The following is a 72,089-nucleotide window of genomic DNA, read 5'->3' on the forward strand; positions in this document are numbered from 1 at the left end:
TGTTAGAACATCCTTTTACAGCTGAGTCTTGGTGAAACCACTGCAAACCACAGATGACATCCTCCTTCACGCGGGTTTGTTTTCATCCCTGTGGCAACAATGAAACTAAAGCACAAAGACTGGTTTTGACCACAGACAAACTGGGATCTTCCAAAGTGATAACGTCATGCCTTCACAATTTGGGTTCATGCCTGTCACAACACAATTTCATCATATTTTGAAAGTAGTGAGATGTAAGCAAGCAAAATTGGAAGGATTCCAAAGTCGGCGCTATTCTTTATATTTGTGGACTAAATGAGATATTATGCAAATTTTGGGGGTATGTAGTGAAAAAAATGCTGCATGATCAGAGGAAAAAAATCTGATAGATTTATTTGTGTTTATTCTGATTATACAAAATTGGTATTCTAAGCATGAAGTCAAAGGAATTGTCTGTAGACCTCCAAGACAGGATTGACTCAAGGCACAAATTTGGGGAAGGGTACAGAAACATTTCTGCAGTAAGCCATCATTATGTCATTATGGGGTGCTGTGAGTAGAATTTTGAGGAGCAAAATTAATTTACTCCATTTTGGAAAAAGGCTGTAACATAACAAAATGTGGAAAAAGTGAAGTGCTGTGAATACTTTCCAGATGCACTGCGCGCGTGCGCGCACACACACACAGTACAGTTCTAAACAATTGTCAAGCATAATACTGAAATGTGTTGCATCAGTTCATTAACAACTCATTCAATCAATCAACCAACTTTTTTTTTATATAGCGCCAGATCACAACAGACAGTTGCCCCAAGGCGCTCTATATTGTAAGGCAAGGCCATACAATAATTATGAAAAACCCCAACGGTCAAAACGACCCCCTGTGAGCAAGCACTTGGCTACAGTGGGAAGGAAAAACTCCCCTTTAACAGGAAGAAACCTCCAGCAGAACCAGGCTCAGGGAGGGGCAGTCTTCTGCTGAGACTGGTTGGGGCTGAGGGAGAGAACCAGGAAAAAGACATGCTGTGGAGCGGGGCAGAGATCGATCACTAATGATTAAATGCAGAGTGATGCATACAAAGCAAAAAGAGAAAGAAACAGTGCATCATGGGAACCCCCCCACAGTCTACGTCTAAAGCAGCATAACCAAGGGATGGTCCAGGGTCACCTGATCCAGCCCCAACTATAAGCCTTAGCAAAAAGGAAAGTTTTAAGCCTAATCTTAAAAGTAGAGAGGGTATCTGTCTCCCTGATCTGAATTGCGAGCTGGTTCCACAGGAGAGGAGCCTGAAAGCTGAAGGCTCTGCCTCCCATTCTACTCTTGCAAACCCTAGGAACTACGAGTAAGCCTGCAGTCTGAGCGCGAAGCGCTCTAATGGGGTAATATGGTACTACGAGGTCCCTAAGATAAGATGGGACCTGATTATTCAAAACCTTATAAGTAAGAAGAAGAATTTTAAATTCTATTCTAGAATTAACAGGAAGCCAATGAAGAGAGGCCAACACGGGTGAGATATGCTCTCTCCTGCTAGTCCCCGTCAGTACTCTAGCTGCAGCATTTTGAATTAACTGAAGGCTTTTTAGGGAACTTTTAGGACAACCTGATAATAATGAATTACAATAGTCCAGCCTAGAGGAAATAAATGCATGAATTAGTTTTTCAGCATCACTCTGAGACAAGACCTTTCTGATTTTAGAGATATTGCGTAAATGCAAAAAGGCAGTCCTACATATTTATTTAATATGCGCCTTGAATGACATATCCTGATAAAAAATGACTCCAAGATTTCTCACAGTATTACTAGAGGTCAGGGTAATGCCATCCAGAGTAAGGATCTGGTTAGACACCATGTTTCTAAGATTTGTGGGGCCAAGTACAATAACTTCAGTTTTATCTGAGTTTAAAAGCAGGAAATTAGAGGTCATCCATGTCTTTATGTCTGTAAGACAATCCTGCAGTTTAGCTAATTGGTGTGTGTCCTCTGGCTTCATGGATAGATAAAGCTGGGTATCATCTGCGTAACAATGAAAACTTAAGCAATACCGTCTAATAATACTGCCTAAGGGAAGCATGTATAAAGTGAATAAAATTGGTCCTAGCACAGAACCTTGTGGAACTCCATAATTAACTTTAGTCTGTGAAGAAGATTCCCCATTTACATGAACAAACTGTAATCTATTAGACAAATATGATTCAAACCACCGCAGCGCAGTGCCTTTAATACCTATGACATGCTCTAATCTCTGTAATAAAACTGTATGGTCAACAGTATCAAAAGCAGCACTGAGGTCCAACAGAACAAGCACAGAGATGAGTCCACTGTCCGAAGCCATAAGAAGATCATTTGTAACCTTCACTAATGCTGTTTCTGTACTATGATGAATTCTAAAACCTGACTGAAACTCTTCAAATAGACCATTCCTCTGCAGATGATCAGTTAGCTGTTTTACAACTACCCTCTCAAGAATCTTTGAGAGAAACGGAAGGTTGGAGATTGGCCTATAATTAGCTAAGATAGCTGGGTCAAGTGATGGCTTTTTAAGTAATGGTTTAATTACTGCCACCTTAAAAGCCTGTGGTACATAGCCAACTAACAAAGATAGATTGATCATATTTAAGATTGAAGCATTAAATAATGGTAGGGCTTCCTTGAGCAGCCTGGCAGGAATGGGGTCTAATAAACATGTTGATGGTTTGGATGAAGTAACTAATGAAAATAACTCAGACAGAACAATCGGAGAGAAAGAGTCTAACCAAATACCGGCATCACTGAGAGCAGCCAAAGATAACGATACATCTTTGGGATGGTTATGAGTAATTTTTTCTCTAATAGTCAAAATTTTGTTAGCAAAGAAAGTCATGAAGTCATTACTAGTTAAAGATAATGGAATACTCAGCTCAATAGAGCTCTGACTCTGTCAGCCTGGCTACAGTGCTGAAAAGAAACCTGGGGTTGTTCTTATTTTCTTCAATTAGTGATGAGTAAAAAGATGTCCTAGCTTTACGGAGGGCTTTTTTATAGAGCAACAAACTCTTTTTCCAGGCTAAGTGAAGATCTTCTAAATTAGTGAGACGCCATTTCCTCTCCAACTTACGGGTTATCTGCTTTAAGCTACGAGTTTGTGAGTTATACCACGGAGTCAGACACTTCTGATTTAAAGCTCTCTTTTTCAGAGGAGCTACAGCATCCAAAGTTGTCTTCAATGAGGATGTAAAACTATTGACGAGATACTCTAACTCCCTTACAGAGTTTAGGTAGCTACTCTGCTCTGTGTTGGTATATGACATTAGAGAACATAAAGAAGGAATCATATCCTTAAACCTAGTTACAGCGCTTTCTGAGAGACTTCTAGTGTAATGAAACTTATTCCCCACTGCAGGGTAGTCCATCAGGGTAAATGTAAATGTTATTAAGAAGTGATCAGACAGAAGGGAGTTTTCAGGGAATACTGTTAAGTCTTCTATTTCCATACCATAAGTCAGAACAACATCTAAGATATGATTAAAGTGGTGGGTGGACTCATTTACTTGCTGTAAATTCACCAAACCACAGATGCAAAGACAAAATTAAGTGTCCATTGTAAAAATGTTGGACTATGAGATCCCTACATTTAATTCTGACAAGACACCAGTGATCAAGGTTGGGTAGGATTACTTTGAAAGAATACCTGTGGATTACATGTATGTATGTACATACATTTGGATTACTTGTAATCTGATTACATTTCAAAGTAATCCTACCCAACCCTGCCAGTGATACACACCTGCCATAACATGTAATGTTGACACGAACTACATATTTGTCTGAGGAATGTTTTAATCTCCTTGAAAACAACAAAACTCAAAGATGTGCAGGCATAAACACTGATGTGATTAAAAAAAAATCTTCCAGGAGAATGAATAACTGCACAAGTGCATACACTGAAGCCATAGCATGTTTAGTTATAACTGAATTCCACTGACTTAAAAATGAGAAAAAAAAAAAAAAAAAACAACACTACCACATATCAGTAATCTTAACACTTAATGGTATGTCCTAAAGAAACAATTGCATGAATTTAAGATTGCTTTCATTTGTTATTCTTTGCTGGACCAGCTCAATATCTGTCCAGTCTTCTGCCATAAAGTTATTTTAACTCGTGGTGATAGAAAACAGAAGTTTAGCTCTGCGAGGCTGTCTGCTCCACTGGTGTATCATCGTTCGTACGCTCAGTGATCTGAGGGGCAAACGGTCCCACCAGCCAGTTGAGTGGCACGTTATTGAGGAGATAGTCCATGACGCCATCCACAGAGTGTCGCACCTGAGATAAGGAACACATTAGTATCCAAACAAATATCTTGCATTAGAAATTAACCTGAGTGTAGAAAATATGCACAAACAAAAATAAAAACTCCAGCACCACTGTGCTTGCAGCCAGATTTGTACCTGGGTCAGATGATGACGGCTCTTCTCCAGAAGGAGGGGTGTAATGGTGCTGGTGTTCCCCAGAGACAAGTGCAGTTCTTCAGCTGATAGTCGTGCATTGGTGAGCTGGTCCTGGATTGCACCGGGCAAACCTTGTGCGCTTGACACCACGCTGGAGCAGGCTGATCGCAGATTGTCACTCAGACCACGCACCATGGTCAGAACCCGCCATTCCAGCTCCTGTAAACAGGAGAGAAGGACAAAAACAAAACAAAAAACCCTTAATTATGAATTGTGCTATATTAAGTAACTTTAGAGAATGATGTCACAGAAACGCTAGCTTCCATTTGAGGCCTGGTTTTCTTATCACAGCCAATTCTTCTGATTATAGTATAATTCTTAGCTGATATGCATTTATGGGTTCATTAAAACATACAGCACGTAAATTAAGTACTGATCACGTCACCATTTTTGGCAGTAAGTCCACTGCTAAAAGGTCCTACAGACATGAAAGTTTCACCAATGTCTGTAAAAATCCAGGTAATCCACACATGCAAAGAAACCAAAACAAATAAGTATAGAAATCAAGTTATGTGTAATAAAAGAGAATGACACTGAGAACAATTATTGAACATGCTTACTGAAATGTAATACTTCATACAAAAGCCTTTTGTTGTCAATGACAGCTTGAAGATGCCTCCTGTATGGAGAAACTAGTCACATGCACTGCTCATCTGTGATTTTGGCCCATTCTTCCACAGTCTTGAAATCTTGAAGGTTCCATTAACCTCTTCTATGAACTCTGGTCTTTAGTCCTTGCCATAGATTTTCTATTTGATTCAAGTCCGGTGATTGGCTGGGACGTTGTAGCAGCTTTATTTCCATTTCTTTGGCTGTGTGTTTGGGGTCACTGTCTTACCGAAATGTCCACCCTGGTTTCATCTTCATCATCCTGGTCTATGACAGCAGATTTTTATCAAGAATATCTCAGTACATTTTTCCATTCATCCTTCCTTAAATTATATGTTTGCCAGTGTTGTCTGCTGAAAAACAGCCCCACACCATGATGTTCCCACGTCCAAACTTCATTGTTGGTGTGGTGTTTTTGGGGTGCTCTGCAGTGCCCTTTATGGTGTGTATCATGGCATTCACAGAGTTCAATTTTAGTGTCATTTGACCAGACTATATTCTCCCAGTATTTCTCAGGTTTGTTTAAATGTTGTACAGCAAACTTTAAAACAAGCTTCAACATGCTTTTTCTTCAGCAGTGGAGTCTTGCGTGGTGAGCATGCATACAGGCTGTGGCGGTTGAATGTATTACTTCCATTTCTGGATTATGGCCCCACAGTGCTCACTGGAACATTCAATAGTTTAGAAATCCTTCTGTAAGCAGTGCCACCAGTATGTTTTGCAACAGTAAGGTTGCAAAGATCTTGAGATCTTTACTTTTACCCATCGTGAGATGTTTCTTGTGAGACACCTTGGTAATAAGACACCTTACAGGTCATCAGTTGGGACCATTGGCAGCTCCAGAGACTTTTTTCTGCAGGTGCTATGGGGAAGCTTGGCATTTTTATGAGGATGCTATGAGCTCGTGTGTCTCTCTGCTACACCTCTGCCACATTCACAGGCATGTGTACACATAGCCACATTCTGATCTGCGACAGTCATTAATGACATACAGAACCAAAATCACACACAAACCTAGGCTACTGTTCAATATAAATATCCACAGACCTACAAATGTAGCCTATATCCTCTGGGGAAAAATGCCAACAGCAGGCAGAGGAAAAAAATATTTCACCTACCATTGATGTCTTCATAACAGCACAGTGAGTCTGTTGTTGTGATTAAGAGCAAAAGCATCAATGATTTGGTTGCTGTTCAGAGGCAGTGTTCTCTGAGGGGTAATTGCCAGGAGTGACACTCATGCATATTTGGGCAGCAAAAGCTGAACCATTTCAGCAAATTTAAACTACGAGGTCTATTAGATAATAAACCGACCCTTTTATTTTTTTTTTTTAACTATATGGATTTGAATGATGTGCGATTACACCAATCATGCTTGAACCCTCGTGCGCATGCGTGAGTTTTTTCACACGTGTCGGTGACGTCATTTCCCTGTGGTCCCGCCCTCTCGGCTGAATTCCTTTGTTTCACACGCTGCTCGAGACGGCGCGCGTTGCTTTATCAAAATTTTTTCTGGACCTGTGAGGAATATCCGAGTGGACACTATTCGAGAAATTAAGCTGGTTTTCGGTGAAAAGTTTAACGGCCGATGAGAGATTATGGGGTGTTTCTGTCGGTGTAAGGACTTCCCACGGAGCGGGACGTCGTGCAGCGCTTCCAGGCGCTGTCGTCGGCCTGTTTCGAGCTGAAAACATCCTAATTTAAAGCTTAATTCACCCAGTACGTCGTGAGAGAACAGAGAAGATTCAGAAGAGGCCGGCATGAGGACTTTATGTGGACATTCCACTGTTTAAGGACACTTTTTAATGAAAGACGTGCGCGCAAATTTGCCGAGTCGTTTCCGTGATGACTCGGCGAATCTGTGTGCGCCGCGACAGGAAAAACACCTCCGTGTTGAAAACCATTTGTAAAATTCAGGCGGCTTTTGATGGCTTTCAACAAGTGAGTAACTGAGAAACTGTTTAACAGCTTGGGCATGTTCCAACTTTCCGTTAAGGTTTCCAACGGAGGTGTTTTTCCTGTCGCGACCCCCCGCGGTCGGGTCCGGCACGACATGCGACTCTGCCCGCACGTTCTTTCATTACAAAATGTCCGTTAACAATGGAATGTCCGAATAAACTCCTCATGCCGACTTCTTCTGAAAGTTCTCTGTTCTCTGATGACTTACTGGGTCAACAGAGCCTGAAATGTGGAAGTTTTCAACTTGAAACGGCGAGACGCTGCCGCCTTGAAGCGCAGATTGCCGTCAGGCGCCGTGGGCCGTCCTTAAAGCGACACTTACAGACCAAAATCTCTCATCAGCCGTTAAATGTTTTACCGAAAACCAGCTGAATTTATCGAACAGTGTCCACTCAGTTAGTTGTGCCTTACAGTTTTGAAAAAATTTTGATCAAACAAAGCAGCAGTCTCTGAGCCATTCCTAAACAATGAAAAAAAATCGACGAGAGGGTGGGCGACTCCTCACTCAAAGACTGCCCACAGGCGAATGACGTAACCGACAGGCGTGAAAAAACTCTCGCATGCCCACGAGGGTTCAAGTATGTCTGATGTAATCACACGTGATTCAAATCCATATGGTTTTTGAAAAAAATAAGGTCGGATACTTTTCTAATAGACCTCGTACACTCACTGCAGTACGACGTAATCATTGATGCTGAAAAAGTCTTCCATGTCTTTGTCTCCTCTAGGCTTGACTACTGTAACTCCCTGCTCTTTGGGATCTCTGGAAAAAAAAAAAAACTTTCAAAGGCTCTAATACATTTAAAACAGTGCAGGTTAACTCAAAACAGTGCATGATAACTCGAAAAGTTTTGAACGGATTTTGATGAACTTTTGTAGAGTGGTTGGAAATGACAACAGGAACAAGTGATTAAATTTTAGTGGTGATCCAGATCACGATCCGGATCCAGGAATTTTTTAAATGATTCTTCACCATTGCGGGATAGGGGGAATTTTGACATTCTAATTTCTAACTCCACAAAAGCAAGGCAGAAAAGCTTGAAAAAAAATTAGGGTGTAACATAGTCAAATGTTCTATCAAACAACAAAGTTTGGTGATGATCGGATCCGGATTTGGTGATCCAGAATATGCAAAAATATAGGGACAATAGAAAATGTGTCAGTGTGAGGTGACAAATGAAGCTAGAGATGCACAACTAACACCAAATTGTAGCTGAATCTGTACTGATTCAGTAAGGTGTCATCAGATTTGATGTAGCTTCAAATTGTGCCAAGGAGGAAATCTCTTTAGGGTCAGTGACCCTGTGGCCTTGGCGGAGGTTTGCACTCTCTGAGTGCTTCTAGTTTATAGAAGCATTACATAGAGGCCGGGCATATGTACTACAACATTTTCAAGCGGTTTCATTGGATCTGTGAGAACAGAGATATTTATTGAATGGAACACTTTTTGAAAATGACAAAGAAAAAGATTGCATAGCAGAAGTTCAGTTTCAGTCGACAAGGCCTTAAAACATGGGATGAAATTAAATTCAAATAATAAATGAAGAATTATTTTCTTGGGGGTGCTATGAAAATCCAGCACCCTCTAGCGCCGCCCATGGTTGGGAATGAACTAGCTGACATTAATTTGCACTAGCAAAGGGTAGGACTGCTTTCTAATTACTGATAGATTTCAGCTGGTGTCTTGGCTTTCCATGCCTTTTTGCACCTCCCTTTCTTCAGATGTTCAACACTTTTACTTTTACTGAGAAGAATGGTGACATGTTAAATAATTATTTTACCTGCTGTAAACCTTGATATGAAAACTGTTTTGGACATTTGAAGGTGTTGTCAGAAGAATACAGTGGTATGCCCATTACCAGTTTTAGGCTCAAATCCTCAAGACCAAGGCACAAATATAAGACTGGTGAATCACACACAAGCATACACAGGCTTGAGCCTGAGCATCGAGGCACCACAACACTGGCATTCACCTCTTTAGGTACAACTCCAATTCCAATGAAGTTGGGATGTTGTGTGAAATGTAAATAAAAACAGAATACAATGATTTGCAAATCCTCTTCAACCTACATTTAATTGAATACACCACAAAGACAAGATATTTAATGTTCAAACTGATAAACTTTATTATTTTTGTGCAAATATTTGCTCATTTTGAAATGGATGCCTGCAACACGTTTCAAAAAAGCTGTGACAGTGGTATGTTTACCACTGTGTTACATCACCTTTCTTTCTAACAACACTCAATAAGCGTTTGGGAACTGAGAACAGTAATTGTGAGTGTCATGATTGGGTATAAAAGGAGCATCCCCAAAAGGCTCAGCCGATCACAAGCAAAGATGGGACCAGGATCACCCCCTTGTGAACAACTGCGTGAAAAAAATAGTCCAACAGTTTAAGAACAATGTTTCTCAACATTCAATTGCAAGGAATTTAGGGATTCCATCATCTACAGTCCATAATATAATCAGAAGAGTCAGAGAATCTGGAGAACTTTCTACATGTAAGCGGCAAGACCGAAAACCAACACTGAATGCCCGTGACCTTCGATCCCTCAGGTGGCACTGCATTATCTTACCGCGTGGGCTCAGGAACACTTCAGAAAATCATTGTCAGTTAACACAGTTCGTTGCTACATCTGCAAGTGCAAGTTAAAATTCTACCATGCAAAGCGAAAGCCATATATCAACAATGTCCAGAAACACTGCCGCCTTCTCTGGGTCTGAGCTCATTTGAAATGGACAGACACAAAGTGGAAACGTGTGCTGTGGTCTGATGAGTCCACATTTCAAATTGTTTTTGGAAATCATGGACGTTGTGTCCTCTTGTCAAAAGAGGAAAAAAGACCATCCAGATTGTTACCAGCGCAAAGTTCAAAAGCCAGCATCTGTGATGGTATGGGGGTGTGTTAGTGCCCATGGCATGGGAAACTTACACATCTGTGATGGCACCATCAAAGATGAAAGGTACATCCAGGTTTTGGAGCAACACATGCTGCCATCCAAGCAATGTCTTTTTCAGGGACGTCCCTGCTTATTTCAGCAAGACGATGCCAAGCCACATTCTGCACGTGTTACAACAGCGTGGCTTTGTAGTAAAAGAGTGCGGGTACTAGACTGGCCTACCTGCAGTCCAGACCTGTCGCCCACTGAAAATGTGTGGTGCATTATGAAGTGCAAATTACAACAACAGAGACCCCGGACTGTTTAAGAACTGAAGAAGGAAAGGTGATGCAACACTGTGGTAAACATACCACTGTCCCAGCTTTTTCTGAAACGTGTTGCAGGCATCCATTTCAAAATGAACAAATATCTGCACAAAAACAAAAATGTTATCAGTCTGAACATTAAATATAGGTTGAAGAGGATTTGCAAATCATTGTATTCTGTTTTTATTTACATTTTACACAACATCCCAACTTCACTGGAATTGGGGTTGTAGTAGTGAAAATTAAGATGGATCGCATGTAATGCACTGTCTATTGCAGTACTGCAAATGCTGTGAAATTCAGGAGAAATACTGTTTAAAAATTCTACACCCCTGACCTCACTCTCATCTTTGCTACCATCTGGATCCGTCTCAGGCTGTTGAGTTACAACCTGCTCCTGCCTCCACTTTCTCCATCTCTGCAGCAGCTGCTCTGAAGCGCTTTCTACGTGGCTGCTTGTTGTACCCAAACTGGTTTTGGCCTTCTCCAGCAAATCCAGCGTACTTGTGATCTGAGCCATTGAAGCGTAGGTAGCATCCCTAGCGTGTCGTGCACGGACCAGAGATTGCTCCAGGGCTCGCTCCTGCACCTTGGCAGAAAGTTTCCCCAGACGGACAAAGTAACTGGGACTGGTCGGTGTGGTTGTGACCTCACCTGTTGCAGGTTCAGCCACAGCAGCTGAAAGTAAAATGGCATACACACATTTTCAGTCAATCGCCATTTAATGTCTACATATAGGACATTTTGTTTTCAATATCTCAATAATGGATATTAATCCACAGAGGTAAAATGAAATCTTGTCCTAATTTACCAAATTGTATCTAAAAGAAGGACATTTTAAAACCTGTAGGAGGATTTAGCATACTGCTCATTCCTTTCTCCTGCCCCAGCTCAGTCATCTTTCCCCAGTCCCTCAATGTGAAAAAGTGTGCGTTTGTGACCCATTTGTTTTAAAAATCTGTTCAGATTATTCTGGTGGGTCTGTGGGTCTGAATAAATATAGAATCCCTGTGCGTTTGTGACCCATTTGTTTTAAAAATCTGTTCAGATTATTCTGGTGGGTCTGTGGGTCTGAATAAATATAGAATCCCTCAACTGTGATTCGTGGTATTTTGCTGCAACCAAACGATTAGCATTGCAATCACATATTTGCCATGTTGGAGAAATGACGACCCGTCTTTGCCATTACTCAGAGCACAGTTGTCAAGAAAACATATCATCACACTAGCAGGTGTCAAATCTGTGGGTGCTGGAAAATCTAGATGGTTTGCATGCCAAAATAACAGAAGGAAGGCTTGCTGGAATGTCCTGCTACCATTGGCTATGAATTGCATCAACCACTCAGGTGCATAGGTCCGGTCACTGTGGAAACATTTTCCATCCAGATCACATCCACCTGCTGTTTCACCTTAACTTCCTGTTGTGATGACTTAATATTGCATAGAGGCAGGTTTACTTTGACAGTCATTTGTGAAGTTTGTCCTGTGGCCCTGCATTGAGGATTATTGGGTAAAGCACTGGAGTTACCTAGAATTTCATTCACCATTAGCATAATTTTGATTTGGAAGTCCTTCCATCTCTACCCCAGCATTAGACAAAGTTTTCTTTAGTTTCCCTGTTATTTAATGAGCCAATTATACATTCCATATTTAGAATATCTACTGACCCAGCTCTCTCTCAGTGAGTGGTAGGTTCTGGTCAACCCAGTTCTCAGATCGGCTGAGGGCCAGGCCCACCCCACTGCTGACCATCTGTCCCACTCTGGTGCCTAGGACAGTGTTGAAGCCACCACTGACGGCTGCCTTGGTCTTCTCCATGCCACCCATCATAGCTCCCATCACTGCATCTTTGGCCCCTGTCACTGATTGGTAAACCATGCCCACCGTGTCAGACACCAGCTGAGAAAGAGGAAATCTGGTGTTATACATTTCCTGCACAACTCTGACATATTCATTTTTGCCCTTTCAGAAACAGGTGACAGGAGACTGCGTTTTTGTAGTGTCAAACTTGTCACGTACCAAATATATATATATATATATATATATATATATTTATATATATATATATTTATATATATATATATATTTATATATATATATATATATATATATATTCATTAAAAAATAGCTAGTGGCAAGAGGTCATCTCTTTTAAAGTTATTTAGCCAGTTTAACCCACTGCCAAAGTTGTGTTCTTACTCACTGCCTCTTACTCATTTCCTTGCTGATATTTTCGTACAATAATACTTGACAGTATGTACTGAGTTACAGTAAAGGCTATTTAAATAAAGTATCTTTAAGGAACACCAATAAACAAAGTCTTTAAAATTTCAGCAATTTTTGCCTTCAGCATTACAGTAAAGACTATTTAACTCAAGTATCTTTGAGGTACACAAATAAACAGTCTTGAAAATTTCAGCAATTTTTACCATCATGGTGTAAAAAGGCAAGGACAATCCAACATGTCAAGAATCGAACTACAGACCACAGTTAAACTAGCCACAGACTCCACAATGATTGAACACAAATCCACGTTATGACAGGACTGTGAGATGAGACTATAACACATCAAGTATTACATCATAATGTGTATTTGTGTGGTGTTACATCAACGGTGTTACAAGCAGAGAGATGCGTACAAGATGGGAATGTACACACAGATTAACACAAGAGCAGACAAAAATAAACATGACACATTCACCTGTGACCACAGTCCACCGTACTTCCATAAAGACTTTATGTGAGGAAGAGATGCATGTTTCTGTTGTTGAAACCCTAAATAAGAACAGCCCCCCCCCCCCCCCCCCATGCACACCCCCACCCACCACCACAAAAAGTGCACTTTTAAGGGACCTAACTTCCAAGGTGCACACATGAAGGCGTTTACTGAGTGATGGAGTGACTGTACAGAACACACACACACACACCCACCCCTTATTGCGTGTGACATAATTCACTCCTACAGTTTGATTAATTTGTGAGCATGAAATAAATACTGAAATGATTTTTGGCGTGCATGGGCCAAATCTTTGGAAAAGATGTTTGCTCTCTGAGCAAAAAAAAAAAAAAAAAAAAATCTATTCTGTGCTCAATAAATGTATTTTTCTGTGTGTCATTATCCACATAAAAACTAAATATTAATGTCTACCAGGCAGGGTGTTATTTTCTAAATTAATTTCCTATGAGTGCTTAGCAATTTAGTGCAGCACAAATGCTTACGTCTGCATAAACTAGTCAAAGTTTTGGAAATAATTCGATGTTTTGCACACGTTTTGAGGTGCAGCTCCATCCAGAGATGGGTGTGGTATCTGTTCCGGAAACCGTCCTATGCACCGGCAACATTTCATGTTCATTTTGTGAATTGTTCTGTAATTTATGTCTGTAGCATGGCCCAAGCAGAGGGTCACCCCTTTGAGTCTGGTCTGCTTGAGGTTTCTTCCTCAGAGGGAGGTTTTCCTTACCACTGTTGCTCTGGGGGTTGGTAAGGTTAGACCTTACTTGTGTGAAGCGCCTTGAGGCAACCTTATTGTGATTTGGTGCTATATAAATGAATTAAATTGAATTAAATTTAAATTGTTGCAACAGTGGAACACAGAAATCCTACGTAAAGAAAATGTGAAAATGTCAAATCTCTACGGTTGCTCGGAAAGTTGCTCTCTGAATGTGCTTTATCTCATGGAACCAGTTACATTTACAGACATCTGTGTAGTGATGGGTATCAATAAGATTTTCTTGATATCACTACAATTATCGATCCGATTCCTTATCGATTCCTCTTGTGAATTTTTTGTGTACTAAAAGTAGGCTTTACAGGTTTTCTATGTCAGAGGGTCAAAGAGCTTTTTCTTACCGTGCACCTGCTCTGTGGAACGGTCTTCCTGCGACTGTGAGGCAGAGTCCATGGACATTTTTAAGTCAAGACTTAAAGCCTATTTTTAATTCTCTTTCTTATGAATTGTTTTTATTTTTATCTGTTTTATTCTTTTACTTATGTTTTTAATTATGAATTTGAATTTTTTAATTTTTATTTATTTAAATTTTTTTATGTTGAACTGTTCTACGTTGAGGCGCCTTGAGACGGCTTTTGCTGTGATTTGGCGCTTTATAAGCCGATTAAACTGAACTGAAATTGAACAACATTTTATTGAGTCTTAAAGTAAACTAGAAGCAAACCTCCGCCAAGGCCATGGGGTCACTGACGCCATAACATCTACACGCCGTGGAATCATTAAACCTAAAAAAGTCTAACAATGATGTTTGCTCAGTAGTAAAAAAAGTTTCATCTGCTGTGACTGGATAGCATGTATCCTTAGCGCTTGGCATCACAGTTTATTGCAACTTGAACCTTTCCCAGAAGCTACTGTCATCTGAGCACTGACACTGATACAGTGGTGGGCACAGATAACCAAAAAATTAACTTCGATAACAGATAATAAGATAACTGAAAAGTTATCTTTGATAAAGATAAACCGATAACCACCCAAAAATGTATCGGAAGTTACAGATAATCGATAAATTCCGGTGTTGTCTATGGGACATTTGCAGTTACTAAACAGCTGAAATTGATTTTTAACACGATCACTTTTGAAAGCATCAAAAGCAGTAAAAGACCTAAAGAATAAGTAAGAATGTTTGACCATGCTGCCCCCTGCAGGAAGCAGCACAGACAAATCCTGAGAGCACCCACGAAATCAACTCTTTACTAATCGTAATCATTTTTCTTTCAACAGTCTGTCCCTGCTGGAAGCACTTGTTTACAACAGCGCTCCCACCACAGAGGCACACCGAGAGCAGCCATAACGCCACCTCCCTATCAATTTCAACACTCTGGTCAGGCGGAGGTCTTGAAAAATAAAGTCATACTAACTTATGGTTTTTTGAAAATACTGATAGAATAACTCCATTAATGTCAATTCTGTCATTTGTACAAAGTTAAAATATAACATATCTTTTAATGTTGAATAAGGCACTAATTCTGAGGTTTTGTAACAAACACAGACCGCAAAACATTCTGGGTAAAAGTGCTAAACAGTGATTGGTTCAGTAATCCATTATGTAAACCAACACGTTAATGTGACGTGTGTCAGTTTAAAGATAAATGTGCTTTTGTAAAATATTCCATTTTTATTTGTAAAAACAGGCATTTTTACAGAGCCCTGGAAGTGTCATCACAATTGCATGTTTTAAAACTTTTATGATGTTGTAAAATGTGCACTCAATATTAGTAAGTAAGTAAGTAAATTTATTTATATAGTGCCTTTCACAGACATAAGGCCATGTACACACGTTGTCAGGTATTTGTAAAACCGAATATCTTACCCTTTCAGTTTGGGGAAAAAACTTCATCCACACTACATCGTTTAAAAAAAAAAAAAAAAAAAAAATCCATCCACATCAAACCGTATAAATGTGTTGCAATTAGTCTGCCAAACCTGTGGGTGGCGGTACTGATTAAAATTCTATCCAATCAGGAGCCTTATTCTCTTGTCGTCACTTCCACAAAAACTAAAAACATGGCGCTAACCTCGTTCGTGTGGACCGATAAGGAGTCGGAATTACTTCTAACCGTAGTTTTAGAAAACAAAGTTAACAAATATATGCACACAAAAAGCGCCTGGACAATGGACAATACCAACACTTTGAGAGCAGCCATGTACCCAGATGTTTAATACTGCCATGAACACTCCTGGCCAGTAGATGGCAGTAGCGGCCTTGAAAAAATGTCAAACAAAATTCCAGATAATCTGTGTCTGCTACATTTAAGATGCGTGGAATTTAACAGACGCAAATACACTAACGTCTATAAACCCAGAGAATATATTCACGAGAGTTTTAGGCACTAGAGTTTAATGCTGTTATCTGTGGACCCTGAACAGTGTGTCTGAAATGCATTTGTCCTGTCGTGAACATCTGAGATGACCTATATCTGATATTTTCACTTTATAAACTTCAGACATGACAATAATTTTAAATAACTTGTCTAAAATGAGTGGTTAAAATTTGAACCATAAGTTAAACATGTATGCCTCTGGATGACTTGGTGACACTGCGATTATATTAGTATGGTGTTAAAGGAAATTACTTTTTTTTTTTGGTCACCAGTTCTCCTTTGCTTACAGACGATACAGTGGTTTCTGTTTGCAGAGGGTAGAACAACATGCCTATTAGGAAACTTTTAACAGGTAGGTCTCAACAGCTTTAACAGTTTTAAAAATGTTTTTCACTGTTCAGCTTAGTTTTAGTACGTTATTGGTGTAAAAGTTATCGGACGGTAATTCATCGGAAGATAATTAGTCCGATGATGGTTTTTAAATTTATCTAAAAAGATAATCCGATAATGAAAACATTATCTTCGATAATTATCTGTTATCGGATTATCGGAAGTGTGCCCACCACTGCACTGATATTGCATGTGCTTATAGACAAAAAAACAAATAAGAGACAAAATTCAATTTATTATTCAACTAAACTGCAAATATATGAATTTTTTAACATTTATGAAACACTTCTCTAAACAAGGCCATAGGGTCACTGACCCTAAAGAGATTCCCTCCTTGGCACAGTGATCTATTTCTTTTTGTCTCTTTCTCTAAAATTGTATATAATAATCATTACATTATTAATACATAAACAAAAATAAATTTAAGAAATATTACAATTTGAAAACAAATGCACCCGAATGTGATGACAGCTGCAACTGCTTAATGGTAACTTTTAACATTGAAAATGCCATAGACATGCTAACACGTTAGCATCGGGATCCAGATCGTGATCCGGATCACCACTAAAATTTAATCACTTGTTTCTCTTGTCATTTCCAACCGCTCCACAAAATTTCAACAAAAATAAATTTAAGAAATATTACAATTTGAAAACAAACGCACCCGAACGTGATGACAGCTGCAATTGCTTAATGCTAACTTTTAACATTGAAAATGCCATAGACATGCTAACGCATTAGCATCGGGATCCGGATCACCACTAAAATTTAATCACTTGTTCCTCTTGTCATTTCCAACCACTCCACAAAATTTCATCAAAATCCGTTCAAAACTTTTTGAGTTATCCTGCTGACAGACAGACAAACAAACGCGACCGAAAACATACCCTTGCCAAAAAATAGTACTGATAAGTATATAAAAAGTAAACTAGAAGTATACTTGAAACATACTTGCATATACTACTTTTTGGTAAGGGTAACCTCCTTGGCGGAGGTAATAAATATGAAATTGGTCACTGGATCCATAAACTTTGGACATAATAAACTCTACATGGTGGATCCTTGATCTCCATAAATAGGAATAAACAAAATCTGTAGTTTTTGTCAAAAGCATTTCCTTTCAGACATTACTGGCATGAATGTCTTTCCATACATTTGAGCTGAGCTGCACGTCAGGATGTAATTCATAAAGAATGCAGCACGTTTCATTTCGAGAGGAAAACAAATGTTTTCGTCGATTGTAGTTTCTTGTCTGTATTACAACGTTTGTAAGAGGTGTCATTTTATTTAAAGCGGCAATTTGTTTTGAAGTTTTTAATTCCGCCCGGACTCTGCCTCGGCAGAGAGCCACGCAGCATTTGGAGCTATGCCAACAGAAAGGAAGACGATTCTCGTTTCTTGACTGCAACAAGACAAGAGTCCCAGTTAGTGACTTTAATACACATAAAAGTGACTCACGATATTTTAATGGCTTTGAGAGGGGTTAAGAAGCAGACTTGCCGCTTCTGAAGAGCAGCAAATCAAAGAACCAACGAGCTAGTGGATCAAAGCATTGCTTCAATGGTTCACGCTTCAAAGTGGAATCGCGCTGCAGAAACGGTTGATTACAGAGCCGCTGCAGGGTTTGTAATCAACGTAGAGGAATGATCATTCTCCCGACAAACACCCTCAAAAATAACCGTCACTCTGAAGGACCGATAAGGGAATCATTAAGCAAAAAGGCTATTGATATTGGTGGATCGAATCATTTCTTAATACTCGAAAAGAACCGGTTCTCGATACCCAACCCTACATCTGTGCCACCAGAATGTTATATGGACATTTTTTCCCCATGTAGGTTTATAAATGAATGAAACATTAATGTAACACTAGTTTAAGCCTGACCTTGTCTGCTGGTTGGTGAAGAATGGGCAACTTTTCTTCCATTTTATCCAGTCCTTTCATGGCATAATCATTTACTGCAGCAACTGAAAGCAAGTGCACAACAGCAACACAAGATAAGAATCATCATACTGCCAATGCCAATATCCAGATAAAACTAAAGCTCTGTGATCACTCTGCAATAACAGTTGCTTGCATGTTTTATATGAATGGCAATACATTTTTGTGACTAAACACCTGATTTAGCAAAAACCTCTGTATATGTAACTGACAAATATGATATATTAAATAAATCTGCCCAAATATCTCCGCTTAACAGCATTGGATTGGAATTATTCCTTCATGCACATCTTCATATGGCGTGCTTCGTATGTATGTTGTTTCTTTGAAATCCACCTGTTTTCAGAGGAATCGTGCCTATAATCTCATGGAGAGAGGAAAAAAGGATGGATAGAAGATTCCTATATGTAGCCCCCTTATGCCAGAATAGTTCCTTGAATGTATTATATATACGTAAGTGGCAGCAAATCTTTTGTGACAAAATACCTGAGTTAATAAAATGGCCAACCTCTGTACATGTAACTGACAAATATGATGTATTAAATAAATGAAGTGAAATATCATCCCTTGATGGTGGCTGCAATGGGGATGGGAGATGTTGGAAAAAACAAACAAACAAAAAAAAAAAACTGTTCAACACATAGTACAAGAAACAAAAAGGTTCTACAATTCAAATATATTCATATACATATATACTGTAGTACTGCAGCATGGGGAATAAACTACAAAGACCTGACATCAGATCACTTCCCAACAGTAATGTGCAACAACCTTACTCAATACTTTCACATTTCAATGATGTGAATGTGTGCACTCATTGCCTTTTAATTATGTCAGACTTTGGGGAAAAAGACATACGTTGTGGCTCTAGAAAGTCAAGAATCGGCTTGGAACTGGTGGTGGCTGCTGCACCGAGGGTTCGCACTCCACTCTCTGCTGCATCCATTACCCCTTTCAGCATCGGTACACTTTCTTTGGTGCTAGTGTATGCGTGTGACACCGCCTCACAAGTTGAACTGACCAGGGGCAAATGGGTCACTCGTGAAACAACATTCTGGAGTGGGGGGAGAGAAAGATTATTGCCCTTTGTAGAAATTCAAAGCAGAGGAAAAACGAGCACTCACAGGGACCAGGAGTGGAGGTGCACGGCTCAAAAACCAAGTCAATATAAAAATAAAGCCAGCAACACTTAAGTGTCCTTCTTAATACTCGTAAAGGTTTTAATGACTCACAGCAAGGCAACAGGATCAGGAGCACAGACACGTTTCGACTAGGTCTTCCTCAGTGTGTGGAGACCTAGTCGAAACGTGTCTGTGCTCCTGATCCTGTTGCCTTGCCGTGAGTCATTTAAACCTTTATTAAGAAGGACACTTGAGTGTTGCTGGCTTTACCTTTGTAGAAATTCACCAAAACTATACAATGCAAGGTAACAGTTTATTTTCTACTGTATCAGAAATACTGTACTCAAAATTTCTAACTGGTATTCTTTTGGGTCACAGCTCACCTCCTGGTCTTCAGCAGTTGGTTCTGCTGCGGCAGCTGCAGTATTCTCAATTTTCTCATTGTCTGCCATCATGAGTACTGGATTCAATCTGTTACTATAGAAAGGCATTAACATTTAATGTCACATTACATGATTATTCAGGATGAATTACTCCTATATCTCCAATAGTCTTTATATTAATGGCATATATCACCATCCTGCAGAGCAGAGTGTGTGTGTGTGTGTGTGATGCTTTATTACAGGCTATAAACAGAAATACAGCTCAGGCATGTTTAATTTATTTGACACCAGTATGATGCAATAAGGATGAAACCACATTAAAAAAAAAAAAAAAAATGCTGCAGTCTGGCTCCCAACTCAAGGCTAGTACACCATGTCAAAGTGGGAAATCAAAAACATGAAATGATGGATCTGGATGCCCCCACCCCCATTTAGATTTGCAAGACGACACTGAAGCACCCTGAAATCATAAAGTTGTGATAGTCATAGAGGCTGCACAAATTTGAAGGGGGGGTGGGGTGGGTGGAGAGCACACCAAAGTTTTGTTTTAAAAGGTGCAAGATTGTGTACGGAGCCCGACTAGGGACATGGTGGTTAATATTTTTTGGCACAGATTATTGCGTTCCCTCGCAATAACCTAATATCATATTAAAGCTCATGCCTATCAGAGCACACAGTGAGTGGAATCAGGTGGGGGGAGACTGAATGCATATGCGCGCGCGCGCACACACACACAGCAACAGGATTCACGAGAGATGAGGGAGTAAGTTGCTACACCTTGCACAGCTGTAAGACTGCATATGAAATATAGTTTATTTATAAAACAGTGATAGTAAGTAGCAACACCTGTTAGTGTGGCTTATGAACGTTTGTTTTCTTGTGTTTTTTTTACCGTCCCCTCGTGAATCCTGTTGCTGTCAGCTGTGTGTGTGTGCACGCGCGCTCATATGCGTTCAGTCACCCCCCAAACCTGATTCCACTCACTGTGTGCTCTGATAGGCCATGAGCTTTAATGTGATATTAGGTTATTGCAAGGGAATGCAATAATCTGGGCAAAATAAATAAATAAAATGAAATAAAAAAAATCACCATGGGCTCCATAACTGTGTTATTTATTCTAACAGAATAATAAATAAAAAAATATTTTGAAAATATTTTGATGATAAACATTTTATTGAAAATATCTTAATGAATGGCAGTCTAATAAATAAATGGAATTAGTTTCACCCCCTTTGGCGATACTTTTTTTTTGGGGGGGGGGGGGGGGGAGCACATATAATCCTCTCCAATCTTTTACACAGTGTTGTCAACACCACCAGCATTCAAGGAGGAGTGGAGCGTTATATTCACCACAGCTACAAGTCAAGGATTTTAAAATGCCAGCCATAATAACCCAACAAGTTTTCTTGCTTAACATCCCAAATTCTTGTGTATACCTGACCATGTGTCTAATGTAGCACAGTAAGAATCCGTGTTGTTGACAGTTGTGGAACAACTCTCTTCTACTTAAAAGTAACAGCAGACAAAAGCAGCCCATGTCCTGAAACAGCTGGGTTTTTGTTTTAATAGAATACATCACCTCAATGTCTACGGGGCTTGGGGGTGGGGGACAAACAAAAAAAATTATTTTTGGCAACATTAGCACTCACTGCAGGACTTAGCCACAGCTGAAACACCCACTCCCATGTGGTTTGCCTACCAGTGATGAAAGTGGGCCATGGGGGGGGGGGGGGGGAGACTTGAAATTTTGGCAATCTGATTGGTTAATCATGTGAGATTTCAGACAATAAAATATTGAGTAGACGGTGGCAAAATATTCAACCGTTTCACATTTGATGTATTATGCCGCACCCTGACTGATTTGCTACGCAGATGTCATTCGACTGTTTCACATTTGATATATAACTCTGCTCCTTGACCGCGTTGCTGCACAGGTGTCAACAATGGCGCTGTCAGCTGAGAGCGACAGAAACTAGTACTAGGCCGAAATGCATGGATTTAATGGATTTAACTGGACTGAGTGATGGATTTAACTCAATGCAGGTGACGAGATGGAGAAATCTGTGGATCTGCTCACAGAATTTCCAGCTTCATGGTAAGCTTTGACGAGCCACACCCTTTCACAACGATTCGCCAACCGAATTACTTACAGAAAAAAAACGTGCAAACTATGGAATTGCATTAGAACGGAAATAACCCTGTTGTGTCTGATGATTTGCAGACGTTCATGCTGGATTTTATGGTCGGAAAATGAGTTTTACCGGTGACGTGTTAGCGGAGCCAGTAAAACAGATATTTGCGACCGAAATCCAGCATGAACATTCGCAAATCAGACACAACAGGGTTATTCCCTAATTAAACCTTCAATAAAGACTTTCATAAAACCCAAGAATTTTTCAATGCCAATACTTAAAAAAAAAAAATGTAGCATAACAGTAAACAGATTTTACCTAAAAGTCAGCTGTCCTCCATTTATAGTACAAACGACCACACCTAGAACCCGCAGTTCCCCATGGTTCAACATCCTCTAAATCTTAACTGAATGAGGTACATAGATGCTATCCCAAGTTAATTTATTCAAAATAACTGAGTGAAGGACTTTGAAATTACATGGGAGGAACTATGATACAGGACAACAGCACAAGTAAAGGAAACAAGGGCATGAACTGGAAAAAACTGGGCCGGGCCTTCTCCTTATGGGTTCTGTAAGACTGCAGAAAGAAACTGCAGCTGCATCCAGGAACACTGCTAATGAGTGCATTACAAACTTGACCTGATGTGTCAGACAGGAAAGTCAATAAAGGACATGAACTCTGTTATCATACAGCTGCATAGCTCTATCTCTGCTGCAAGGGGTGGCCCACCAGCTGTAACCTGTGTATCAGCAGCAAATGCTCAACCAGATGTGAACAAACATCTACATGGCAGGAGGCTCAATAGTGAGAAAAACAGGGGCCTTGTGAAAGCTGGCAGCACATCAGCACTGCTTTACAAAACAAAATAATAAAAATTTATGCTCCTGGTTAAAACTAACAACATTTGTACTCATGATGTAATATTATCATGCATCCATTTCAATTACTGCATTCAACATTTATATCTGGACCCCTCTGCTCTCACCATTTGTTTGGTTTTGAAGCTACATGTAGCTTGAAATAAGCTTGTTTGTCAGCTTCTTTCAGTTTCAAATGTCCATGTCTAGTTGCCATTAAGGTCACTGGTACTTTTTGGTAACTTTTGTTGAATTTACACAATCACTTTCACAGACAGTTTTCTTTACACAAGACAGTGGTGGATTCATACATATTTCGAAGTCAGTAAATGTGTCTTGGAGTTGATGCTTAGGTTTTCTAAAGCCTCTTTCACACTGGCGTATTCATAGAGCTACGTATTGTGGCGTATCGTCTACGCTGAGTCGAGCACCTCTATGTCAAGTTTTTTCTCCCTACGCAGCAGTATGCTGAGGGCTATGCACGTAGGACAGAGGAAATTAAGCATGTTTAATTTTCTTTGGCGTAGAGCGCTGGACACAGTTTTAACCCTCTGGGGTCTGAGAGCATTTTTTGGACAGTTCACTCGCCTGGCATAAATTATTATTGCTGTTAACAGCTCTCCCTGCATCCCACAACCAAGTTTTATGTCTCTTTTTTCAGGACAACCTGTGCTTTCAGAATATATATGCTTTTGTTGTGTTTTATAAGTTTAATAAAGGTTTACAATCAAAAATAGGCAAGGAAAAAAATAAAGCGAAAAATAATTTTCCACACACATTTATTCAAAACACACAGCAAACTATAATAAACAACTGTTTTGGCACTTTATAGAGGTAATTTGAGGTCTTGTGTTAAAGACTGTACAACAAAAAGGTTCAAACAATAAACACAAATGCACATTTTGAACAATATATACAAAATGGTCTATGCGTTTTGTTGTCCATTGATATGGTAAACAGTGCTTTACGCAGAGAAAGCAACAGAGTTATCCAGTAACATTCACATGCAAACTAGTGGAGCAATCCTGATAGTTACACACTCTGTTTGAGCACGTGACATTGTCATCAGAGGCTCTCCGTGTGCTCCTGCTTTCACTGATCGCTGTGCGTAATGGCGCAGGGCACACTGCGTATGTACTAATAGTAGTTACTCATTGGAGCACCCAGGGGGCTATTCAAACGGGCCAACTAGTAACATATCACTCCTGAAAACGATCTTTGGCTTTTCACGTGAGGTAAATCTGCCCTACAATTGGATTTTGGAAAACCATGTGACGGTGAACCAATTCCGACTGGACACTCACATTGCGCACGTCATCACACAGCTTCTAGGGGTACAAAGATGGCCCATGGCTGTCTCGAAAGTCTGCGGAGTTAACTTTTCAGCAAAAAAAAAAAAAAAAAAGCAAGTTTCTATCTCATATAATTCAAAAGTTATTTATAATTTAGTAAAGTTGGTCTTAGCCATTGTATACGAAGGCGTCGGCCCCAGAGGGTTAAGCAGGTCTGCGCAGCACAGCGTTACTCCATGCAAGTCTGTGCAACACGGCACTCCTGTACACAACCAAAAACTGAGTGCTGCATCCAGAGGAATCAGCTGGAGAACATGAGAACAGGATCACACAACCCACAGCGTCTGTGTGTGCTCACAGCTGATGTAACTGATGGACGTGTGTGTGCTCAGAACAGGGAATCGAACTTCAACTCAGAAATCCAGAAACGGTCGGTCGGTCTCTCTCTCTGATCAAACAATAAGCGCTGTGACTTTAAAGCAAAAGCCTCGTCGCTACATGTCGGTGCGATCATCAGATGTCCTGATCAAATCAGCGGACCTGATCGGAGCAGCCAGAGCTTTAAAAGTTTAGAGTCACAGCCCTTCATTCACAGTAGCTTTTACCACAGCCAGACTCAGCAGCATCTGTTCACAATGAAAATGATCCACAAGACAAAAAAAAAAAAAAAAAATTATATATATATATAATAATAATAATAATGTTAAACGACTGTTTCTGACGTGCACCACACCATGCAGTAGAGAACAGAGCACACTTCCACAGAGGCAGAAAATAGCAGCTTTGGCTACATATGTGGCAATAATTCAACTGTAAAAACCTCATGATACAGTCCACTATTTTCCAAGCGCAATGATGTGTTCTGCACAGCCGGCAGGAATGAACTGGTTTGAAATAGCGGCAATGTACATGCGACTGTGTGCACACATTAAAAAGCGAACACATGCACACGGAAAAAGGCTGAGTACGTGTGCATTTCGGGCGTATTTAAATGAAACAACTCCGCAATACGCAGCTCTACGAATATGCCAATGTGAAAGGGGCTTAAAACCTAGCTCTTACAGGTTCTCAACATGATAAATAAAAACATATTGGGCTGTCTCCCAATCCCGGATAAGAGGTTGAAGATGAGTGAGTGAGTGAGTGTAGACTGGCACTCACTATTGCCTGACAAAGTTTGATCTGGGTCTGATCTGATGTCGCAGACTGAACGCCCCCGCCCCCCCCCAAAAAAAATCGGTCCCCCTGCCTTCACTGCGCATGTGTCATTTCTGAGCGTCAGCAGTGATTCACCGATTACCACTTTGTTTCTTATCTCAGTGACAGATATCTGCAGTTTTTGTACAACAATCATTTCCACATAAATTAAGCATTATTTCATAATAAAAGACGGGGGAAGCAATCAGAGTGCCACAGCAGCATGTCTGAGTCTGACGTGCTGCTGCTGCGCCTGCATCATTTCAGAGAGTCAGTGGACTGACATGAGAATGATTTAAGAGGTTTGATGTTGTTATCTGATGGTTAATAATCACATTATTCCCTTTGATCACTTTGGGTGTAAAGAGTAAGACTCAGACGTGCTGCTGTGGTCCAAAATGACACATGCGCAGTGAAGGCAGGGCGGACCAATTTGGGGGGGGGGGGCTTATTTAGTGTACATTTTGCATTATATCTCAATCTAAAGTGCCTCAATCACTCTCATTTGTGACAATGAGGCGCAGACTGACACTCTCAATGAATAAACTAAGTCTGATCCACATCTCATCTGTGTTGCGGATTTAGCAGATATTTGATTTTAACATTGGAAAGCTCTTTTGATCTATATTTTGTATTATATTTTAGCTTATGAAAAGCCACTTCTAACAGGACTTTGATCTTGAACATTTTTTCCAGCGTAAAAATTTGTGGAATTGGAAACTAGCAATGATATTGACGTAGGATTGAGTTCTATGAACGTAGTGCTCTAGCTGATGTTCTGTGACGTGGTGTGTGTCGCACACCACGTCACATAGGGGAGGTGATGGACTAGTGGTTAAGGTGTTGGGCTTGAGACAAATCCCCGCCTGACTGGAAAATCACTAAGGGCCCTTGGGCAAGGTCTTTAATCCCCTATTGCTCCCGGTGTGTAGTGAGCGCCTTGTATGGCAGCACCCTGACATCGGGGTGAATGTGAGGCATAATTGTAAAGCGCTTTGAGCGTCTGATGCAGATGGAAAAGCGCTATATAAATGCAGTCCATTTACACACACACACACACACACACACACTTCAATTAACAAAACTCACAATTCATCATTACACCCCTCTGCTGTAGGTTATATTTTTTTGCATTGTCTGTTTGCAAGAGTTTTCTCAAACTGTAATACTTTGTCTGATTGACGCACGTTCTTCACAATTGCTAGTTTTGTCTTAATGTGGACGTGTTGTGTCCTCTTTTGGCCACCATACTTCATGGTTCCATTATGACCAAACCATTTCATTGAGCAACAATTGTTTTTTTATATATATATATATATATTTATGAGATCTCCACTTGCTTTATTGTGAAGCAAAGTCTGACATTATGTACCCAGATAACACTTTAGAGATAAACCCATCATAATTTGCAGTGATACTATGAGGTAAAAGGGAGACAACATGTTATTGTGCAACAACAGATATTCACATTATGCAACACAACCTTAAAATGTGAAATGCTCATTTGACTGGCAAGTCATTTCAACTGACTAGCTTCTTCTTATTGTGTCATAAGACCACATACAGAAAAACATTATATTCTGCTCTGAGCAAAAATCAATGTTCGATCTATGATTTTTAATGGGAAAAACTGGAACATCTCCAGCAGCAACTGAATTATGTGGTGCCAAGTCAGGGATCAACGTCACAAATGAAAGGCCAGAGGTTAAAGGGATTCAAAGGTTAGAACTGCACAAGAAAAACTAGTATGAACGAAAGCGCACACGGCAAGGGACACGTTTAAAAAGGCAATAGTCGCATTTATAGCATTACTGGTTTGACTCACTTTGCACTCTATGGTCTGAAGCAGAATGAAAACCACACACTATTTCCAGACTTTTTATAAACGAGTAACGGGATTATAATCGCAGCCTGGCACGATGGTTGATAAACTTTACTTCAGATAAGAAATACGAACTACAAACTTTTAACATACATGGGCTATTTTAACACGTTATCAAAAGTTTTGTCGTTTAGAATGCGAAGCAGGAAGAGCCTTAGCTTGACAGCTAGCCTGTGAAAGTTTCAATGTGAAACCATCATTTTTTTTTTCTTCCTTGTTTTTTTTAAACCACTGACCTCAGTGTGTTGCTGCTGTCTTTCTGCGACCTGGAACAAGCTGCTCAACGCCTCCAACAACTCTGTCGTGAGGACGGAACCGCTTCCACTTTGGGCAAGAAGGCGGAGAGTGAACTTTGAACTTTGAACCAGTTAAATCAAACCACACCAAGAAGGCGGGTAACAAGCTAACAGCTAACGGGGCCTGTCGCCAGCTACACACTGCTGGACACAGTCACATCTGATAAATACCATTAACATACATTTGTAAGATAGTATTGTTTTAAACCCCTTAATATTAGCTTAAGTTACAATCAGAAGAAGTCAGGATATATAAGAAATAGGATAAAATTCAAGCTATTTATCTTAGATTATTTATTTATCTGTATGTTTGTTTATTTTAAAATGCCTGTCTTATACACATAAACAGTCGCAAAGAAAACTTAAGACTGAGCAAAAATGTAAATTAGAATTTTGAAATATACTCTTAAAACAGCAAAGCACTCGGAATAGTCTCTGCGACATAATGTGCAAGAATCGTGAGAGAACTTTGTGAGGGGTTGGAGAGCCATGAAACTACATTGTGAGTGATTTGACAAAAAATGATCTGACATTCTGGGTGCGAGACACGTGACCAATAGCCCTGGGACCCCTTGGAGCGCAACAATATATTGAATAAATTGTTCTGGTCCTGTCCAGTTTGGTTGGTTTTGTCTTCTATTCCTATTTTTCACACTTCATCCCAGCTTTTGTCTAAGTCGTGTCTTCTTTCTCATTGCTCTATTTTCTATCTGTCTCAGTAGTTTCTGTCATTTCCTTCTCAGTTGCTTCCTGCTCTGATTTCATAGCTTGTCTGTTTCACCCTTTCTCTGGTAAAGTATTCTCTGAATTGGCCCTTTATCACCTTTCAGTATTTGGCACCCTCTGGTGATCCTATGTCCTCACAGTTCTTAGTCTGTCTTTGCTTTACCTCCATCTAGTGCTCATTTTTTTTGTTCCTACACACAATTAGATATTGTCACCTGCACCTTGGTTGGTCTGCACCTGTAGCTGATTAGACATGCTACTTAAAGTGACTCTGTGTTTAGTTAAGGGCAGGTCCATTGTCTGTATGCATGAAACGTTTGCCTTTTGCAGCTTGTGTGCTGCCTGTCCTCTGTCTCCTGGGATCGTGTTTGGAGTGTGAGTAAACATTGGTTTTGCACTTTGGAGCTTAATTCACTCTTTTTTTACTTTGTGTGTGCTTTTATATGTGTTCATGTACCAGGCTGGCTTATGTGTGTTGTCTGTCGTCATGAGGCCGGTCATGGTTTGCTCAGCCCTGCTGTTGACCTAAGGCAGGATATACATCTGGAGCTGGTCCCCAGGCGCCTAAAGGCGACTTCTGCTCCTAACTGGCAATTAGGATGGGTTAAATGCAGTAAACACATTTCATTGTGCAGGGAACATGTTCCTTTGTGCATATGACAATAAAATGCTTTTGAATCCTTTGAAAGACTTTTGTTGGAATCCTGTTTGAATCACAAAGACTTTTTGTTGGAATCCTGTTTGAATCATAAGACTGATATCTGTTTGAACATTATTCTGTATACCAGAAATACTCTTGGTTGAATTTGGTGGTTCATTTTGGAAATGCACTCCAAGCAGCAAAGACATTCATTGGCTCTTCTTATTCTGTTTGGTACTCCCTCTTTTATGTAAAGACTGTTTAGTGCACTCTTCTTTACAGGAAGGAGTCCCCAGTTCTGGTGACCATTCCCCTGGAGCTTCCAACGGCAGGGCAGTTGCATTCCTCCGTGGCCCTCACCAGGATTTAGAAGAGGACTCCCGACTCCGAGTTTTGTTACCACATGATGTGCTTGACTGGTTTCTTTGTCGCTAATAAAACTGTGCTTTAATGCCACTCTCCTCGCCTCGGCTGCCCTGCATCTAGGTGTTCCCCTCGTCCCTTGATTCACCTCCTCCCGACCGTAACATAAATGTCCACATTGATCCACCAGGCAACTGATACATAGCACTCCCATGACTGTCGACAGCCACTCGTGTGGCCTTTGCAGGTGCTTGTCTCGTGCATGCCAAAAGGCATGCGCAGGGGTGGGCATGTCACTATGTTCTCACCAAGATGCACCATGAGTGCCACTTGAATATCATGCCATGTGGAACTCGTGCAATATCTGTCGACATTTTCACTGTGACCCCGTGTGATGTTTCGGGGGCATGTGGTGTTAGTACCAATTCAGTGAGATGCCAACTGCAAACTTGTTGCAGATGTGCATGTTTTGTCACTAATTTTCATCTCCAACAGTTGCAGTGAGAGAGTACCCTAATGGATTGAAATAATTTCTGTTGGCAAAAATCGCCTAAACCGTCAGCCTCTGGTGGATTTGGGGCTCTTACAAAAGGAGTAGACTACCACCTTATGTGGGTGTGCAGCCCTTCCAGACGCAAACAGAAAACAAAGATAACGCACAGATAAAACTAACATCTACCGGAATGAAAAAGGACAGGACAAAAATGGTAAATAATTAACCAGCCACCAGGGAAGTGCTCCATCTGATGTTTGCTCAAAGTTTTAGGGATACACAAAACTTTCTGACAGATTAGCTGGACATCAGCTAACAAGGAATGCATTTAACAAATGAAAAGGATTTGCACAGGACAAAAATGGACATGAACGGATATCAAAATTTCACATCCCTTACTCATGTTTTCTCAATCTAATCAGTGTGACAGCAGCACAGAGGGGAGGACCTGGCTCAAAACCTTTGGAGGAACTTTGGCCTCTTAGCTGTTCCATGCACGACCCACCGGCGTGTGGGCATGCTCTGCTACCCAGCAACCTAAGTCCCACACATGGACAAATGGGATTGAGGCAACTAATCTGAGATGGAGAACTCCCTTAAGGAAAGCCTGAGGTGTGCTCTACATTGGGTACATGTCAAACTTTTGCACTAGCCTCTTATCAGCATAACCAAAAACTGCTGGGTTCTACAATACACAAGCATGCACTACTATAATGAAATCCTCTTTGTAGGTAGTTAAATCAATGGAGCTACTGTTCTGCCTTTTATTTCTAACAAGTCCATTGGCATGAGAGCGAAGGTGATGGGGACAAGGATATTACTGGAGGTCCATAGCTAGCACCCTACACTATAGTGACCATCGGGTTGGTTGTTCCTTTCACAAACCTTGAGCAATTGTGCTGTCCATGTCCTGATTGTGACAAAGCAGGTCTTTTTAGATATAATGCTGTTTTCCTCAGTCTGGGTAGGGGTTGAGAAAATAAGCCAAAAACAAAAGTGTCTGAATCCATCCCTCAAAGGCCACAGTTACCAGAACATGTTGCCCAAGCATGGAAAATCCCCCAAATTTCCATAACTCAGTTTGCAACAATTCTCATTGTATCTCATTCCATTGCATAGTAGGAAAGTTCCTTCCTCTGATTATCCTTAATCACATTTTATCCAGTCTTATTGATCAAATCAAGCCTGAGACTCAGTATGGTTTCTGTTCTGGACATGGTACAGTACATGATCTTCTACCTGAACTAGGTTGCTGAGACAGTTGGAGAAAAGAACCAGGTTTTTATTGATTTGACCAAAGCCTTGGACATGGTCAGTCATAATGCTCTGTGGAAAGGTTTCTGAAAAGTTGGTATACCTGACAAGATGATAGAGATCATATCATTCTATGAAGGCATCTGTCATCTCAAATGAATGCTCCAACCGGTTTGATGTCACAAACGGCAGTAAGCAAGTGCATGTTATGGCGCTTGTACTCTTTGCACTTAACTTTTTTGTTACTGCTTTGATACACATTCATTGATGTTTATACTGGAGTTAGGTTTGAATTCAGAATGTCAGGTGGTTTCTTCAATCACCAACACTTTAAAGCATTTATAAGAACTACTTCTTTCGTGATCGCCTCTTTACTGATGATGTTTCAATGTTTGTAACATCTCTACAGGAAGCACAGGATCTCATGGAGTGATTTTCAATTGGCTGTAAACCACTTGGCCTGTCACCATTGGCGGTACAACCCCAATTCCAATGAAGTTGGGACATTGTGTGAAATGTAAATAAAAACAGAATGCAATGATTTGCAAATCCTCTTCAACCTATATTCAATTGAATACGCCACAAAGACAAGATATTTAACTCCGAGGAGTTCCGGGTTATCCGAGTGTGAGCAGCGTGAGAAGAAGCAAAAGAAACTTTGAAAACGTATTTATATAATTTTTTTTTCGGAATCCGACTAAACGGACAATGGCTATGGATAAAAATACAACGTAAAAAAAAAGGATATTGGACCTCGGACGTATGTAAAACAGTAACTTTCAGCGTAGTTTGGGACCGGGGCTAGCGGTTAGCCACGCTGCTACCAGGTGAGGTACCGAGCAGAGTAAACAGCCGAAGACGAAATCACTACAAAATGGGACCAAAGAAAAGCTCAGTGGTGGAGGAGTCGGAGGAGGTTAAAAAGGCGCTTGAGTTAGTGTCACTGGACGTAGCTGACATAAAGAATAAGCAGGACAAGATACTCAAGCTAGTGGAGGAAGTCGCGCGACTACGAGCCTTAATAGAGGATAAGGACAAGAGGATCGAGGCTCTCGAGAAGAGAGTTGAGGACTTGAAGCAGTACTCAAGGATTAACGATGTGGTTGTGACTGGTTTAAAGATTAAAACCCACTCATATGCCCACGCAGTGGCCGAGGGCAGTGATCTCGAACCTGGCGAGATGGAGGAGAGTTCTGCGGAACAACAGGTCGCCGCGTTCCTGGCGTCCAGGGACATTGATTTGGACATAAATTGTCTTGAAGCTTGTCACCCTCTCCCTACGAAGAAAGGCGCTCCTCCTGTGCTTATCATGAACTTTCTCAACAGAAAGGATAAGGTCACATTGTTGAGGCAAGGAAGAAAATTGAAAGGTACGAATGTTTATTTGAATGATCACTTGACAAAAACAAATGCAGACATTGCTAAAAAGCCAGATACTTAAGGAAAACAAACAAAATTCAGAATACATGGGTCAGGAATTGTAAAGTCTTCATTAAACTGAATGGGTCTCCTGAAGTAGCCAAGGTGCTGGTTATTAAGGACATAAAAGAGCTGGAAAAATATGAAATATGAGTCAATAATATGGAGAAATAAAAAAGTAAAAAAAAACAAAAAAACAGCTAGTTCTACTTCACAAACCATTGAATCAAAACCCATAATCTCTACTTCAGGAGATGAAATAATACAACAGAGGATAATAAACCAGGAATTATTGGAATTAAAAGCAACTGAGTACACCGAACATAAGATAATGGATTTGGAAAACGAAATAGACCCGGATAATATGTTTTTTCGACTGATACCGTTCATTGCAACTACTATACGGAACAGGATTACAATAATACAGTTAAAACAGAAGGTAAATTATCAATCATCCACTTTAACAGCAGAAGTATGTACACAAACTTTAACAGTATCAAAGAATTTCTTCAGCAGTTTACAAAACCCTTTAGTATAATAACAATTTCAGAAACGTGGTTCAATGCGCAAAAAGGAATACAATTTGAGTTGGATGGTTATGATCTAAACTACATCAACAGAGTGAATAAAGGAGGTGGAGGTGTTGCTATATATGTGCGGAAAAATATTAAATTTAAGGTAATAGAAAGTATGACGTTAACAATAAAAGATGTGTTAGAATGTATATCAATAGAAATTTATAATGGAAACAAGAAAAAACATTATTATAAGTTGTTTATATAGGGCACCAGGCTCAAATATGGCTACATTTACAAACTGGGTGGACAGAATGTTTTCATCAATAAATAACAAAAAAAATTTATATGTGGAGATTATAACATTGATTTAATAAACCCCAGTAGGCACACATTAACTGACGAATTTATAAACACAATGTACAGCATGAGCTTATACGCAGTTATCACCAGGCCAAGCAGAATTACATTGAATAGTGCAACTGTAATAGATAACATCGTCACAAACAACATAGAAACTAAAAATATAAGTGGTTTATTGATTTGTGACATAACTGACCATCTTCCTGTGTTCACTGTGTATGACTCCATTTGTAATTTTCAGGTAAAACCCCAATACTCTGTATTTAAACGAGTAAGAACCCAAAAAGCAATAGATCACCTCAATAATGACTTAACAAAACAGGACTGGCGCACTGTGTATAGGGAGAATGATGTGGATTGTGCCTTCAATAAATTTCTAGACATTTTCAATTCATTATATGAGATAAACTGTCCAATACGCCAAGTCAACAAAAACAGTACTGTCGTCAAAAGTCCATGGTTAACAAAAGGTCTACAAAATGCTTGTAAAAAGAAGAATACATTATACAGACAATTTGTTAGACTAAGGACAAAAGAATCTGAACATAGATATAAATTATATAAAAACTAACTAATATAATCAGAGCCAGCAAGAAATTATATTATACCAATCTATTAAATAATAATAAAAATGACACCAAGAGAATCTGGGAAATTCTTAACACTATAATCAAAAATAAGGTAAGAGGTAATTCTTATCCAAATTATTTTATTGATAAGAACAAGGACATCTATAATATGTATAACATAGTTAATGGTTTTAATAACTTCTTTGTTAATATTGGACCTGACTTGGCAGCAAAAATTCCCGATGGTTGTAACAAGGAGCAGGAATCACTCATAAAAATCAATCCAAACACAATGTTTCTCTCCAATGTTAGTGAAGCCGAAAAAATTGATATTGTTAATAAATGTAAAAATAAAAAATCAACTGACTGTTATGACATAGATATGAAGCTAGTAAAAACAATAATCAAAAGCATATCAAAACCTCTGACTCATATATGTAACTTGTCATTTCAAACTGGGACATTCCCGATCAAAATGAAGATGGCAAAAGTTATTCCACTATACAAAAATGGAAATAAACATATCTTCACAAACTACAGACCGGTCTCTCTACTTCCACAATTTTCCAAAATTTTAGAAAAGCTTTTTAACAACAGGTTAGGATCCTTTATAGAAAAATATAACATAATTAACGAATGTCTATGGGTTTAGGTCTGGTAGGTCAACTTCACTTGCAATAATTGAAGCAATAGAAGAGATTACAAACACCTTAGATAGTAAAAACTATATAGTTGGAATATTCATTGATTTAAAGAAAGTGTTTGACACACTTAATCACTCAATTCTACTCAATAAATTGGAAAGATATGGTATCAGGAGTGGTTTGGAACTGGATTCAAAGCTATTTAACGGAGAGACATCAGTTTGTGCAGATGGGTGCATTTAAATCTGGGTGTTTGGGCATCCCTTGTGGGGTCCCACAGGGATCCATACTGGGTCCACATTTTTTTAATCTTTATATAAATTACATATTTAATGTGTCACAATTATTAAAATTATTATTATTTGCAGATGATACCAGTATATTCTATTCCAGTGATAACTATAGCCTAACTTATTAATGTGGTAAATAGTGAATTAATTAAGTTGAAAACTTGGTTGAATATTAATAAATTATCCCTAAATATAAAAAAGACTAAAGTCATGTTTTTTGGAAATCATGTCAATTCTAATTTACCAATAAATATAGACTGCGTCGAAATAAAGTGTCAGAAGTCAAATTTTTAGAGATAACCATTGCTAGTAAATTAAGCAGGAAGTCTCATATCAGCCACATACATAAAAAAGTTTCCAAGAATGTCTCTATTATGTACAAAGCAAAATATTTTCTGGATCATAATGCATTATATTTATTGTATTGTTCTTTAATCTCTCCTTACTTAACATATTGTATAGAAATCTGGGGTAACAATTACAAAAGTTTGCTACATCCCCTCTGTATAATCCAAAAGCGGGCAATAAGAATCATCTATAAGGTAGGATATCTTGATCACACAAACAGTCTATTTTGCAATCCAAATTGTTGAAAATGCCAGATCTGGTTAATTTTCACACTGCACAATTATTATATAAAGCCAGTAAAAACTCATTACCCAGTAATATTCTGAGTCTCTTCACCCAGAGAGAAGGAAGCTATAACTTGAGGGGATGTGGTAACTTTAAAGTCAAGGCAGTGAGAACTACCAGGAAAAGTTTCTGTGTGTCCGTGTGTGGCATTAAGCTGTGGAATAGTTTGGCACCTCAGCTCAAGCGATGTCCTAACATCCATCAATTCAAAAAAAGATACAAAGAAATGGTTCTGTTGAAATACATGAATGTGGAGAGAGGTGCGTGATTGTCACGTCTTTTTAATTTATTTCTAGTTAATTTACCTTTGCTTTTTTGCCTTGTCAGCAATAGAAGGGGTCTCGCTAGGACACACAAACTTTCATAAAATACCTGGAATTACCCTGTACATCAATTTAATTATATATATCATAGCCATAATTGTAAACTATATTATAAAAAAAAATGATAATAATGATAATAAAGTCTTACTATAGGTTTGTTAATATAATAGATGTTAACATATTTGCATAATACCTGTTATTGCCGGTGTCGTAACCATGGTCAAAAGTATTATTTTTATACATCATGATCCTGTAGTTGAAATGCTAGTCAAATAGAAGTATGGTGATGATGGTAATAACTTAGAGAGAGGGGGAAACATGTATATGTATGTATGTGTGTGTATGTATGTACGTACGTATATATATATATATATATATATATATATATATATATATATACGTGCGTTACTTGTGCTGCTTCATGGCCTGTCTGGTGCCTTAACTAAAGCACTCCTTCTGCTGAATCACCTCTAAATTATTTTCACATTATTCACTTTGCGTGTTTTTAGGAATCCGCTAGGTTGCGTAGCTACTAGCTCTTAGCCGATTTAGCATGGCGGCTTCTCCTGTCTCTCCCGCACTTTTCTGCTCTGGTTGTGAAATGTTTAGTTGTTCCTCGGCCTCCTTTAGCAGTAACGGTACTTGTAATAAGTGCAGCTTATTCGTAGCTTTGGAGGCCAGGCTGGGCGAATTGGAGACTCGGCTCCGCACCGTGGAAAATTCTACAGCTAGCCAGGCCCCTGTAGTCGGTGCGGACCAAGGTGGCTTAGCCGCCGTTAGTTCCCCCCTGGCAGATCCCGGGCAGTCGGGAAAGCAGGCTGACTGGGTGACTGTGAGGAGGAAGCGTAGCCCTAAACAGAAGCCCCGTGTACACCGTCAACCCGTTCACATCTCTAACCGTTTTTCCCCACTCGACGATACACTTGCCGAGAATCAAACTCTGGTTATTGGCGACTCTGTTTTGAGAAATGTGAGGTTAGCGACACCAGCAACCATTGTCAGTTGTCTTCCGGGGGCCAGAGCAGGCGACATTGAAGGAAATTTGAAATTGCTGGCTAAGGCTAAGCGTAAATTTGGTAAGATTGTAATTCACGTCGGCAGTAATGACACTCGGTTACGCCAATCGGAGGTCACTAAAATTAACATTAAATCGGTGTGTAACTTTGCAAAAACAATGTCGGACTCTGTTGTTTTCTCTGGGCCCCTCCCCAATCAGACCGGGAGTGACATGTTTAGCCGCATGTTCTCCTTGAATTGCTGGCTGTCTGAGTGGTGTCCAAAAAATGAGGTGGGCTTCATAGATAATTGGCAAAGCTTCTGGGGAAAACCTGGTCTTGTTAGGAGAGACGGCATCCATCCCACTTTAGATGGAGCAGCTCTCATTTCTAGAAATCTGGCCAATTTTCTTGGATCCTCCAAACTGTGACTGTCTAGCGTTGGGACCAGGAGGCAGAGCTGTGGTCTTATACACCTCTCTGCAGCTTCTCTCCCCCTGCCATCCCCTCATTACCCCATCCCTGTAGAGACGGTGCCTGCTCCCAGACCACCAATAACCAGCAAAAATCTATTTAAGCAAAAAAATTCAAAAAGAAAAAATAATATAGCACCTTCAACTGCACCACAGACTAAAACAGTTAAATGTGGTCTATTAAACATTAGGTCTCTCTCTTCTAAGTCCCTCTTGGTAAATGATATAATAATTGATCAACGTATTGATTTATTCTGCCTAACAGAAACCTGGTTACAGCAGGATGAATATGTTAGTTTAAATGAGTCAACACCCCCGAGTCACACTAACTGTCAGAATGCTCGTAGTACGGGCCGGGGCGGAGGATTAGCAGCAATCTTCCATTCCAGCTTATTAATTAATCAAAAACCTAGACAGAGCTTTAATTCATTTGAAAGCTTGTCTCTTAGTCTTTTCCATCCAAATTGGAAGTCCCAAAAACCAGTTTTATTTGTTATTATCTATCGTCCACCTGGTCGTTACTGTGAGTTTCTCTGTGAATTTTCAGACCTTCTGTCTGACTTAGTGCTTAGCTCAGATAAGATACTTATAGTGGGCGATTTTAACATCCACACAGATGCTGAGAATGACAGCCTCAACACTGCATTTAATCTATTAATAGACTCTATTGGCTTTGCTCAAAAAGTAAATGAGTCCACCCACCACTTTAATCATATTTTAGATCTTGTTTTGACTTATGGTATGGAAATAGAAGACTTAACAGTATTCCCTGAAAACTCCCTTCTGTCTGATCATTTTTTAATAACATTTACATTTACCCTGATGGACTACCCTGCAGTGGGGAATAAGTTTCATTACACTAGAAGTCTTTCAGAAAGCGCTGTAACTAGGTTTAAGGATATGATTCCTTCTTTATGTTCTCTAATGCCATATACCAACACAGAGCAGAGTAGCTACCTAAACTCTGTAAGGGAGTTAGAGTATCTCGTCAATAGTTTTACATCCTCATTGAAGACAACTTTGGATGCTGTAGCTCCTCTGAAAAAGAGAGCTTTAAATCAGAAGTGTCTGACTCCGTGGTATAACTCACAAACTCGTAGCTTAAAGCAGATAACCCGTAAGTTGGAGAGGAAATGGCGTCTCACTAATTTAGAAGATCTTCACTTAGCCTGGAAAAAGAGTTTGTTGCTGTATAAAAAAGCCCTCCGTAAAGCTAGGACATCTTTCTACTCATCACTAATTGAAGAAAATAAGAACAACCCCAGGTTTCTTTTCAGCACTGTAGCCAGGCTGACAAAGAGTCAGAGCTCTATTGAGCTGAGTATTCCATTAACTTTAACTAGTAATGACTTCATGACTTTCTTTGCTAACAAAATTTTGACTATTAGAGAAAAAATTACTCATAACCATCCCAAAGATGTATCGTTATCTTTGGCTGCTTTCAGTGATGCCGGTATTTGGTTAGACTCTTTCTCTCCGATTGTTCTGTCTGAGTTATTTTCATTAGTTACTTCATCCAAACCATCAACATGTTTATTGGACCCCATTCCTGCCAGGCTGCTCAAGGAAGTCCTACCATTATTTAATGCTTCAATCTTAAATATGATCAACTTATCTTTGTTAGTTGGCTATGTACCACAGGCTTTTAAGGTGGCAGTAATTAAACCATTACTTAAAAAGCCATCACTTGACCCAGCTATCTTAGCTAATTATAGGCCAATCTCCAACCTTCCTTTTCTCTCAAAGATTCTTGAGAGGGTAGTTGTAAAACAGCTAACTGATCATCTGCAGAGGAATGGTCTATTTGAAGAGGTTCAGTCAGGTTTTAGAATTCATCATAGTACAGAAACAGCATTAGTGAAGGTTACAAATGATCATCTTATGGCTTCGGACAGTGGACTTATCTCTGTGCTTGTTCTGTTGGACCTCAGTGCTGCTTTTGATACTGTTGACCATAAAATTTTATTACAGAGATTAGAGCATGTCATAGGTATTAAAGGCACTGCGCTGAGGTGGTTTGAATCATATTTGTCTAATAGATTACAGTTTGTTCATGTAAATGGGGAATCTTCTTCACAGACTAAAGTTAATTATGGAGTTCCACAAGGTTCTGTGCTAGGACCAATTTTATTCACTTTATACATGCTTCCCTTAGGCAGTATTATTAGACGGTATTGCTTAAATTTTCATTGTTACGCAGATGATACCCAGCTTTATCTATCCATGAAGCCAGAGGACACACACCAATTAGCTAAACTGCAGGATTGTCTTACAGACATAAAGACATGGATGACCTCTAATTTCCTGCTTTTAAACTCAGATAAAACTGAAGTTATTGTACTTGGCCCCACAAATCTTAGAAGCATGGTGTCTAACCAGATCTTTACTCTGGATGGCATTTCCCTGACCTCTAGTGATACTGTGAGAAATCTTGGAGTCATTTTTGATCAGGATATGTCATTCAAAGCGCATATCAAACAAATATGTAGGACTGCCTTTTTGCATTTACGCAATATCTCTAAAATCAGAAAGGTCTTGTCTCAGAGTGATGCTGAAAAACTAATTCATGCATTTATTTCCTCTAGGCTGGACTATTGTAATTCATTATTATCAGGTTGTCCTAAAAGTTCCCTAAAAAGCCTTCAGTTAATTCAAAATGCTGCAGCTAGAGTACTGACGGGGACTAGCAGGAGGGAGCATATCTCACCCGTGTTGGCCTCTCTTCATTGGCTTCCTGTTAATTCTAGAATAGAATTTAAAATTCTTCTTCTTACTTATAAGGTTTTGAATAATCAGGTCCCATCTTATCTTAGGGACCTCGTAGTACCATATTACCCCATTAGAGCGCTTCGCTCTCAGACTGCAGGCTTACTTGTAGTTCCTAGGCTTTGTAAGAGTAGAATGGGAGGCAGAGCCTTCAGCTTTCAGGCTCCTCTCCTGTGGAACCAGCTCCCAATTCAGATCAGGGAGACAGATACCCTCTCTACTTTTAAGATTAGGCTTAAAACTTTCCTTTTCGCTAAGGCTTATAGTTAGGGCTGGATCAGGTGACCCTGACCTGTCCCTTAGTTATGCTGCTATAGACGTAGACTGCTGGGGGGTTCCCATGATGCGCTGTTTCTTTCTCTTTTTGCTCTGTATGCATCACTCCTGCATTTAATCATTAGTGATCGATCTCTGCTCCCCTCCACAGCATGTCTTTTTCCTGGTTCTCTCCCTCAGCCCCAACCAGTCCCAGCAGAAGACTGCCCCTCCCTGAGCCTGGTTCTGCTGGAGGTTTCTTCCTGTTAAAAGGGAGTTTTTCCTTTCCACTGTAGCCAAGTGCTTGCTCACAGGGGGTCGTTTTGAACGTTGGGGTTTTACATAATTATTGTATGGCCTTGCCTTACAATATAAAGCGCCTTGGGGCAACTGTTTGTTGTGATTTGGCGCTATATAAAAAAATTGATTGATTGATTGATATATATATATATATATATATATATATATATATATATATATATATATATATATATATATATGTATGTATAATATGTATGTATATGTGGGTGTGTATGTATGTATATATACATATATGTATATTTATGTTTACATTTATATAAATATGTACATATGTAAGTTTATTGATACATAAAAAGACTTTTCCTTTTCTTTCCTCCTTGTTTCCCCGTCTTACATCACTTACATCATTATCACCAGATCAGGGTCGGCAAGTGGGGGTCTGTTGCTCAAAGGTCTCCCCCTTCTGCCAGCAGACTCCAAAACCTTGTCTTTTAATGCAGAGCCTAGGACATTCAGCAAAGGGTGGACCTGTGTCAGGGGGCGACCCCTCTCTGGCAGCAGGTTTTCAAAATACTTTGCATCTTTTAATGCACCACACACATGACAAATGGGGAAGGAGGGGAAGGGAAAAAAAAAGAAAATAATGATAATAATAATGATAATCATAAATTAATAAAAAAGTTAAGGTAATTCAATTAATAAAATAATATGAATGTAGCATAATTGTATATATGTATATGTATTATGTGTATACGTGTGTGTATAGGTGATGTATGTGTGTATTTTGTGTATGTATGTTCGCATGTATGATGTGTATGTATATATGTATATATATATATATATATATATATATATATATATATATATATATATATGTATGTATATATATATATATATATATGTATATATATGTATGTGTATATATATATATATATGTATATATATGTATGTGTATATATTGAGACAGAATTACCATCGACACACACAAGAATAGTCCTTTTAAATAGTCATTTTCTGAGTAAATGTGGGGAATTTATTGACATATGAAAATGGCTTAAGGAATGATACCAGCAATATCAATAGCAATTAAAAAAAATGGTAGTAATAATAATAATAATAGAAAAAAAATTTTTTTTGATTGACAATAATTATTGTCATTATTACTGTCTATTATGGTGAGAATTGTTTTTATCATTATTATTATTATTATTATAGATACTCATCACTAATATATGATATCAATTACATATTAATAAAAAAGGAATATTGGTCACACTCGGTAGTCGTAATAACATATGGGTATTTGGGGGTGGGATTAAATAAGTTCGTCTCCATCCCACCCCTTTTCGGGTTAAGTGCGCGGGTATGTATGCGTGTATGTTTGTATCTCCTGTTCTTTTCAACCCAATGTGGGTAAATGTAGATGTCAAATAAATGCTTATTTTGTAAAACTCAAAATAAATGATCAGTCAGTCAATATGTATGTATATGTACGTGTATATGTGTGTGTATATATGTATATGCATATATGTAGTATGTATGTGTATATATGTATACTTGTGTGTGTGTGTGTGTATGTATGTATATGTGTGCGTGTATATATATATGTGTATATGTGTAGGGGTATGTATATGTATGTGTAGGTATAAATGTATGTATGTGTATATATATAGTGTATATTTATTTATGTGTTAGTGGGTATGTATATAGGTATATATGTGAGTGTGTATATGTGTGTGTATAAGTGTATATATGTATATAATGTGTGTGTATGTATGTACGTATACAGGTATATATGCACGGCCCAAGCAGAGGGTCACCCCCTAGAGCCTGGTCTGCTTGAGGTTTCTTCCTAAGAGGGAGTTTTTCCTCACCACAGTTGCCTAGTGCTTGCTCTGGGGGTCGGCAGGGTTAATATGGAGTGACTTGGGCCAAGTTTGCTGTGATTTGGCGCTTTATACATAACATACTTATACATACTTATACATGAATTGAAATGTAATTGAATATTGAAGTGTATGTCTATGTTGATATGTAGTGTGTTGTGAATTTGTGTATATGTTGTTATGACTGTTATAATTGTTGGACTCATTCTAGCAGGGGTAGGCGTTGATAAGCTTTGCTTCTGCCCACACCCTTTCGGACTCACAGGCTTGTTTATATAACATTCATATTATTGGTATTTTTCTGTTCTTTCAGATTTGTGTGTGTGCCGAATAAATCCATTAATTCATTCATTCATTCTAATGCTAGACTGCGGTAAACCAGAAAATAGAACATTGCAGTAGTCCAATCTAAAAGAGATAAATGCATGGATCAGGGTCTCAGCATCAGTCATAGACAGGATGGGATGAATCTTCGCTATATTTCAATGTTCAAACTAATAAACTTTTTTGTTTTTGTGCAAATATTTGCTCATTTTGAAATGGATGTCTGCAACACATTTCAAAAAAGCTGGGGCGGAGCAACAAAAGACTCAGAAGTTGATGAATGTTCAAAGAACACCTGTTTGGAATATTCCACAGGTGAACAGGTTAATTGGAAACAGGCAAGTGTCATGAATCGGTATAAAAGGAGTATCCCCCAAAATGCTCATCTGTTCACAAGCAAAGATGGGGCGAGGATCACCATTTTGTGAACAACTGCGTGAAAAAAAAAATAGTCCAAGAGTTTAAGAACAAAGTTTCTCAAGGTCCAATTGCAAGGAATTTAGGGATTACATCATTGTCAGTCCATAATATAATCAGAAGATTCAGAGAATCTGGAGAACTTTCTACACGTAAGCGGCAAGGCCGAAAACCAACATTGAATGCCCGTGACCTTCTATCCCTCAGGTGGCACTGCATTAAAAACTGACATCATTGTGTAAAGGATCTTACCGCGTGGGCTCAGGAACACTTCAGAAAACCACTGCCAGTTGACACAGTTCGTCGCTACATCTACAAGTACAAGATAAAATTCTACCATGCAAAACGAAAGCCATAAACACCAGAAACACCGCCGCCTTCTCTGGGCCTGAGCTCATTGGAAATGGACAGATGCAAAGTGGAAAAGTGTGCTGTGGTCTGATGAGTCCACGTCTCAAATTGTTTTTGGAAATCATGGACATCGTGTCCTCCAGACAAATGAGGTAAAATATCATCCAGATTTTTACCAGCGCAAAGTTCAAAAGCCAGCATCTGTGATGGTATGGGGGTGTGTTAGTGCCCATGGCATGGGCAACTTACACATCTGTGATGGCACCATCAATGCTGAAAGGTACATCCAGGTTTTAGAGCAACACATGCTGCCATCCAAGCAACGTCTTTTTCAGGGACATCGCTGCTTATTTCAGCAAGACAATGCCAAGCCACATTCTGCACGTGTTACAACAGTGTGGCTTCATAGTAAGAGTGCAGGTACTAGACTGGCCTGCCTGCAGTCCAGACCTGTCACCGTTGAAAATGTGTGGCTCATTATGAAGCGCAAAATATGACAATGGAGACCCCGGACTGTTGAACAACTGAAGTCATACATCAAGCAAGAATGGGAAAGAATTCCACCTACAAAGCTTCAACAATTAGTGTCCTCAGTTCCGAAATGCTTACTGAGTGTTGTTAGAAGGAAAGGTGATGTAACACAGTGGTAAACATACCACTGTCCCAGCTTTTTTGAAACTTGTTGCAGGCATCCATTTCAAAATAAGCAAATATTTACACAAAAACAATAAAGTTTATCAGTTTGAACATTAAACATTAAACATTGTTTTTGTGGTGTAATCAATTGAATATAGGCTGAAGAGGGTTTGCAAATCATTGTATTCAGTTTTTATTTACATTTTACACAACATCCCACCTTCAGTGGAATTATGGTTGTATTAGGCAGGAGCAGACAGCTCGTAACCCCCCCCCCCCCACTGCCCAACTGTACCTATAAATGTTGAAGGGTAACATCTGAAATATGTAAAGTCCTTTACTTACCTTGGCAGCAAAGTCAACCATTCAGCTTCCCTTGGTGATGAGATCATTAACCACGTCTCTAAAGCAACACAAGCTTTTGGCAAACTTCACCATTGCCAGTGCAATGTCAGAGAAAGATCCTTGGGAAAAAAAAATATCTGTGTATTGTGCTGTGATACTCACTATTTGCCTTTATGGCTGTGAATCATGGACCCTGTATTGCACCGATATCCAGAAGCTTGATGTCTTACACAAATAATGTCTTGTACCATCTGTGGGTATACTTGGAAGACAGACTCTCCAATGTTGATCTGTTTACTAAGTGCAACATCAGTGGGTTTGAATCTTTTTTGATTCAGTCCCAGATCAGGTGGACCAGCTATGTTGTACATATGAGCACTAACTGGACACCCAAAATCCTCATGTACAACTCCGAGATGGTTGACTCAATGTAGAGAGACCTCTTCTCAGCTATAAAGACAAACTGAAGCATAATCTTAAATCTATCAACATTCTGCTTCCATCTTTTGAATTGGTTACTTCTAATAGTACAAAGTGGAGAACCTTATGTTATAAAGGGATCAAAATGTTTGCGAGATTATATCTGGAACATGTTTGTAAATTAAGGTGAAACAGCAAGCATTGTCCCGTCCTTTCAGCATGCGATTCTACTAACCCTGTTGGTTGCTCCAAACGTGGAATGCTGTGCAAATCACACACGCATACGTATATGTGTGTGCATGCATGTGTATATATATATATATATATATATATATATATATATATATATATATATATATATATATATATATATAGATATATATATATAGATATATATATATATAGATATATAGATAGATAGATAGAGGCAGAAGTCCACCACAGCTGAGAGGACCCAAGTTGCAGGCTGTGCAAATGTGCCCCAGAGACATTCCAGCACATAGTAGCAGGATGCAAGATGCTATTAGCTGGGACAGTGTACACTGAGAGGTACAACCAAGTGTCGGGAATAGTGGACAAGAACATCTGTGCTGCATAAAGATGATAAGTCCCCACATCCCGATGGGAGACACAGCCGAAGATTATTGAGAATGGCACGGCTATTGTTGTGTGGGCCGCTGAAGAGGAGGACTTCCGTATCGCGGCTGCGTGGTCCGGCTGGAATAACGTTGCACTCCACGCCGCCTTTGTAAACGGACTGTCTCTGTTCCTAAAGGAGCATCTGGTGGCTAAGGACGAGCCGCGGGATTTGGACGGGCTTATTGATCTAGTCATACGATTAGACAATTGGTTAGAACAACGCCGTCGGGAGCGAGACGAAGGACGTGGCCGGGCACGCCATTGTTAGGGAGACGAGCAGGGCCAAAAGGAGATCTGATGACAGAATCAGGAGGCTGGCCCGCGGTGAGTGTTTTCTCTGCAGGTTAAATAGAGCATATACAGAAAAACTGCCCCAAACGGCCAAAACAACAACACTCGCCTTTAGAAACTGGGCTAAGGGTGGGTCAGAACATTCACGTGGAACATAAATGCATATCTGCACGTCTCCCAGTTACGATCCTGAGTGGGGATCTAACCCTTCAGGCCCCAGCACTGGTGGACACGGGATCAGAAGGGAATCTGCTGGACAGCAGATGGGCTAGGGAAGTAGGGCTCCCTCTAGTGGCGCTCCCTTCACCATTGAAGGTGCGGGCCCTAGATGGCACCCTTCTCCCTTTTATCACACACAAGACACTGCCAGTAACTTTGGTAGTGTCTGGGAATCATCGGGAGGAGATTGAGTTCTATGTGACTCCTTCTACCTCCCGCGTGATTTTGGGCTTCCCATGGATGATTAAACACAATCCACGGATTGATTGGCCGTCTGGGGTTGTGGCTCAGTGGAGCAAAACCTGCCACCGGGAGTGTTTAGGATCCTCGGTTCCCCCCGGTTTGAATGCTAACGAGGAGGTAAAAGTTCCCCCCCCAATTTGACGGCGGTGCCGATCGAATACCACGATCTTGCTGACATTTTCAGCAAAGATCTGCCGCTCCCCCTTCCCCCGCACTGTCCGTACGATTGTGCCATTGATTTGATCCCGGGCGTTGAGTACCTGTCCAGTAGGCTGTACAACCTCTCACGTCCTGAGCGCGAATCAATGGAGACCTACATCCGGGACTCGTTAGCTGCCGGGCTGATCCGGAACTCCACCTCCCCGATGGGTGCTGGTTTCTTTTTTGTGGGCAAGAAAGACGGCGGACTCCGTCCATGCATTGATTACAGGGGGCTGAATGAGATTACGGTTCGCAATCGATACCCGTTGCCGTTAGATTCAGTGTTCACGCCCCTGCATGGAGCCCAAAGCTTCTCAAAGTTGGATCTTAGGAATGCGTACCACCTGGTTCGGATCCGGAAGGGAGACGAGTGGAAGACGGCATTTAACACCCCATTAGGTCACTTTGAGTACCTGGTCATGCCGTTTGGCCTCACCAACGCCCCCGCGACGTTTCAGGCTTTGGTAAATGACGTCTTGCAGGACTTCCTGCATCGGTTCGTCTTCGTATACCTAGACGATATTCTCATCTTTTCCCCGGATCCTGAGACCCATGTCCAGCATGTATGTCAGGTCCTGCAGCGGTTGTTGGAGAACTGGCTGTTTGTGAAAGGCGAGAAGTGTGAGTTCCACCGCACTTCTTTGTCCTTCCTGGGGTTCATAATCTCCTCCAACTCCGTCGCCCCTGATCTGGCCAAGGTTGCGGCGGTGAGAGACTGGCCCCAACCGACAAGCCGCAGGAAGCTGCAACAGTTCCTCGGCTTTGCGAATTTCTACAGGAGGTTCATTAAGGGCTTCAGTCAGGTAGTTAGCCCCCTGACAGCTCTGACCTCCTCCAAAGTACCATTTACCTGGTCAGATTGGTGCGAGGCCGCGTTTAGGGAGTTGAAACGCCGGTTTTCGACTGCACCAGTTCTGGTGCAGCCCGATCCTGGCTGCCAGTTTGTGGTTGAAGTGGATGCCTCGGACTCAGGGATAGGAGCCGTGCTGTCCCAGAGCGAGGTGTCCAATCAGATACTCATTCCTTGTGCCTATTTTTCACGCAGGTTGACTCCGGCAGAACGGAACTATGACGTGGGCAATCGGGAACTCCTCGCGGTGAAAGAGGCTCTTGTGGAGTGGAGACATCTGTTGGAGGGAGCCGCGGTGCCATTTACGGTTTTCACTGACCACCAGAACCTGGAGTATATCAGGACCGCCAAGCGGCTGAACCCCAGGCAAGCCCGCTGGTCATTGTTCTTCGGGCGTTTTGACTTCCAGATCACCTACCGCTCCGGGACCAAGAACCAAAGATTGGATGCCCTGTCCCGGGTTCACAAAGTCGAAGTCAAAACTGAGCTGTCGGATCCGCCGGAAACCATCCTGCCAGAGTCTACTATTGTGGCCACCCTCACCTGGGATGTGGAGAAGACCGTCCGGGAGGCCCTGACACGGAACCCGGACCCGGGTAAAGGACCGAAGAACCGCCTCTACGTCCCACCAGAGGCCAGAGGTGAGAAGGACCGTGGCAGTGGTCCGGCAGCGCTTCTGGTGTGCGTTTATGGAAGCCGACATCCGGGACTATGTCCAGGCCTGCACCCCCTGCGCCAGGGGTAAAGCTGACCATCAACGGGCACAGGGACTCCTCCAGCCGTTACCTGTGCCCCATTGCCCCTGGTCCCACATCGGCCTGGACTTCGTCACGGGCCTCCCGCCGTCCCGGGGCATGACTACCATCCTCACGATAGTGGACCGATTCTCCAAGGCGGTCAACTTCGAGGCCCTCCCGAAGCTCCCTACGGCCCAGGAGACAGCAGACCTCCTGGTCCACCACGTCGTGCGTCTGCATGGGATACCTGTGGACATCGTCTCGGATCGAGGTCCCCAGTTCTCCTCTCAAGTCTGGAGGAGTTTCTGCCGAGAACTGGGGGCCACCGTGAGCCTCTTGTCCGGGTATCACCCGCAGACCAACGGACAGGCAGAACGGGCCAACCAGGAACTGGAGCAAGCCCTGCGCTGTGTGATGTCCGTGACGGCCTGGTGTGAACATCTGGCCTGGATCGAGTATGTGCATAACAGCCAGGTGTCCTCCGCCACCGGCCTCTCCCCGTTTGAGGTATGTCTGGGGTACCAGCCCCCATTGTTTCCTGTGGTGGAGGGAGAGGTCGGTGTGCCCTCGGTCCAGGCCCACCTGTGGAGGTGCCGTCGGGTGTGGCCCGTTCTGCCTTGTTGAAGGCCCGGACAAGGGCTAAGGCCCATGCAGACCGCCGGCGTTCCTCGGCCCCTGCATACCAGCCTGGGCAGGAGGTGTGGCTTTCTACGAAGGACATCCCCCTCCAAGTGGACTCACCCAAACTAAAGGACAGGTACATCGGTCCATTCAAGATCCTCAAAGTCCTCAGTCCAGCCGCAGTGAAGGTCCAGCTCCCAGCTTCACTGCGGCTGGACTGAGGTCCAGCTCCCAGCTTCACTGCGGGTCCACCCGGTTTTTCATATTTCTAGGATCAAGCCACACCACACCTCACCCCTCTGTGCTCCCGGACCGGCGCCGCCTCCTGCCCGGATCATCGACGGGGAGCCACTTGGACTGTGCGTCGGCTCCTGGACGTCCGCCAGAAGGGCCGGGGTTTCCAGTACTTGGTGGACTGGGAAGGTTATGGACCCGAAGAACGCTCCTGGGTGAAGAGGAGCGTCATCCTGGATCTGGCCCTCCTGGCCGATTTCTACCGGCGACACCCGGACAAGCCTGGTCGGGCGCCAGGAGGTGCCCGCTGGGGGGGGGAGTCCTGTTGTGTGGGCCGCTGAAGAGGAGGTACTGCTGGCCCACTACAAAAGGGCACCCTGCCTGAAGTGCGGGCTTCAGGCACGAGAGGGCACTGCCGCCTCACAGAAACAGCCGGGGTGACAGCTGTCACTCATCAACTATGACAGCTGTCACCAATCACCTGGTCATCACCCACACACACAAAAGCCAGACGACATCTCCATCTCGTCGCCGAGATATCATCTACCTTCACGGTAAATTCTCGGCCGTTGTTGTGTTGACGCACGTTACTTGTTTTCGTGTGTGTTGAACTGTTTGCAGGTGTCCTGATCGCTACTTTCAGCTGGAGGCTGGGTTCGCGGATGGTGGAGGAGTGACGCACTTCACTCCTCACTCCGAACTTCAATAAGTAGTATTACAGCCTCTGCATAAACTGTGTACTTGAAGTGGAGGTGTTTTTCCCACCCGACTAATACAAGAAGAACTTGCTGACTGTTTACTGGGTGTGTTTGTCACACACTCATTACTTCTGTCTTCTGCTTCCTGCCAGCAGTACCAGATCCAACAGTCGGAGACGGTGACCACCTGGGTACTCAGGACTTGGTGGCGCCAGTATCCTTCGGGTTCGGTGGCAGTGGAAATCGTGTGGGATCCGGTTCTCCTCGGGACGGACGTCTCCTATCCTCGAGCCTACCCACACGTCACTTTGTATATTTTGATTGTGAACCAAATTCTGCATTTGTCTGTATTTCGTTGTGCACATTTCACAACAGTAAAGTGTTGTATTTTTGACTCATCTATTGTCCGTTCATTTACGCCCCCTGTTGTGGGTCCGTGTCATTACACTTTCCCAACAGCTATGGTTCTATGGTACTTCCAAATTCTAGACAAACTGGTTGGCGGCTGGCCAACCAACCAGACAGAGAGACTGGTTGACAAGGGGAAAGAACACTGCACTTGTGACTGATGTGGCAATCCCAGCTGACACCAACATCAGAAAGAAGGAGCATGAGAAAATCAAGAAGTACCAAGGGCTGAAGGAGCAACTGGAGCAGATGTGGAAGGCAAAGTCAAAAGTGGTCCCAGTGATAATATGAGCTGTAAGATCCAAACTGGAAGAGTGGCTCCAGCAGATTCCAGGCACAACATCAGAGGTCCAGGAGAGTGTAATTCTAGGAACAGCTAAGATACTGTGCAAAACCAGCAACTCCTAGGCCTCTGGTAGAAGACCCGAGCTTGAAGAAGACACATGCCACCCTCACTGGGGGGTGAGAGGAGATGTTGTGAAAAGTGTGATGACACAGACCCACAACAGGGTCATTATCATTATTTTAAAGGAATTAACGATTTCATATGACTTTAGCAGCAAAATAAAAAGAGAATATGGGACATATAGGCAAGGGGCAATTTCCAAACAAGAGATCTATTTCTGGAGTTTAATGCAACATATCTGCACACTTACAACATACACCATTTTAAAGGTAAATGCTTGCTCTGGAATTGTGACCAATTGTGTGTGTGTGTGTATGTTTTCTTTCTTTTTTTCTTTTTTTTCTTTTTTTTTTGTTTTTGAGGCATGGTACTGAATTCAATTACCCAATCTGACAAGTTTTATTTTTTTTGTGTTCAGATATGTTTGACAATAAAGTGATATTTTTCAAAACTGTCCATATGTTAGTGGTGTTGAAAATATGACATTTATTCGCACTTTAACTAATTCTGATAACCAGTCAGTAAAATTAATCATTTAATTAGATCAAATTTAACACATTTACAATAGTCTGACAAAAGCATCATCAAAGTATTTTACTACCATACATCTTCCTCTGGTATCATTTAAATGAGTCCAGTTCCCCTTTGTAGTTATTTATAAAGTAAAGAAATAAGACAGATTTCGTGTGATGAGTCACACCAGTAACAAAAAGCCTAGTTTACCTTGATCACATAAACTGCTAGAATTTGCATCAACATTTTGATTGTGGTGCAATTAGCTTTCCAGGACTTGAAACATTAGAGGAAGCTGAAATCTTTGTATGTGATAATTTCACCAGTGCCTGGAAGGCATGTTAATTGTAAACCAGGCCGAGAATTAATCAGCACGAGAGAATTAATACAGTGGAAAAAAAAGCAAATAATGAGGTTTAGTTTCAGTCGCAGGCAATTACTTTAAACATTTGTTCCAAACATGTATGAGGAAAAGATAAAAGAATTTAATTGGCGCAAGATAGGTATGATATTGTACCTTGTTCAGTTAATGTAAATATAACAAAATCTCTTTTTGATGTTCAATTCAGCGGTTGAGCTTAAAATATAATATTATACCTGCTATCAGTAACTACGGTGATACTGCAAAGTAATAATTGTGGAATAAATTGTATTTTACATTTTATGTAAACTTGCTTGTACAAGAAAATTAATTCCACAGGAAAAGATTTAATAAAACTTTCTGTTTTTTTAGTTTATGAAGTAGTTATCTGCAATGGAGTAACCTAGTTAACAGCCAAGTTACTCTTACTGAAAGAGTTTTATGGACCAGTAATGCACATTTAATAATAAGTACCTTATTTCAAGTGTATTTTTTGTGGTGTTGGGTAACTGTAATACATTATCAATGGGTCAAAACTGCAATATAAGTCAATGCCACAACAGGCATTTCTTAAAAATAAAAGCAATAAGCTTTATGTATGCTTTGCAATGTATGTTGTAGCTTTGTGTAGAGATGTTGCATTCGATTTGAAAATTTCTGGTATCTGCTGCTCACCTAATAGGGTGCAGTCATTCAATGATACAACAGTTGGAGAAATGCTCCTCTGTTTGTTCCTGAACTCCTCCCAGGTCTTTTGGCTGATTTCTACCAAAGTTGACATTTGAATAATGGTTGACCCCAGAATTTCTCTTAAAGGATTTGTTTTGGAAAACATCAATTTCATTGGGTTCAAAGGTCAAACTGTAAAAAATTCACATTGATGTACAGTGAGGAAAATAAGTATTTGAACACCTTGCAGTTTTGCAAGTTCTCCCACTTAGAAATCACGGAGGGGTCTGAAATTTTCATATTGGGTGAATGTCCACTGTGAGAGACATAATCTAAAAAAATAAAAAATAAATAAAAAATGGAAATCACAATGTATCATTTTTTAACAATTTATTTGTATGTTACTGCTGCAAATAAGTATTTGAACACCTACCAACCAGCAAGAATTCTGGCTCACACAGACCTGTTAATTTTTCTTTAAGAAGCCCTCTTATTCTGCGCTCTTGACCTGTATTAATTGCACCTGTTTGAACTTGTTACCTGTATAAAAGACACCTGTTCACACACTCAATCAATCACACTCCAATCTGTCCACCATAGCCAAGACCAAAGAGCTGCCTAAGGACACCAGGGACAAAACGGTAGGCCTGAACAAGGCTGGGATGGACTACAGGACAACAGGCAAGCAACTTGGTAGAAGACAACTGTTATGATTATTTATTAGAAAGTGGAAGAAACACAAGATGACTGTCAATCTCCCTCGGTCTGGGATTCCTGCAAGATCTCACTTTGTGGGGTAAGGATGATTCTGAGAAAGCTCAGAACTACACAGGAGGACCTGGTCAATGACCTGAAGAGAGCTGGGACCACAGTCACAAAGATTACGTTAGTAACACATGATGCTGTCATGGTTTAAAATCCTGCAGGGCAGCAAGGTCCCCCTGCTCAAGCCAGCACATGTCCAGGTCCATTTGAAGTTCACCAGTGACCATCTGGATGATCCAGAGGAGGCATGGGAGAAGGTCATGTGGTCAGATGAGACCAGAATAGAACTTTTTGGAATCAACTCCACTTACCATGTTTAGAGGATGAGAACAACCCCAAGAAAACCATCCCAACTGTGAAGCATGGGGGTGGAAACATCATACTCTGGGGGTGCTCTTCTGCAAAGGGGACAGGACGACTGAACCGTATTGAAGGGAGGATGGATGGGGTCATGTATTGTGAGATTTTGGCAAACAACCTCCTTCCCTCAGTAAGAGCATTGAAGATGGGTCATGGCTGGGTCTTCCAGCATGACAATGACCCCAAACACACAGCCAGGGCAACTAAGGAGGGGCTCCGTAAGAAGCATTTCAAGGTCCTGGAGTGGCCTGGCCAGTCTCCAGACATGAACTCAATAGAAAATCTTTGGAGGGAGCTGAAACTCCAAACCTGAAAGATTTGGAGAAGATCTGTATGGAGGAGTGGACCAAAATCCCTGCTGCAGTGTGTGCAAACCTGGTGAAAAACTACAGGAAACGTTTGACCTCTGTAATTGCAAACAAAGACTACTGTACCAAATATTAACATTGATTTTCACAGGTGTTCAAATACTTATTTGCAGCAGTAACATACAAATAAATTATTTAAAAAAAATCATACATTGTGATTTCCAGATTTTTTTTTTTTTTTAGATTATGTCTCTCACAGTGGACACGCACCTAAGATGAAAATTTCAGACCCCTCCATGATTTCTAAGTGGGACAACTTGCAAAACTGCAGGGTGTTCAAATACTTATTTTCCTCACTGTACACCAAATCTAGCACACATGTGCAGGTGGGTTCTGGAACTGGCCGGACAAGATCAAGTTTACCAAAAGTCAGTCATTGTGGTCAAGGTATTTGGGGTCAACGGTCAAGATACCAGCACTAATACGTACAAAACTTGGCATACTATCTAGGTTGGTTCTGGAAATGCCTAGGCAAGGTCAAAGTTGTCAAACATGAATCAATGGGTCATGGTGTTGGAGGCCAAAGGTCGATATTTGACACACATACAGTATGGACGTGGTATCTAGAAATTCACAGCAAGGTCAATCATTGTAGCCAAGGTTATGACGGCCTGTTTGCTGGGTCCTCTTCAGTCCTTTTGATGATTTCCACCAAACTTAGCATGTCATGAAGACTGACCCCAAAGTCACCCTGAAATAATTCATCTTGGCAAAGGTCAAGGAATTTGATTTTTAACCTGATTTGCACCAAATGGGGAACACACTTAGACGGATTCCAGCGCTGCCTATACATTACTTCAATCATTTGGTTGAAGATTGTGGTCATTGGTGTGAAATGTCTGATTGCTGGAGACCTTACTGTCTCCATGTCCACAGGTACCTAGTTTACTAAATCAGAGATGAAAACTACTATTTTGTCATTGTTTAGCAGTGGTTACATTCTAAATGTCAAATAACACATTCACAAGTCCACAGAACCCTGCAAGAAGAACGTAGCCAAGCTAATTCACAGACTTTTTAATTCTATCTGTCTCTCTCATACGTCCTGATTTTGACCACTAAGTCACAGCGGACCACTTTGAGAACTCTGTGATAGACCCACATAGATCAACCAAAGACAGAGAATCCTCAGTGGGATATAAGTCACTGGTTAATGGCTGGCTGACCAGTAAAGGACATCTGAAGGCACATTGAAACTGCTGTCGTAAAGGTGGATGGACCCCACGTCACAAATTGTGAAAACTATCACAAAATGACAAACAAAAAGTCTCTAACTAATTTTTGCTACATCAGTTGGATCAAAAGTCTGGTTCCCTCTGATTTAGTACATCTTAAAACCCTTGCATGCAAATTTCTATGCCAGAAGTGAACATTTTTCTGGAATGCTGTGTCCCTGACTGCAATGCTCAACCATATTAATTGCAATTGCACTCATAAACCCCGAGAGGGCAGTCTTAACTCAGAAAGACTTCTTAGACTTTTTATAGGCAGAACTGGTCTCATTGACATTCACATCTGTTCACTGCAGATGCACATGTTCAAGTCCAGAGTCTGTTTTGTATTAAATATTAAAAAGAAAACATTTAAAGAATATAGAGGAAATAAGAATGAGACACAGACAGCAGAGTTGGTTTATTCAGTAATTGCATTTTTCCACCCCCATAGGCCTTTTTCTGGAGGTGGAATTCACATAATAGCTGTACTTTAAGTGACTTCCTTTGCTTGTTGCAGTGTATCATCATCACTGAAACTCTATTTCCTATTTCATTAGGACAGCACTTTCATTAATCAAGTCATTACAGTTTTCACTGTGTCCTTTTGTATCTTAACAACCGCTGGCGCTGGGCTTCAAAGAACGCCAAAGATTAGTTCTAATATTGCCATTAGAACTGAACAGGATGTTCTGCAGTGAAACTGAATGTGCACTGGTTCTGTTTGTGAGGCCGAGGCAGTGACAGTAAACAGCTCAGTGTGAGAGAAAGTAACACGTGGGTCCATTGTGACTGAACCTCTCCTTGGAGTTTATGAACACCATACCTGCAACATACAGCCATTCCTCTGTACCCACACAGTCTTTCACCAGACGGCAGGCAGTTTCCAACATGTTCCCTCAAGGCTTCATCTGTTCCTGCTTAACTCTTAACTCTGATACGCTGGATCAGTTGATTGAGGCCCAAATAACTCGGGATATTGAGTAATTGAAGATTAGCAGATAACGGGAAAATCACCCCCCCCCCCAAGAGTAAAATGATCACTGTCTTTCTCTTCTCATTTTCTTTCTTATGCCTAAAAAGCCATCTTTGAAGATAATGGTAATAAATTGGAAATTTAACCTGATTTCCATGCGGAGATGTCCAGGGTTTTTTGAGGGCGTAATCAGCTGATGTGGCAATAATTTCATGCACATGTACCAGAAACATTTATTTAATTTAATAACATATAATTTTGCTTTTCATTTTGTGATTTATTAGTAATCCTTTAAAACTGAAACCATACTTTAAATCAGGGGTGGGCAAATAATTTTTACAAGGGGCCACACAGGGAACCTGAATTATGTCCGAGGGCCACACCATCGATAACTCGGCTGTCTCCCATTACAAATTTTACAAAAAATTACCTATTTAATAGCTTTTATAGGTAATTTTTATTATTGTAATAATATGTAAATATTTAAATAAGGGCCGCATGTGGCCCCCGGGCCGCAGTTTGCCCAGGTCTGCTTTAAATCCTTCATTTGAACATATACTATATTTAGGTTTTTTTTTTTCTTTTACTTTAAAGTACAAAGAAAATTCAGCAATGGACATTCAACCAGTGGATCTTTCAGTCATCAGTGATGTTATTCTTCACAATTGTGTTAATTTTACAGAAACATATATTAAAGTTAGCAAACCACTCACTCATCTTCAACCGCTTGCTACAATCAAGGGTCACTGGGAGCTGAAGCCTATCCCAGCAGTCATAGGGAATGAGGTGGGGTACACCCTGGACAGGACGCCAGTCTGTCACAGGGCCACATAAACAAACACATTCACACCCGCAAGCACACCTACGGACAATTTAAAGTTTCCAATCCTCCTAACCTGCATGTTTTTGGATGTGGGAGGAAACTGGACCGAACCTAAGATGGGAATCCATCCCATGATCTTCTTGCTGTGAGGCAACAGTGCTAACCATTACACCACTGTGCTGCCCGAGTTAGCTAACCATATATATAACACTTGTTTTTCTCCAATTTTTCAGAGTGGCCTTTTATTGTAGCTAGCCTAAGGCACACCTGTGCAATAATCATGCTGCTGTCTAATCAGCATCTTGATATGCCACACCTGTGAGGTGGGATGGATTATCTATATCTATATCTATATCTATCTATCTATCTATCTATCTATCTATCTATCTATCTATCTATCTATCTATCTATCTATCTATCTATCTATCTATCTATCTATATATATATATATATATATATATATATATATATATATATATATATATATATATATGGTCACGGGGGATAGGACCCCAGTGGATTGTAGGGCCACAAATAGAGAGGCAAACTCAGCCATATCCTCACTCATACTTACAGCCAATTTAAAGTTGCCATGCAATAATTCTTTTTAAAAGGTAAACAATAACAACAAGATACATATTTTGCTTAATATTTATTGCTTAGCACCCTTTATTATATTTTTCCATATCCTCCCTGTGATTAGCAAGGCATGCATATGATTAATGAAGTCAGTCAGTCACTGAGTCAAAGACTACGTTTACATGCAGCCAATAACCCTTTCATAACCGGAATATTAGCAATAACCCGGTTGCGCAGCCCCGGTTTACTCCTTTTCTAACCTGAATATCAGGTCATGTAAATGTGCATCAGAATAGCCCCATAGAAAGGAACATTAATTTGTGTTCTGTGCATGTCCTATCCGCAAGGAATCTAGGTCTTTTGAGTACGGCAACTACTTGTATGCGCTGCGCGCAACCCACCGGACACCACAGAAGCAGAGGTAAACAAGCATGGGGAAATCCAGACGTGGCAGCACAGCACCACACTTTTGGAGCGAGGAGGAAACCGAGTACTTCATTAGTATCGTGAAAGACATGAATATAATGTCTTTTATTGACGATAGAAAGTACAGAGATATCGACATTTACAAGAAGGTGGCCGAAAACGTATGCGAAGCAGGATTTGCACGAACGCCAGACCAAATCAAGCACCGGTGGAAGACGTGCGTCGCTGTTTAGATGGGGATATTCCAAATGATACCAATGACCATGTATACAGGAGTAACTCTGTCTGCTTAAGCATGTAAATGGGTTATTCCTAATGATTCAAAACCGGAATATTGACCTTATCCTGAATATTAATGGCATGTAAACGTAGTCAATGAGCTTGAAAATTTCCATCAATAATGTCATAAAAGCTGTTGCATATTCCGTAGTGATAATTTAGATTCAGATATATACAGGTTCAGTGAGCCTCCTATCTTGGGCCGTATTGGTGACTTTTAACATAACATTGTGCAATTTTTGTTTTATATGTGAATTTTAATTGGAATTTGCCACAGTGACATGTCTGGGCTTGTTCAGCCAAGCATAAGTAAAGTAGGCCATTGGTTTGTATGTGATTGTGAAGTCTGTGCCACTATTATTGATATGAGAGTAGAAGCCACTACGTTTAATGAATTTGGTATTTCTTTCTTTTTTGCTCAGTCAAAAGAGACCTAACATCATACAACAAACAAAATCTTAACTGAAATGGGAAAAAGCAGTAAAACACAGCAAACATACATACCTTTGCATAAACACCAATAATAAAATATCCATTGCAATTCTTATATCGCCAACCCATTAAAAATACAAAAACAGAAGAACAAAACAACAACAATAATAGAACCGAAAAATTAAAATATGTGAAATTAAGCAAAAACCTCTAATGGGAATAATAAGGCTTTAATATGTTCAGATCTCAGGTGCATCTTGGCTCTCTGAAGCTTTGTGTGCAAAAGATTAATTGTTTCAAGAAAACAATATCCATCATCATCATCATCAAAGAGCACTTTTGCAAGGATGTGATTTTGCAAAACAACGAAGGAAGACTACATTCATAATGTAATGAAATCCATTTGCTCTGTTTCATGTTGAGGATTAAAACAGATGTCTCAGGTGCACACAGATTAGTTCTCATAGATCTCCTTGGCTCAGTGCTTATTTGGTCTCACGTTTCACCTTCTGCTCTTGGTTGTCCTCAGTGCCAAACTGAAATTAGAAATCAGCTCCATCCATTAATAACTGTGCGGCTCTGCGCAGTTTCAGCTGCACCGCACTATCAATGAGAATCTTATTTCCAACATCCTGCAACAAATTTCCGGGGTTTTGCAACATGAGATATCGGTAACATGCAACATGTCAACAAATCATCTCCAGCTTGAAACTTGATATGACCCTTTATCTATACTATTGTTTAAACAATATTATATTAATAAAGCATAACAAAAGCCTTTGTAATGGACCTGCATCCTGTTGCATTAATCAAGATTAAACAAGACGTTGATAAGCATATTAAGGGTGCCTCATGAATATTAATATCACACAAATTCAACCAGAACATCATAACTGCAAACTGCACTTATTGTTTATGATTATTACTTTATTTAACTGTGTTTAAGTGAGTAACTATAGTGAACATCCTAATGTGAAATTACATTTTCCATGTGCTGGTAACAGCATAGGGCTTGGCCAACAAAAATGTAGACACTTGGGTGAATGAATTTGTCCATACAGCCAGTTTGGGGAACCAATCAGTCAATCAATAAATAAAAAATTCAAAAGTGCACATTGTGAGCATGTGGCAGGGATGGTAGCCAAGTGGTTAGTGTACTTGGTTTCAGTACAGAAGGTTCCCGGTTCAAACTCCACCCCTGCCACATGTGGAGTGGAGTTGTGTCAAGAAGGGAATCTGGCATAAAACTTGCCAGTTCAACATGCAGGTCCATCTCGGATTTGCTGTGGCGACCCCGAGTGAAAACAAGGGCGTAGCCGAAGGGACTTACTTACATTGTAATCATGTAAACACAGACGCTTTGTATAAGAAAGGTCAGAGCCGACTGTACTTCCTCAGGAGGCTCAGATCTTTCAATATCTGTAAAAATATGTTGCAGATGTTTTATCACTCGGTGGTCTCCAGTGTCATCCTCTACGATGTAGTGTGCTGGGGCAGCAGGCTGAAGGCAGCTGACACGAACAGACTCAACAAGCTCTTCAGGAGAGCTGGCTCTGTCCTGGAAGTTGAGCTACAGTCTGTGGTGGAGGTGTCAGAGAGGAGGATGCTGAGGAAACTGCTCAGCATCTGGAACAGCACCTTCAGTTGTAGACTGAAACCACCAAGGTGCACCACAGAATGCCACAGGGGGTCGTTCCTACCTGTGGCAATCAGACTGTATAATTCCTCCCCCCTCTGCACAATGAATACATAATAAACAGAGATATACAGTTCCTCAGAGTTACACTCAACAAAAATATAAACGCAACACTTTTGGTTTTGCTCCCATTTTGTATGAGATGAACTCAAAGATCTAAAACTTTTTCCACATACACAATATCACCATTTCCCTCAAATATTGTTCACAAACCAGTCTAAATCTGTGATAGTGAGCACTTCTCCTTTGCTGAGATAATCCATCCCACCTCACAGGTGTGCCATATCAGGATGCTGATTAGACACCATGATTAGTGCACAGGTGTGCCTTAGACTGCCCACAATAAAAGGCCACTCTGAAAGGTGCAGTTTTATCACACAGCACAATGCCACAGATGTCGCAAGATTTGAGGGAGCGTGCAATTGGCATGCTGACAGCAGGAATGTCAACCAGAGCTGTTGCTCATGTATTGAATGTTCATGTCTCTACAATAAGCCGTCTCCAAAGGCGTTTCAGAGAATTTGGCAGTACATCCAACCAGCCTCACAACCGCAGACCACGTGTAACCACACCAGCCCAGGACCTCCACATCCAGCATGTTCACCTCCAAGATCGTCTGAGACCAGCCACTCGGACAGCTGCTGAAACAATCGGCTTGCATAACCAAAGAATTTCTGCACAAACTGTCAGAAACCGTCTCAGGGAAGCTCATCTGCATGCTCATCATCCTCATCGGGGTCTCGACCTGACTCCAGTTCGTCGTCATAACCGACTTGAGTGGGCAAATGCTCACATTCGCTGGCGTTTGGCACGTTGGAGAGGTGTTCTCTTCACGGATGAATCCCGGTTCACACTGTTCAGGGCAGATGGCAGACAGCGTGTGTGGCATCATGTGGGTGAGCGGTTTTCTGATGTCAGTGTTGTGGATCGAGTGGCCCATGGTGGCGGTGGGGTTATGGTACGGGCAGGCGTCTGTTATGGATGAAGAACACAGGTGCATTTTATTGATGGCATTTTGAATGCACAGAGATACCGTGACAAGATCCTGAGGCCCATTGTTGTGCCATACATCCAAGAACATCACCTCATGTTGCAGCAGGATAATGCACGGCCCCATGTTGCAAGGATCTGTACACAATTCTTGGAAGCTGAAAATGTCCCAGTTCTTGCATGGCCGGCATACTCACCGGACATGTCACCCATTGAGCATGTTTGGGATGCTCTGGACCGGCGTATACGACAGCGTGTACCAGTTCCTGCCAATATCCAGCAACTTCGCACAGCCATTGAAGAGGAGTGGACCAACATTCCACAGGCCACAATTGACAACCTGATCAACTCTATGCGAAGAAGATGTGTTGCACTGCATGAGGCAAATGGTGGTCACACCAGATACTGACTGGTGGCCTTTCAGAGTGGCCTTTTATTGTGGGCAGTCTAAGGCACACCTGTGCACTAATCATGGCGTCTAATCAGCATCTTGATATGGCACACCTGTGAGGTGGGATGGATTATCTCAGCAAAGGAGAAGTGCTCACTATCACAGATTTAGACTGGTTTGTGAACAATATTTGAGGGAAATGGTGATAATGTGTATGTGGAAAAAGTTTTAGATCTTTGAGTTCATCTCATACAAAATGGGAGCAAAACCAAAAGTGTTGCGTTTATATTTTTGTTGAGTGTATGTGTAATATTGTCAAACATCTTGAACAAATGTCTTAAAAAAGTCACTGTTTCTGGACTCTGACTAAATAATTGCCTTTGGGATAAATAAAGTTGATCTTATTCTTATTTTTCTTACTATGAACTGATTAGTTTGTGGTTAACTTCAATGCACCAGAGCAATGAAAATAGTAACTTTGATCTGGTTTGCTGATGTAATATACCCTTGACGTTGCACAGACAAAAGCCCACAAGACAAAAGCTCACACCCTTACTGAAAAAAGACAGACGTTCACATCACAAAATTTTTGTTATTTTGTTAATTATACACAACCATTTACATATCACATTAGACTCATCACATGACTTTATACATATCAAATCACAAATTCTAGGTTTCACATTAAATCCAGCAAATTCGTTGTAGTCGGTTGCAGTGCCCCACTGCACTGAGGAAGTTAGCTGTAGACCTATGTTCAGCTGTGAAGTCCTGGCAGAGGGTCTGGAGGTGCTTCTGAAATTGGTTTTTTGAAACTTGGTTTTTAAAAACCTGAATATGACCCCTGGGTTACTCCTTTTCTAACCTGAATATCAGGTCATATAAACGCGCTTCAGGATATCCCCATAGAAAGGAACATTATTATGTGTTCTGCGTATGTCCTAGCCACAAGGAATCATGGTCTTTTGAGTACGGCAACTACTTGTATGCGGCGTGCGCAACCCACCGGACACCACAGAAGCAGAGGTAAACAAGCATGGGGAAATCCAGATGCGGCAGCACAGCACCACACTTTTGGAGCGAGGAGGAAATCGAGTACTTCATTGGTATCATGAAAGACATGAATATAATGTCTTTTATTGACAGTAGAAAGTACCGAGATATCGACATTTACAAGAAGGTGGGCAAAAACATACGCAAAGCAGGATTTGCACGAATGCCAGACCAAATTAAGCACTGGTGGAAGACGTGCGTCGCTGTTTAGATGGGGATATTCCAAATCAATCAATCAATCAATCAATCAATCAATTTTATTTATATAGCGCCAAATCACAACAAACAGTTGCCCCAAGGCGCTTTATATTGTAAGGCAAGGCCATACAATAATTACGTAAAAACCCCAACGGTCAAAACGACCCCCTGTGAGCAAGCACTTGGCGACAGTGGGAAGGAAAAACTCCCTTTTAACAGGAAGAAACCTCCAGCAGAACCAGGCTCAGGGAGGGGCAGTCTTCTGCTGGGACTGGTTGGGGCTGAGGGAGAGAACCAGGAAAAAGACATGCTGTGGAGGGGAGCAGAGATCAATCACTAATGATTAAATGCAGAGTGGTGCATACAGAGCAAAAAGAGAAAGAAACACTCAGTGCATCATGGGAACCCCCCAGCAGTCTAAGTCTATAGCAGCATAACTAAGGGATGGTTCAGGGTCACCTGATCCAGCCCTAACTATAAGCTTTAGCAAAAAGGAAAGTTTTAAGCCTAATCTTAAGTAGAGAGGGTGTCTGTCTCCCTGATCTGAATTGGGAGCTGGTTCCACAGGAGAGGAGCCTGAAAGCTGAAGGCTCTGCCTCCCATTCTACTCTTACAAACCCTAGGAACTACAAGTAAGTCTGCAGTCTGAGAGCAAAGCGCTCTATTGGGGTGATATGGTACTATGAGGTCCCTAAGATAAGATGGGACCTGATTATTCAAAACCTTATAAGTAAGAAGAAGAATTTTAAATTCTATTCTAGAATTAACAGGAAGCCAATGAAGAGAGGTCAATATGGGTGAGATATGCTCTCTCCTTCTAATCCCCGTTAGTACTCTAGCTGCAGCATTTTGAATTAACTGAAGGCTTTTCAGGGAACTTTTAGGACAACCTGATAATAATGAATTACAATAGTCCAGCCTAGAGGAAATAAATGCATGAATTAGTTTTTCTGCATCACTCTGAGACAAGACCTTTCTGATTTTAGAGATATTGCGTAAATGCAAAAAAGCAGTCCTACATATTTGTTTAATATGCGCTTTGAATGACATATCCTGATCAAAAATGACTCCAAGATTTCTCACAGTATTACTAGAGGTCAGGGTAATGCCATCCAAAGTAAGGATCTGGTTAGACACCATGTTTCTAAGATTTGTGGGGCCAAGTACAATAACTTCAGTTTTATCTGAGTTTAAAAGCAGGAAATTAGAGGTCATCCATGTCTTTATGTCTGTAAGACAATCCTGCAGTTTAGCTAATTGGTGTGTGTCCTGTGGCTTCATGGATAGATAAAACTGGGTATCATCTGCGTAACAATGAAAATTTAAGCAATGCCGTCTAATAATACTGCCTAAGGGAAGCATGTATAAAGTGAATAAAATTGGTCCTAGCACAGAACCTTGTGGAACTCCATAATTAACCTTAGTCTGTGAAGAAGATTCCCCATTTACATGAACAAATTGTAATCTATTAGATAAATATGATTCAAACCACCGCAGCGCAGTCCCTTTAATACCTATGGCATGCTCTAATCTCTGTAATAAAATTTTATGGTCAACAGTATCAAAAGCAGCACTGAGGTCTAACAGAACAAGCACAGAGATGAGTCCACTGTCTGAGGCCATAAGAAGATCATTTGTAACCTTCACTAATGCTGTTTCTGTACTATGATGAATTCTAAAACCTGACTGAAACTCTTCAAATAGACCATTCCTCTGCAGATGATCAGTTAGCTGTTTTACAACTACCCTTTCAAGAATTTCTGAGAGAAAAGGAAGGTTGGAGATTGGCCTATAATTAGCTAAGATAGCTGGGTCAAGTGATGGCTTTTTAAGTAATGGTTTAATTACTGCCACCTTAAAAGCCTGTGGTACATAGCCAACTAATAAAGATAGACTGATCATATTTAAGATCGAAGCATTAAATAATGGTAGGGCTTCCTTGAGCAGCCTGGTAGGAATGGGGTCTAATAGACATGTTGATGGTTTGGATGAAGTAACTAATGAAAATAGCTCAGACAGAACAATCAGAGAGAAAGAGTCTAACCAAATACCGGCATCACTGAAAGCAGCCAAAGATAACGATACGTCTTTGGGATGGTTATGAGCAATTTTTTCTCTAATAGTTAAAATTTTATTAGCAAAGAAAGTCATGAAGTCATTACTAGTTAAAGTTAAAGGAATACTCGTGTTGTGTGGGCCGCTGAAGAGGAGGTACTGCTGGCCCACCACCACCAGAGGGCGCCCTGCCTGGAGTGCGGGCTCCAGGCACCAGAGGGCGCTGCCGCCGACGAGGGCTGCCAGGGTGACAGCTGTCACCCATTACTGGACACAGCTGACTGCACTCAGGACGGAGGTATATCAGCAGGACAGCGTCTCCACCTCAGTGCCGAGATATCGCCTTGAGATTAAGGTAACCTTCTCTGCAAGCTCATATTGAAGACTCTGATAAACCTTGGTAAACCTTTTCAGGACAGCTGACTACAGAAAGCTACTTGCTTGGATAAGTACTCACCTTTCCTGCTTCATTGTAACAAGAGGTGGAGGCGGCTTCTCCCCTCTCCGTCTACTGGGTGCTGTCGCATCCATACCTGTGTGTTTGTGCTCTTTCCCGCCAGCAGTACCGGATCCGACGAGCGGAGGCAGTGGCCACCTGGGAATTCGGGACTTGGCGGTTCCAGTACTTCTGGGGTTCGGTGGCAGAGGAAATCTGGGTGGTTCCGGTTCGACTAGGACGGACGCCTCCTACCTTCGAGCCTGCCCACACGACACCAGCAGATTTCGGCTTCAAACTCCAAATTATTAATTGTTGTATTGGTTGTGCTCTTTTCACAACAGTAAAACTTGTTATTCACCTTTCTCCATTGTCCGTTCATTGCGCCCCCTGTTGTGGGTCCGTGTACCTACACTTTCACAACAACTCGGCTCAATAGAGCTCTGACTCTTTGTCAGCCTGGCTACAGTGCTGAAAAGAAACCTGGGGTTGTTCTTATTTTCTTCAGTTAGTGATGAGTAGTAAGATGTCCTAGCTTTACGGAGGGCTTTTTTATAGAGCAAGAGACTCTTTTTCCAGGCTAAGTGAAGATCTTCTAAATTAGTGAGACGCCATTTCCTCTCCAACGTACGGGTTATCTGCTTTAAGCTGTGAGTTTGTGAGTTATACCACGGAGTCAGGCACTTCTGATTTAAAGCTCTCTTTTTCAGAGGAGCTACAGCATCCAAAGTTGTCTTCAATGAGGATGTAAAACTATTGACGAGATACTCTATCTCACTTACAGAGTTTAGGTAGCTACTCTGCACTGTGTTGGTATATGGCATTAGAGAACATAAAGAAGGAATCATATCCTTAAACCTAGTTACAGCGCTTTCTGAAAGACTTCTAGTGTAATGAAACTTATTCTCCACTGCTGGGTAGTCCATCAGAGTAAATGTAAATGTTAATAAGAAATGATCAGACAGAAGGGAGTTTTCAGGGAATACTGTTAAGTCTTCAATTTCCATACCATAAGTCAGAACAAGATCTAAGATATGATTAAAGTGGTGGGTGGACTCATTTACATTTTGAGAAAAGCCAATAGAGTCTAATAATAGATTAAATGCAGTGTTGAGGCTGTCATTCTCAGCATCTGTGTGGATGTTAAAATCACCCACTATAATTATCTTATCTGAGCTAAGCACTAAGTCAGACAAAAGGTCTGAAAATTCACAGAGAAACTCACAGTAACGACCAGCTGGACGATAGCTAATAACAAATAAAACTGGTTTTTGGGACTTCCAATTTGGATGGACAAGACTAAGAGTCAAGCTTTCAAATGAATTAAAGCTCTGTCTGGGTTTTTGATTAATTAATAAGCTGGAATGGAAGATTGCTGCTAATCCTCCGCCTCAGCCCGTGCTACGAGCATTCTGGCAGTTAGTGTGACTCGGGGGTGTTGACTCATTTAAACTAACATATTCATCCTACTGTAACCAGGTTTCTGTAAGGCAGAATAAATCAATATGTTGATCAATTATTATATCATTTACTAACAGGGACTTAGAAGAGAGAGACCTAATGTTTAATAGACCACATTTAACTGTTTTAGTCTGTGGTGCAGTTGAAGGTGCTGTATTATTTTTTCTTTTTGAATTTTTATGCTTAAATAGATTTTTGCTGGTTATTGGTGGTCTGGGAGCAGGCACCATCTCTACCGGGATGGGGTAATGAGGGGATGGCAGGGGGAGAGAAGCTGCAGAGAGGTGTGTAAGACTACAACTCTGCTTCCTGGTCCCAACCCTGGATAGTCACGGTTTGGAGGATTTAAGAAAATTGGCCAGATTTCTAGAAATGAGAGGTGCTCGCTTTGCCAATTATCTATGAAGCCCACCACATTTTTTGGACACCACTCAGACAGCCAGCAATTCAAGGAGAACATGCGGCTAAACATGTCACTTCCGGTCCGATTGGGGAGGGGCCCAGAGAAAACTACAGAGTCCGACATTGTTTTTGCAAAGTTACACACCGATTCAATGTTAATTTTAGTGACCTCCGATTGGCGTAACCGGGTGTCATTACTGCTGACGTGAATTACAATCTTACCAAATTTACGCTTAGCCTTATCCAGCAGTTTCAAATTTCCTTCAATGTCGCCTGCTCTGGCCCCCGGAAGACATTTCACTATGGTTGCTGGTGTCGCTAACTTCACATTTCTCAAAACAGAGTTGCCAATAACCAGAGTTTGATCCTCGGCGGGTGTGTCGCCGAGTGGGGAAAAACGGTTAGAGATGTGAACGGGTTGGCGGTGTACACGGGGCTTCTGTTTAGGACTACAAATGATACCATTGACCATGTATACAGGAATAACTCTGTCTGCTTAAGCATGTAAACGGGTTATTCCTAATGATTCAGAAACCGGAATATTGACCTTAACCCGAATATTAACGGCATGTAAACGTAGTCAATGAGCTTGAAAATTTCCATCAATAACGTCATAAAAGCTGTTGCATATTCCGTAGTGATAATTTAGATTCAGATATATACAGGTTCAGTCTGGAGGTGCTTCTGAAATTCAACATAGGATCGTTGCTTTCGCTTCTTGATCGCCTGCCCTCTAGTGTGTTGTGGTAATTGTGTCTGCTGACTAAGGCGCAGTTCTTACAGAACCCATCCACAGCAGTCCAGAATGAGTGTGGTGATGCCCGATGAGTTGGCAGAAGGAAGTAATCCAGCCCTCGCATGCATTGTTTGTCCTATCTCCTTCTTCCAGGGTGACCTGATGCACGTTCCGGATGAGGATGCCAAACCTTTGTATTTACTTCAATCACATAAATCCAGTCCACTAAATTGAAGGGATGATGCTCAGTCAAAAATTAGGAGGTTGTGTGACTTCTTGACCTGAGGGAAGGCCGTATATACAAATGTATGACCCAATAGACTGAACAGTAGGACCCAGTGAGTATGCTAATGTGGTTGAACTAAAATAAATAAATTACAGGTTTTAGGGCATAAGAAAAATAGAAATTCTGCAACAGTGGGTCCTACAGGGTTATTATGTGTACATTGTGAAAAACTAGGCGTGAACTGAGCCGTGGAAAGTGCGAACAACTCTAGATCATTCATTAAATGTGTAAATTGAGGAGAAAAACTGCTAACACAATATTTATGTTTGTGATCTGTTGTATAATAATTTCTATCTTTTTAAAAATGGGAGCTTTGGTCTTTTTACATTAAAGGTGTGAGCTTTTATCTTGTGAGCTTTTCTCATGGAATCAACATTGATGTGTCTGCAGTAACAGACTGGACTGGTCCCTGGGACATCTTGAGAATTTGTGGGATATCCAAGAAGTTGATGAATATCATAGCCAGTCTGTACATAGTGCTGTGCTGACTGGGGGCAAAAATTCTGAATATTTTTCCAGTGAAAACTAGCGCTCATCAAGGACATCTGACACTGTTTAATGCTTGCATGGACTGGGTGTTGGCTAGGATTGTGGAAACCAGTGTCTTATATAACATACTGACCTTAACTTTGCAGACGATGCTGTGATCTTTGTTGACTCAATACATACTCTGATTGTAACACTTGAATGGCTGATTGGACTTGGCCAGCAGAGGTGTATCTGTATCTGTATGCAGAGAAAGTCCTGAACTTCTAGAGACATTCACATTTCTTGAGATTCATGTCTCTGGGTCCCTGGGATTTGAGATCAAGAGGTGGATGAGAAAGAGTTTGTGGAATCATGAGATTGCTGGGCAGAGTTGTTTGGCAATATACCTTTTCGGGACAATGAAGGTCCAAGTCATTAGTGTGCTGCTGCTTCCTTTATGGTTGTGAGATTAGACACTGACCAGAGACCTAAGGGAATGACCACATATTTTTGATACTAGGTTTTTTGGAGAATCCTTGGGTGCTGATGAAATTACTTTGTGTTAAACGAATGGTTACATTGCAGTAGAGCTGAAACAACTAATCGAGTTAATCGATTAAAATCGATTATTAAAATAGTTGTCAACTAATTTAGTCATTGATTAGTTGCTAAATAACTTTGTTTTACCGCAAATGTTTCATTTCTTCCATATAATCAACCGAGCTTTGCTTTGAATCTTGAATCAATGAAGAAGTGCTTCCAGCTGTTGCTTCGTTGGTTTCATTTATTTTATTTCCCTTTATCTTAATTTTTCCCCACTAAAACCCTAAAGAGCATATGACTGTGAGGAATATTTATCTTTTTATGTTAAACTGACCTGTTATGGTCTTCTGAAACAGTTGATAGATGTATTTTATGCTAACGTCGATGCTAACACATTAGCATGTCTATGGCGTTTTCAGTGTTAAAGTTAGCATTAAGCTGCATGTTTTCTGCATGTTTGTGCATTTGTTTTCTGTATAGTAATTAATGGCTCAGTGTTTGTTGTCGTAAAAGAGTCAAATGTATTACAAATTATAATGTTTTTTAATTTATTTTATTTATATATTAATAATAATAGCAACAATAATAATAGTAATAATAACTAATAATAATGCTGCAATACAATTTTAGAGAAAGAGACTTGAGTGACATGTGTCATTGTGAAATGACCATATAGTTTACAAGTTATACAGAGAATGTTGCACATATAATGAGTCAGGCTACAGTTTTTGATTTAGGTTTTATGGTTAACTGGTTATGCTAATTGCTCATTTGCAGCAACAAAAATACCTCTTTTTTCACCATATATTTTATAACATTTATATGTTTCAATGTTGTTTTATGGCAACTTGGCACTTTGAGGAAGCAATGTCATTTGAAATAATTATTTTTGTTCTTTATTATAAACTGTTTTATTCTTTATTATTTTATATTTCAACAGCCAAGGGACATTTGACGATTTGTTGATTTTCAAGTATTTTAAGTTTTCAACTTCTGTTGTAAAGTGATGGAAGGAGAAAAAAATAGTTTCCCTGGCACATTTTAAAAAAAATTCCCCGCTAATCCGATTAATCGATTAATCGTGTCGAAACCCCATCAGATTCATCGATGATCCAAATATTCGTTTGTTGCAGCCCTACATTGCAGACTCTGTTGAGGAGCATCACGTGCATTGTGAGGAAACGTCAGTTAACATACACTAGCCCAGTTGATAGTAAGTCCCTTCAGCTTCTCCCTTGTTTCACTTGGTCACCACAGCAGATACAAGGTGGATCTGGATATTGGTCTAGTACATGTTTTATGATTTTGATTAAACTTGGCACCTTTAATTTTTCTGAGCTTAAGTGTCCCCTTTCCTCTCTAGCCTCAGGTATGTCTGATCATATATAAAAGCAAACCTGAGCCACGCAGGGAAGGTCTTTTTTTGAAAACCAAAGCTCAAAATGAAAGCTTATGAACATCATTAACTTTATGCATTTACGTTTTTGTGAGAGTAGCTGTCTTTAATCTTGTGAGTAAAACTGCCCTGTAAGGAAGAACGTAAGCAGCTACAGACATTTATGGTGGTTGTGCCTTCGGCTTAAAGGATATTGAAAAGTGATTTGTGGGGGAACCTCTAAAAACACATAATCTAAAAGATTTGTAGCTACAGCCACAGAACATAGGAAACGTCCAGGTCATTGGATGCACCGTGAAATGAAATTAAAGGAAACAAATGACAGCTGTTGGACAACAGTAGTCTGTACTTTTACAGAAACGGTCTTGTAATGTGTTTAGTGGCTTTCCATTGGGTTTTGAATACACTCAAAAAAACCAATGCATTGGATGAACTCAATTCAGTTATGAGCAGGATTTCCATCTAAAAAATATATGTAGCCCCAACTCAAATAAAGGACATCCATGCAAGATAATTTAATTTAATTTAGTTGGGACTACATATATTTATTAGATGGATATCCTGCCTATAATTGAATTAAGTTCATCCAATGAGTCATTTATTTGAGTGATACGCTCAAAAAACTGACTCACTGGATTGGATTCCACCTAGTCCCAACTAAATTAAATTACATTATCTTGCATGGATACACTTTATTTGAGTTGGGACTACATATATTTATTAGATGGAAATGCTGTCCATAATTGAACTGAGTTCATCCAATTAGTCATTTGTTTGAGTGATACAGTAAAAAAAAAACAAAAAAAAAACCAAACAAACAAACACACAAAAAAAACTGACTCATTGGATTGGAATCCACCTAACAAATACATGTAGTCCCAAATAAATTAAATTACATTATCTTGCATGGATGCACTTTATTTGAGTTGGGACTACATATATTTATTAGATGGAAATCCTACACATAATTGAATTTTCACCCAATTAGTCATTTGTTTGAGTGATACACTAAAAAAAAAAAAAAATGACTCATTGGATTGGATTCCACCTAACAAATATATGTAGTCCGAAATAAATTAAATTACATTATCTTGCATGGATGCACTTTATTTGAGTTGGGACTACATATATTTATTAGATGGAAATCCTGCCCATAGTGGAATTGAGTTCATCCAATGAGTCATTTTTTGAGTGTACTGGAGATTCCATTTCTGTTTATCTGCTCTGAGAGCTGCCCTGTGACAGACTGGCGTCCTCTCCACGGTGTACTTCACCTCACGCCCTGCGAAAGCTGACATAGGCTCCAGCCCCCCGTGACCCTTAAATGGAGTAAGTGGGTACATAAAATGAATGAATACTCTGAGAGCTAATTCTACCAGTGGGTCAGCAGGTACTGTACACGGCAACATTTTGTGGTTGTATGACTTTTGACAGTGATGACTCTTCCCCAAACTAAAGACTTGGCCTGTTGCATCTAGCAAAGGGAATCCTCCACTCTTTGCTTTTTCTTTGCTATGAAAGATAATCTCACTTTTGTCTGTTTTGTATTGATCAACAGGCTTTTCACTGCCATTTCATTCCCTTTATTCCTTTCTAGCACTTTCTCAAAAGTCTTTTTCTTCAAAGTGTTGCCATCTCTTCTCCACCCACTTTTTCCAACTCTTCCCGATCCATAACCCATCTCATTTCCTCCACCTTGTCATTTCTGCGCGCAGTCATAATGACATATTGATGGCTGCCTCTG

At 40.6% G+C, this 72,089-nt stretch overlaps 1 protein-coding gene across 2 annotated transcripts; it reads right to left on the bottom strand.

Annotated features, from left to right (window-relative positions):
• Positions 1-3,795: 3,795 nt before the first annotated feature.
• plin3 (perilipin 3) lies at positions 3,796-27,645 on the bottom strand. 2 transcript variants are annotated; one of them, XM_034179611.1, is made up of 8 exons: positions 27,505-27,645; positions 19,906-19,993; positions 19,260-19,455; positions 18,345-18,427; positions 11,908-12,139; positions 10,579-10,919; positions 4,406-4,624; positions 3,796-4,280 (listed from the first exon to the last, which is right to left on the bottom strand). In XM_034179611.1, exons 2-8 carry the CDS (start codon positions 19,975-19,977, stop codon positions 4,140-4,142), a joined length of 1,284 nt encoding a protein of 427 aa, XP_034035502.1. In that variant the 5' UTR covers positions 19,978-19,993; positions 27,505-27,645; the 3' UTR covers positions 3,796-4,139. The 2 variants fall into 2 exon arrangements, with proteins under 2 accessions (XP_034035502.1, XP_034035503.1); XM_034179612.1 differs by having other exon boundaries at positions 19,906-19,999; positions 27,505-27,632.
• Between the last annotated feature and the right edge of the window lie 44,444 nt (positions 27,646-72,089).

The sequence above is a fragment of the Thalassophryne amazonica genome, chromosome 10 (assembly GCF_902500255.1).
Source record: "Thalassophryne amazonica chromosome 10, fThaAma1.1, whole genome shotgun sequence".
NCBI classification, from domain to species: domain Eukaryota; kingdom Metazoa; phylum Chordata; class Actinopteri; order Batrachoidiformes; family Batrachoididae; genus Thalassophryne; species Thalassophryne amazonica.

What these genes read in the sequence shown, in the direction of transcription:
- plin3 (XM_034179611.1), bottom strand. Translation starts at nt 19,977, where the DNA reads ATGATGGCAGACAATGAGAAAATTGAGAATACTGCAGCTGCCGCAGCA. An exon ending in TTCACCAACCAGCAGACAAG is followed by an intron (nt 12,140 to 18,344) that starts GTCAGGCTTAAA and finishes CCTCTTTCTCAG; the next exon opens with CTGGTGTCTGACACGGTGGG. An exon ending in ACTCACTGAGAGAGAGCTGG is followed by an intron (nt 10,920 to 11,907) that starts GTCAGTAGATAT and finishes TTTTACTTTCAG; the next exon opens with CTGCTGTGGCTGAACCTGCA.